Consider the following 70,971-nt stretch of genomic DNA (forward strand, 5'->3'; position numbering starts at 1 on the left):
TTCTAAGATTCTGTGATTCTATTGGACCTGATGGGATTCACCCATGAGAGTGGAAGGTGCTGGCTGATGTCCTTGCAAGGCCACTCTTGGTCATCTTGGATCAATCCTGGTGACTAGCAGAAGTGCCCCAAAACTGGAGGAAAGCAAATGTCCATCTTTGCTGCAAGAATGGCAAGGAGGAGGGCCCAGGGAAGTGCAGGCTGCTTAGGCTCCACTCCATCCCAGGAAAGATGATGGACCAGCTCATCCTGGAACCCTATTCCAGGCACAGGAGCAACAATAATATCATCACGAGCAGTTGGGATGTAGGGGAAGTCACTCTTGACCAACTGGGACATTAAATGCCCCTGATGAAATAACCGTCCTGGCAGAAGAGGGCAGAGCAGTGGATATCGATACACTTTGACTTCAGTAAAGTTGCGAGGTAGATTAAACCTGGTAGGCAGCTAAGCACCACAGGTCTACGAGCTCATTCCTCCTACCTAGTGGGGTGTTTTGAAAAGAACTGAAGGTAAAAGTGGAAAAAAAAAAAAAAAAGTGGGCTGGAATAAAGACAGTTTAACAGCTAGACGTGCACACAAGCAACGACAACAACAAAACAACCAACCAACAAACAAACAAAAAACAGAACTTATTATTTTATTATTCACCATTTGCCATTGACAGGCAGATGTTTAGCCATTTGCAATGTTCCTCATACCACCAATAAAAGACAAAAACAGATTTTGCTAGTGTTGCTTAAATAGTTAAATAAATGCCTATCTTTTTATTCATGTCTCAGCTCACCTCAGTAGACACATGGACTTAGTAGAGCAGGACCAGAGGAGGACCACAAAAATGATCTAGAGCACGTCTGCTAAGAGAGGAGACTGGGAGAACTATGATGATGATGATGATGACGACTATCATTATCATTATCATTATCATTATCATTATTATTTACTGGAAAAGAGAAGGCTCTGGGGAGACCTTACAGCAACCTTCCTGTACATAAAGGGAGCCTACAGGAAACCTGGGGAAGGACTCATTACCAGGGAATGTAGTGATAAGACAAGGGGCAAAGGCTTTCAAGTAAAAAAGGGTAGATTTAGATTAAATATTAGATACTCACATATCGATGAACCATGTCTGCACAGCTGACCTCCGCAGAGCATCCCCACCCATCTCTTCATTGATTCCTGTGACCTGACCAGACCTATGTCACCTCCCCTGCCTCCTCCAAGACCAAGTGATTGCTGCAGAACCTCTCAAGCCCTGCCCAGCCTCGTGGGGCCAAATCCCTTCATTTACATCATAAGAGTGCAGGAATGAGGGATTTGAGGTTTGGTTGTTCAGTTTAGAGTTTAGGGATTGTATTTTACCTTCCAAGTTTAGGAACTGGGCAAGGTCTTAAAGGGAGGCTTGTGAGTTCTGCTTTGGGTAGACAGTCAGTGTTTAGGGTATAAGCTAGATTTTTGGTTAGGGTTTTATTATGTACCTTGTTACGGGATGATATCTGGCAATATAATTCAAGGAATTAAGAACTAGGGATTAGCAAGAGCAATATGTTAAGACTAAAGGTAAAAAGTAATTTGTTTGGGGTTTGACTTCAAGTTAGGAAATGAGGTTGGGGTTTAGAGTAATGGATTCCTTTCAGGGTGAGGGAGAGCATTTAGTACTAGGTTAGCACTAGGTTTTCAGGTTGCTGGTTAGAAATTTTGCCAAGGCTCAACATGAATGCTTTCCCAGTGAGTGTTGCAGAAGCATCAGCCTTACCTGAACCCCTATCACCGCTTTGAAATCTTTCCTTTCTCTTAGCCAAGTCCCTCTTCTCTCACCAAGGTCTTGCACCTTTACTCTCCTGGATTTCCCTTGGCCTCAAATATGTGTCACCCTGTTGGGGACAGCTTTCTGATGGCCTTTGTGACCTCAGAGGCTCTGCCTCCTTGCTGCTGGCCAGACAGGTGCTGGGACAGACGTGACCTCACAGCCAGCATCCACAGGGCTACAAGGAGCTGTTGTGCTCAGGAGGCCTCTTCTCAGCCCACCAAGGAGCACGGGTTGCAGGGAGTGCCCTGCACAATCCCTCAGGTACTCTGTCTCCCAACCAGCTCATGCTTCAGAAGACCTCACACAAATCCAGACTCACATTTCCCCATGTAGCCTTTGCAAGTCCAGAGCATCCTGAAGGAAATGGCCACCTCTCTGTAGGAAAGTGATTCAAGAACTGACTATATATTTTAGAAGAATGTTGAGAACTCTTCAGAGGAGTTGCTGTGAAAGTCACGATGACTAGCATTGGTCATATCCATATGCAGTGAACAAAGGCCCAGCCCAGACTGCTCTGTGGTTCCCCTAACTCTGCCAGGAGGCCAGCCCAGCCCAGACCCTCCCCAGCTCTCCACACCTGCCTCTCCTCTCCCCAGCCCAGCCCAGCAGAGAAGTCCAGACTGGGCTGGCCCCAAAGCTGCAAATGAAGCAGGGGAGGTCACTGGCAGTGTCTCTGCTGCTGCAATCTGCAGGAGAAAAACCCTACCGATCCACCTTCCCAGACAGCCTGCACTCTCCCCTGGGCCAGTGCCACTTCCCAGCACAGCACAGCACCACACTGCTGGCCCTGGGGTTCCTCAGGCACCACCACTGTACACACACAGCACCCTACTCTGCTCCTGGGACACCCCATATCCCACATAGACTTGCCCCAGCCCAGCATGATTGGGCTGGCCTGAGCAGCCATTCCTGCAGCCCCTGCCCATGCTGCCCACAGCCCCTCAGCTGGCGGTGCTGCCCTGCAGAGCGAGGGGACTGTGGTGCATGGGGCTGTGAGGCACTCTGCAGGGCCGTGCTGGTCAGGCTGGGAAGGCAGAGCTAACTGGTGTGGGGGGCACTGCCACTGACTGCCTCCCACACAAGTGGTTCTTTGTCCATGGAGGGTGCGCACAGATAGCCCGCCTTCTTCAGAGTCAGAGACTCGAATAAATTCATTGAAGGGACCCACAAGCATTATCAAGTCCAACTCATTTCCAATGTGAGGAGAAGTTTTGGGGTGATTCACTCGATCCAGACTATGAAATTTCACTGGTTGAATAAGTAATAATTTTCCCAGTCCCTTTCCCATTGTCTTGTGTTGCAGAGCTCTCCTTTGTCTGTGGAACACAAATAATGATCATATTTCTCTCTGGACATCTGTATCATCTTATCATCATTAGTAGATATCTTATCATTAGTAAAACAAAGTAAGAGTAAAAATAAAAGGAAAACAAAATGAAAACTGTATCTCAGTCTGTAACGAGTCGCATTATCAGTGATATGCAGAGGACAGTAACTATATTGCTTCTGAAAAACACCCAGACATCACTTTCCACACAGCATCCTTCAGCACCTGATTCCTCATGCTGTAGATGAGGGGGTTCACTGCTGGAGTCAACACTGAGTACAGAACTGCCAGTAAAATATTCAGGGATGATGAGGACATGGATGGGGGTCTCAAGTAGGCAAATGTGCCAGTGCTGATGTACAGGGACACTATGGCAAGGTGAGGAAGGCAAGTGGAAAAGGCTTTGTGCCGTCCAGGCTCAGAGGATATCCTCAGCACAGCCCTGAAGATCTGCACGTAGGAGTAAAGAATGAAGAGAAAACACATTAAAAGTGAACATGCAGTAACAACAATAAGCCCAACTTCTCTGAGGTAGGCATCTGAGCACGAGAGCTTGAGGATCTGGGGAATTTCACAGAAGAACTGGTTCACAGCGTTGCCTTGGCAGAATGGTAGCGAAAATGTATTGGCAGTGTGCAGCACAGCATTGAGAAACCCACTACCCCAGGCAGCTGCTGCCATGTTGACACAGGTTTTACCACATATGATGGTCCTGTAGTGCAGGGGTTTGCAGATGGCAACATAGCGGTCATAGGCCATGACGGTGAGAAGATAAAACTCTGTTGGAATAAAGACAGCAAACATAAAGACCTGGGCAGCACATCCCAGTAAGGGTATGGTATTGGTGTCCCAGAGGGAGTTGGCCATGGCTTTGGGGACAGTGGTGGAGATGGAGCCCAGGTCAAGGAGGGCAAGGTTGAGGAGGAGGAAGTACATGGGGGTGTGGAGGCGGTGGTCGCAAGCTACGGCTGTGAGGATGAGGCCGTTGCCCAGGAGGACAGCCAGGTAGATGCCCAGGAAGAGTGCGAAGTGCAGGAGCTGCAGCTGGCGTGTGTCTGCAAATGGCAGGAGGAGGAATTCTGTGGGGAAGGTGCTGTTGGACATTTGTTGCATCTGGGCATGGTTGCCTGGCCATGGAGGAAAAGAAAGAGACATGTTAGAAAGACTTTTCTGAGCAAAAACTAAACCTTATTTCATAGAAATCCTCCTCACCAAGACTGCATTCTCACTGCATCTTCATCTGAAGAAGACTTGCTCCTGCCTGGAGCTCTGCATCTCTCTGCCTAAGGGTGCCACAGATACCATGCAGATCCTCTTTAGACTGAGCAAGAGTTAGTACTGCCGAACAGTATGTAGTAAAGAGCACCAGGAATGGATCTCAGACATCTGCTGGCCAGAGGCATCTCCTTCTTTACAAGTGCTGAGAAGGAGTTCCAACAATCCCACAAAAAACAAGGAAGGTTTTGTTGGTGCTCTCTGTAAGCTAAAGAGTGTGAAGTGAAATTGTGAGGCTCCTCAGACCTAGAGGTCCCTTTCAGTATAATGCTCTATTAGTTTCAGTCCCTTGTATAATCCTGACAACAGCATTATCATCCCCCTTACTGCCCTCCAAAGCAGGAAGTTGAAAGCAGAGACCTCAGAGAGTGCCTGTCCTTCAGGTATGGCAGGTATTGTTCTTCCCTTTCAAGAATCTCCCCTGAAGATGTCCTGGGGGTGCTGTGGAGCTCTGAGCAGGCTGCCCCAGGAAGCAGCCTCTTAGCACCTGCAGGAATCACCTGCCCTGTCCTGCCCTGCTAGGGGGGTTTCCTTCCACCAAAATCTTCTCCCCGCAGTGCCTCAGGCAGCTCCCCGGGCAGGCTGAGTACTGAGCCTGGCAGGTGGCAGAAGCCCTGCCCCAGCACACAGCCCCTGGGGCACAGCAGGGACCCTGCTCTGCACCACAGCCCTGGACACCCCTGCCTGTACCCCAGCTGCACAGCCTGTAGCCAGCCTTGTGGGAAGGAACCCTCATGTCCTGTCCCTTTGACAGTTTTGGTAGGTAATCCCTGCTCTGGAGCTTTTCACTCTCCTCTTATACAAAGAAACTGTGAGTGTTCTTGTGAAAAATCCTATAGGCTGTGGGATGTGCCAGCAAATCTGGAGATGGCACCAGGAACAACAGCTGTGCTGCCCTGCAGCCACAGACTTACCCTGTTCAGGGCTGTGAAGACTTCAACAGTGAGCTCTCAGCATCCCTCCTCCACACTGCCTTTAACATCTCCCTCCCTTCTCTCAGCTGCCCTTGTCCTCTGCAGGCAGTGCCCCTAGCCCTGCTGTGCTGTGCAGAGGAGCTGCTCCTGGGCAGAGCTGTCTCTCTGCAGTGCTGCCCACTTGCCAGGAGCTCCCGTTGGGCCCAGGAGCCCGGCCCAGCTCAGCAGCACAGGGAGCTCTTGACAAGTCCCTGGGCCTCCAGGGGAAATCAACTTTGAATCAGACTGATGCAATCCCTGATGTTTCCTCCCTTAGTTGAGGAGTGACACTTAGTGTCAGCAGTGTCATTTTTCCTATCATGAGAAGTTTAATCAAAGAATCAGCTTTTCCTCTTTCACTTTTAGGCAGGACACCAAGTCTATGGCTGGCATGAATCACATTTTCCCAAGCTGAGGGAAGTGATCACAGGGAGCCAATTGATGCATCTCATTCTGAGTTTGATGTCCTAGGCCTGTAATGGAGCCCAGAACCTTCCATACCAGTCACAAACCCACAAAATTTCCGATTTCTCTAAACTCTGTTCAGATATGTAAAAAATACTCTAGATTAAGCTCCCATGGTAGTTACAGGAGATAGAGAAGAGTGGTGAGTAGTTCAAATCATAGAATCATAGAATATCTCAAGTTGGAAGGGACCCACAAGGATCACATCCAACTCCTGGCACCACATGGGTCTACCTAAAATTTTAGACCATGTGACTGAGTGCACAGTCCAAACGTTTTTTAAACTCTGACGGGCTTGGTGCACTGACTACTCCCCTGGGGAACTAGTGAGGTGTCCAACCACTGTTCTGTACTTGTATGCTGCTCACCTGGGATCCTCACTAAAAGTCTTTTATTCTTCTTCCTCACACCCCTTGGGATGTGGGACCCCACAATTTCAGGATAGTGACTGCCAGGGCTGACACGGATCATCACATCCCTGACCAGCTCTTTCTGGCATGCAGGTATCAGATCCAGGTTTGTGTTTACTCTGTTGGCCCACCTGGCAGCTGGACCTAGAAGCTATTTCAAGACGCTCTAGAAAGTACCTGTACTGTCTCCACAGAGCTCTGTTCCCCTTCTGGAAAATGGCAGGAATGATAAAAAGCCCTCAGGGAGACCCACTCATACATCCAGAGACTTCTTTGGGGTGCTTAACAATGACTATGTCCACTTGGTCGCCCTGGCTGCAGGTTCTTTTTCTCCCACCATGCTATCCTTTCTCTGCCCCCTTCTCTGATTGGCACCCACAAGGGCTCACAGAACTTTTCACAATGTCACATAAAGGAGCTCCATATATCCAAGCAGCTTCAATGAGGAAATCTAACTCTGGATCATTCCAGCCTGTCTGTCCTGAAGTCTGTATCCACCCACTGAAGGATCCCATAGCTACATGTCCTGTCCCACCATGCCTTGGCAGTTACTCCATGGATGTCAGAAATCACAGGCTGCAGCTTGTTCTGATCTGTGCTCCTGGCTGAGGGTGTCGGTACATCTTTGGGCTGTCACATCTCAGCTGTTGGACCATGCCAAACTCTGCCTGCTGTCTGCAATGACAACGAGAAACAGAGCTGGGATGAGCAGCTCTAGCAAGAAATGGGTTTGCTTTCGGTCTATGTCTGCATCCCCTGTGGGCCATTGGTGGAGGTTATGCAGCTCTCCAAGAATCTCAAGGTACTGCTGAGAGGCACACTCTGAAAATGGTTGGTCTGTTCCTTGACAGATACATAAAAGGATAAGTAAAGGATGGAGGAGAGAGAAAGGAGTTTGAGAGCACAGGCACATGAGTGGAGTGTCCTACATCTACTAAAGGGGCCTTACTGAGACATCTTGATAGATTGGAATGGTGGTCAGTCACCTACCATTTAAAATTTAACAAGAACTAATGCCAGATGCTGCACATCAGACAGTGTATTCCTGGACATACATATAGATTGGGGGATAAGTGGATGGAACATAACCCTGCAGAAAGAGATCTGGGGGCTGTGGTTCATGGTAAGCTCAGGATGAGTTAACAATGTTCCCTGCAGTGACCATGGTCGAGTTGATCCTGCAGGAGGGCAGCATAGCTGACAAATAGCAAGCTCACAACTCTGGTCTTTGGGAGAGCAGTCTTTGGCCTCTTCAATATCTGCTCGGAAGAACACTGTGGGATAAGATCCTGGAGAAAAGAGCAGTCCAACAAAGATTGTTAATATTCCAGGATAACCTCCTACAACATCGATAACAGCACATCCCAGGAAAGATGAAATCAGGCAAAAATGGCAAGAGGCCTGCATGGATGAACCAGGAGATCCAGGCCAAACTCCAACCCAGAAAAGAAGCATAGCAACACTGGAACAGATAACATGAGAGGAATACAGAGGCCTTGTGTGGGCATGTAGGGATGAATATCGGAAAGCTAAAACCTGACTCTAATGGGATTTGTCCACAGATGTCTACGGCAATAAGAAGGGCTTCTGGAAGTACATAGGTGACAAAAGAAAGGTTCTGGAATATATAGATCCACTGCTGAATGAGGCCCAGGATCTGTTGACACAGGACAGGGAAAAGACAAGAGGTGCTGAGTTCCTTCTTCACCTCAATCAGTACAGGCAAGGCTGCCCTTTGAGAATCCCAGGTCACAAAGAAAGGGGAAAGTCTGGGGCAAGGAAGATGTACACTTGGTGGGAGTGGGTCAGATCAGGGCATACTAGACCAAATGGGATACACAAGTCTATGGGAGCTGATGGGATTCACCCATGAGAGCAGAGGGAGCTGGCTGATGTCCTTGCAAGGTCACTCTCTTGGTCATCTGGGATCAGTCCTGCTGACCAGGAGAAGCACCCCAAGACTGGAGGAAGGCATATGTACTTCCTAGCTGCAAGAAGGGCAAGGATGAGAGCCCAGGGAAGTACAGGGTGTTCAGGCTCCACTCCATCCCTGTGAAGACGATGGAGCAGTTCATCCTGGAACCCATTTCCAGGCTCAGGAAAGACAAGAAAATCATCTGGAGCAGCTGGGACATCTTCATATAGGAGAGGCCACGCTTGACCAATTTGGACATGAAATGTCCATGCTGAAATGACTGGCCTGGCAGAAGAAGGCCGAGCAGTGGTTATAGATCTCCTCTGACTTCAGTAAGGTTTTGTAGTGGACTAACCAGGAAGTAGCTAAGCACCACACAGCAGCTAGTTTGGTCCCCCCACCCAGTGGGTCTAAAAGTGAGAAAGCTTGTGGGCTGAGATAAAGAGAGTTTAATAAGTAAAGCAAGAGCTCTGAACACATGCAAAGTAAAATGAAAATAAAATAAAATAATGAAATGAAATGAAATGAAATGAAATGAAATGAAATAAAATAAAATAAAATAATGAAATGAAATGAAATGAAATGAAATAAAGTAAAATAAAATAAAATAAAATAAAATAAAATAAAATAAAATAAAATAAAATAAAATAAAATAAAATAAAATAAAATAAAATAAAATAAAATAAAATAAATGTAATAAAAAGAACTCGTTATTCTCTACTTGTCATTGACGAGCAGAAGTTCAGCCATTTGCAGGAAAACCATGTTTCATCAAGTGTAACCATTAGTTGCAAAGGAGGATGTAATATTTCTCAATATTCCTCACACCATGAATAAAAGAAAAATACAGACTTTTTTAGTGTTTCTTCAATAGCTCAATAAGTGCCTATCTTTTTATTTCTGTCTCAGCTCAGCATAATAGACACATCAGCTTAGTAGAGCAGGTCCAGAGCAAGGCCACAAAATCTTTCAGAGGGCTGGAGCAGGTCTGTTATGTAGAGAGGCTGGGAGAATTGGGGTTTGTCAAGATGGAAAAGAGAAGGCTCCAGGGAGACCTTACAGCAACCTTCCATTACCTAATACGGGCCTACAGAAAAGCTGGGGAGGGACATTTTATCAGGGAATGTAGTGACAGGACAAGAGGTAATGGCTATAAAACTAAAAGAGAAAAGTTTTAGATTAGATATTAGACATTCACTTACTGATGAACCACGTAAGCACAGCATCAAGGGTTTCTGTTTCTCATACTGCCCCCCATGACATGTGGGTTGAGAGCGTGCAAGATATTGTGATGGGACACAGTCAGAAAAGCTAATGCAAAGAGATCAAATTGCTGTTCTCCACCATTCAGCCCCCCCTGCAGCCCACTACCCCACTACCAAAAGCATGCCATGGACAGCAAATATACCTTCTGTAAAGAGAGGCTGAGAGAGTTAGGATTGCTTAGTATCGAGAAGACAAGAATCCATGAGAAATTATTGTAGGTTTCTAGTACATAAAGAGGACCTGCCCATGTGTGTAGTGATGAAGTGAAGGGAAGCAGAATGAGGAGAGGAGAGGAGAGGAGAGGAGAGGAGAGGAGAGGAGAGGAGAGGAGAGGAGAGGAGAGGAGAGGAGAGGAGAGGAGAGGAGAGGAGAGGAGAGGAGAGGAGAGGAGAGGAGAGGAGAGGAGAGGAGAGGAGAGGAGAGGAGAGGAGAGGAGAGGAGAGGAGAGGAGAGGAGAGGAGAGGAGAGGAGAGGAGAGGAGAGGAGAGGAGAGGAGAGGAGAGGAGAGGAGAGGAGAGGAGAGGAGAGGAGAGGAGAGAGAAGAGGAAGAGAAAAGAGAAGAGAAGAGAAGAGAAGAGAAGAGAAGAGAAGAGAAGAGAAGAGAAGAGAAGAGAAGAGAAGAGAAGAGAAGAGAAGAGAAGAGAAGAGAAGAGAAGAGAAGAGAAGAGAAGAGAAGAGAAGAGAAGAGAAGAGAAGAGAAGAGAAGAGAAGAGAAGAGAAGAGAAGAGAAGAGAAGAGAAGAGAGAAGAGAAGAGAAGAGAAGGGAAGAGAAGGGAAGAGAAGGGAAGAGAAGGGAAGAGAAGAGAAGAGAAGAGAAGAGAAGAGAAGAGAAGAGAAGAGAAGAGAAGAGAAGAGAAGAGAAGAGAAGAGAAGAGAAGAGAAGAGAAGAGAAGAGAAGAGAAGAGAAGAGAAGAGAAGAGAAGAGAAGAGAAGAGAAGAGAAGAGAAGAGAAGAGAAGAGAAGAGAAGAGAAGAGAAGAGAAGAGAAGAGAAGAGAAGAGAAGAGAAGAGAAGAGAAGAGAAGAGAAGAGAAGAGAAGAGAAGAGAAGAGAAGAGAAGAGAAGAGAAGAGAAGAGAAGAGAAGAGAAGAGAAGAGAAGAGAAGAGAAGAGAAGAGAAGAGAAGAGAAGAGAAGACCAACTAGTGCAACTGCCTGATCTCTCCAGGGCTTAACAAAAGTTACAACATGTTAATGAGGGCAACGTCCAAATGCTTCTTGGATACAGACAGGCTTGTTAACAAAAACTAGGTCTCAAGGAAACCTGTTTCAGTGTTTGACCACCCTCAGAGTCACAGCCATAGCCTGTGACAACTGCCACCACACCCCCATGTACTTCTTCCTCCTCAATCTTGCCCTCCTCAACCTGGGCTCCATTTCCACCACTGTTCCTAAAGCCATGGCCAATTCCCTGTGGGACACTAGGGCCATTTCCTCCTATGGATGTACTGCTCAGATTTTATTCTTTTACATTTCAGCAGTTTTACCTTCTCACTATCATGGCTTATGACCGCTATGTTGCCATCTGCAAACCCCTGCACTACGGCTCCATCAACAGAAATGTGTCCAGCAGGATGAGGGATGATTGTGCCCCTCTGCTCTGACCTTGTGAGGCCTCATTTGGAGTGTGGGGTCCCCAAGGCGAGAAGGATGTTAGTCGGTTAGCGTGTGTCGAGAGGAGGTCCACATAGCTGATCAGAGGACTGGAGCACATCTCCTGTGAAGAAAGGCTGAGAGAGCTGGGGCTGTTCAGCCTGGAGAAGAGAAGGCTCTGGGGTGACCTCACTACAGCTTTCCAATGTTTAAAGGGGCTTATAAAAAAAGATGGAGAACAACTTTTTCCTCAGGCCATTATTGACAGGACAAGAGGAAATGGCTTTAAACCAGGCCCTGCAGAGCATCACCACCAGCTCTGGGGACCTCAGGGACCACAGGAAGGGGACAGGAGTGACAGATCCTGTCCTGCCTGAGGAAAACTCAGATGTTGTCTGAGTTGTGTGGCCATGCTGGGTGAGGACTCACAGCAGGGCATTTGTGGTGCGGAGCCAGAGCTCGTGGACAGGAGTTACACGCAAGTGCAGGAGGCAGGTGGTCACTCTGGGCCATTGGTGGAATGATTGGCATGGGAAGGTGGCCCGTGACATTTGTCATCCCCAGCCTTAGCGATGGCTGTTCCTAGTACTGGCTGCTCACTCCGATTTATGTCTGGGGTTTGCTGCCAGGCCAACTCCATCCTCACCTTCAGCTCCCTGCCTGTGTGAGGGAATGGCCAACCCTGTTCAATGTCTTCCCTGGACCAGAAACCTTCAGACTCCAGAGCAGGGATGTCTGTGAAACCCCCCATGGGACATGGTCAGGGCGAGGCAGGCATCAGGCGCAGGGGGAAGGGGAGAGCTATAGAGAAAGGGAAGCAAGGGCTACAGCGAGGATCATGGGGACCATTGCCCACCCTGACTTCACCCTTCTGTGTGCTGTGCCTGAACAGTGGGGCCATGGGACCATGTGTGGGACAGAAGGGACTGGCTGGTGTAGGGATAGAGCCCAGACAGGGGCCATGAAACCTCTGCCAGGAGGTGACAGCAAAGAAGGAATTAACAAGGAATTAATGGACGACTCCTTTGTTATGCAGGTATGATCAGGGGAAAGGCAGTGCTCACCTGGAACTTGTAGCTGCAAGGAAAGTCAAGAGTAAAACTCCAAGCTTCAGTGACTGCATTAGAATCCAAGGCTGGACAAGACAAAAGCAGGGCTCCTGTTGAAAGGGGACAGTGACTGCATAAGAGCAGACATTGATGGGGCTGGAGGCACTCAGTGTCTTCTTTGCCTTAGTCTTCTTCAGGGTGGTGATCAGAAGAGCAGAGTCTGGCTGGAGGCCTGTGACTAGCGGTGTTCCCCAGGGGTTGGTGCTGGGTCCGGTCTTGTTCAACATCTTCATCGACGACCTTGATGAGGGAATAGTGTCTGCCCTCAGCAAGTACGCTGATGACACAAAGCTGGGAGGAGTGGCTGACACACCAGAAGGCTGTGCTGCCATTCAGTGAGACCTGGACCAGCTGGAGAGATGGGCAGGAAGAAACCAAATGAGATTTAATAAGAGCAAGTATAGAGTCCTGCACCTGGGAAGGAACAACCCGAAGTATCAGTACAGGCTGGGGGATGACCTGCTGGAGAGGAGCTCTGAGGAGAAGGACCTGGGGGTCCTGGTGGACGACAGGTTGATCATGAGCCAGTACTGTGCCCTTGTGGCCAAGAGGGCTAATGGGATCCTGGCGTGCATTAAAAGGAGTGTGGCCAGCATGTCAAGGGAGGTGATCCTCCCCCTCTACTCTGCCCTGGTCAGGCCTCACCTGGAGTACTGTGTCCAGTTCTGGGCTCCCTGCTACAAGAAAGACAGGGATCTCCTGGAAAGAGTCCAGCGGAGGTCCACAAAGTTGATACAGGGCCTGGAGCATCTTTATGAGGAAAGGCTGAGAGACCTGGGTCTCTTCAGCTTGGAGAAAAGAAGACTGAGAGGGGATCTCCTCAGTGTATATAAATATCTGAAGGGTGGGGGACAGAAGGATGTAGCCAACCTCTTCTCAGTGGTTTGTGGGGATAGGACAAGGGGCAATGGCTGCAAGTTAAAGCACAGGAAGTTCCACACTGACATGCGAAAGAACTTCTTTGTGTTCTCAAAGAAGTGAGGATGGCAGAGCATTGGAACAGGCTGCCTAGGGAGGTTGTGGAGTCTCCTTCTCTGGAGATATTCAAGGCCTGTCTGGACACCTACCTGGGCAGCCTGCTCTGACAAACATGCTTTGGCAGGGAGGTTGGACCCAATGATCTTTCGAGGTCCTTTCCAACCTATACAGTTCTGTGATTGTGTGTGATTCCTTTCCAACCCCAAACATTCTGTGATTCTATGAGCCTGCTGGGTTGTGTAGTCTGTGTACACAGAGGGATTTCATTTGTTGTGAAAAATAATGCTTGTCCTGAGTATTTACGTATTCTTGACAGAAATGGAATGTAATTTGTGGGTGTCCTAACTATTAACAGAACAGGAAAAGATGATTCCCATAAGGAACTCCTATTTCATTTAGGAAAAAAGATAGCACTGGAAATAGGTATCTGTCTCTAGCTGACACAATGAAGAACAGTGATTGCATCAGTTTGATTCACAGTCGATTCCCCAGGAGGCCCAGGGACTTGTCAAGAGCTCCCTGTGCTGCTGAGCTGGGCAGGGCTCCTGGGGCCAAGGGGAGCTCCTGGCAAGCGGGCAGCGCTGCAGAGAGACAGCTCTGCCCAGGAGCAGCTCCTCTGCACAGTGCAGCAACAGGGCTGGGGGCACTGCCTGCAGGGGACAAGAGTGGCTGAGAGAAAGGAGGGAGATGTTAAAAGCAGTGTGGAGGGGGGGATGCTGAGAGCTCACTGCAGGAGAAATCTTCACAACACTTAACAGAGTAAGTATCTGGTTGCAGGGCCATGCAGCTCTTGTTCCTGGTGCCATCTTCAGATTTGGTGGAAAATCCCACAACCTATGGGATCTTTCAGGAGGACTCAAGACTCAGGAGGAGTTTTTTGGATAAGAAGAGAACAACAAGGTCCATAGCAAGGATTACCTTCCAAAGCTGTCAGAGGGACAGGACATGAGGGCTCCTTCTCACAGGGCCTGCTGCTGGCTGTGCAGCTGGGGTGCAGGCAGGGGTGCCCAGGGCTATGGTGCAGAGCAGGGTCCCTGCTGTGCCCCAGGGTCTGTGTGCCGGGGCACGGCCTCTGCCACCTGCCAGGCTCAGCACTCAGCCTACCCAGAGAGAGCCCAGTTCTTGTTTAGTCTTGTTAGAACAGAGCTGCTGTATATCCACTGAACATGGGGAAATGTCCCTGGGCAGTTGTCTGGGACAAGAGGTGTCTGCAGAGCAGAGCACACAGGTGATGAGGATCTGTGAGCAATGGCAGGGAGAAGATGTGGGAATAGGGAAGCATCTGCCAGCAGGGACAACTCCAGGCAGCAGAGACCTGGGCAGGGAGGGAGAGGGAGCTGCTGCCTGAAACACGAAGGGAGGTGGTATTCAGGCACTCCCTGCCAGGCCTGCAGTGCAGGCACCTTCTCTGCAGCAACCCCCTGCTCTCCTCTGCCACACAGCACAGCCTCTGCCTTCAGGAGTTTTAGGGCATGAGCCACCTCCTCCTCAGCTGGACCTCCCGGAGAGGAGAGAAGCCTGTGTTTTGCAAGGTGATACACCACGATGAGGCTAAGAGTACCTGCCCTGCAGTGTCACTCTCCTAGTTGGCATGAAAACTTGGTAAGCTGAAGGCTTTCTTGCATGCCCATCTGCCTTTCGCTATGTCATTGGTTTGGAGCATTGTGGTATTCTCTCTTATTTCTCCATATGTTTGTGGGTCTCCTACTTCTTTGTCTAGGGATCAGGTGGGTGTAAATTTCTGTTCTGAACTGGACTGCTGGTGAACAAGGTGCCCAAACTCCATTTTACACTGTCAGGCACACTGTCATTCAGGTGACAGGGCTGTTAAATGAGGTGCCTCATTCTTCATTCACCACATGGAATAGTAATTTCTGTGCAGGAGGAGTGGGTTTTCCTCAGAGAAGTCTACCTTACTTCGCACTTTTATCTTCTCCTAGTGCAGACGTGCATGCCCTGAGGCAGCAAATGTCCAACAGCACTTTCCCCATTGAGTTCCTCCTTCTGGCATTCACAGACACGCGTGAGCTGCAGCTCCTGCACTTCGGGCTCTTCCTGGGCATTTACCTGGCTGCCCTCCTGGGCAACGGCCTCATCCTCACAGCCATAGCCTGCAACCACCGCCTCCACACCCCCATGTACTTCTTCCTCCTCAACCTCGCCCTCCTCGACCTGGGATCCATCTCCACCACTGTCCCCAAAGCCATGGCCAATTCCCTGTGGGACACCAGGGCCATTTCCTGCACAGGTTGTGCTACCCAAACCTTTCTGTTAGTCTTTTTCATCTCAGCAGAATTTTATCTTCTCACCATCATGGCCTATGACCGCTACATTGCCATCTGCAAACCTCTGCACTATGGAACAATAATGGACAGCAGAACTTGTGTCAACATAGTAGCAGCTGCCTGGGGCAGTGGTTTTCTCAACACTGTCCTGCACACTGCCAATACATTTTCCCTCCCCCTCTGCCAAGGCAATGCTGTGGACCAGTTCTTCTGTGAAATTCCCCAGATCCTCAAGCTCTCCTGCTCAGATGCCTACCTCAGAGAAGTTGGGCTTGTTGCGGTTAGTGCTGTTTTAGCATTTGGATGTTTTGTTTTCCTTGTGCTGTCCTATGTACAGATCTTCAGGGCTGTCCTGAGGATTGCCCCAGAGCATGACCAGCACAAAGCCTTTTCCACTTGCCTCCCTCACCTGGCCGTGGTCTCACTGTTTCTCAGCACTGTCTTTTTTGCCTACCTGAAGCCCCCTTCCATGTCCTCCTCCTCCCTGAATCTTGTGCTGGCAGTTTTGTACTCAGTGGTGCCTCCAGCAGTGAACCCCCTCATCTACAGCATGAGGAACCAGGAGCTGAAGGATGCAGTGTGGAACCTCATGACTGTTTTTCAGAAGTGACAAATTGTCTATCTTCCTTCTCATATCACTCATAATATAACTCATTACAGGTGAGATGTATTTTTATTTTTTTTCTCATTTTGCTTTTCATTTCTTGAGGTAATATTGTCCAAAAAGAAATTATTTTTTTCATCTTCTTCCATGTAAACACCCACCTGTCTTGAATGACTCTGAGACGTGGTGGAAACAAGGTGTATTTAAAGTGTGTTTGAGATATATTTAAATAAAAGGAAGGACCTGCAGTGACTTGCTTGTCTGAGATCCTTCCTCAGACACCTGTGGTGGAGCTGCAGGGGCACTTGGCTGTGTGCAGAGAGTCCTGGCACAGGAGCACTGCCAGGGATCCCCAGGGCTTGGTCTTTCCTGTCCACAGGCAGGGTCAGGCCAGGGGCATGTCTCTAACACAGCTGGCTCCGTACCAGCATTTCCAGCATAAAAGGGCATCTGCTTGGGGCAGTGCCTGAAGGCTCAGCTCTTCTCCCAAAGCTGCTGTCATGGATATTGCAAAGGAATGGAATTGAAGGAGGCTCCTTGCTTTGTTTGATTCCTTGTGGGCTTATGAGGATGAGATCAGCTGATCACCCAGGATCAGCTTTTAGGCAGGGAGGGCTGATTCTGGTATTGCCTGCATGGATATGGTGACTCTACCAGCCTGTGTCCACAGCATGCAGTAGGTGTGAAGGCAGGCAGGCATCTTTCTAGAGGGAAGTGGAAGCTGCCAGAAGTGCCCAGGGAATCATCAGGGACAGTGTGTGTCAAGGAATCAGCAGGGCATGGAGCCCACAGAGCATGAGCATATCCAGGGTAGAGCCACCCAGAGATACTATGCAAGATCTGGGATGGAACAGGCAAAGGAGAGCTCTGCAACTCCAGGGAAGACAGCAGGCATAGGGAAAGAAGTCTGCTGAGTTATTTGTTACACCTCTGGTGAAATTTCATAGACTGGATCTAGTAAACCACACAAAACCATCCGTGACATTGGAAATTGTTGCCTTCAGGGGGCAGTGGCAACCTGGTTCAGGAATGGCACGGCGACCAACCCCAGGCCACTCAGTCCATCAGCTCACAGACACCAATGTGGTGGATGGCAAATGGCGTTTATTATCGAGTCACATGGTGTTATATAGCCGAGGCCCACAACGTCACTTCCACTTGCTTACGTCACAGACCACGCGCTACTGTCCATCAAGGGAGGGGCTCCACCTTTCCGTACAGCACGACATCTTCCGGCCACCAGACCCTAACTACCCACATTTCCCCCCTCCCTATGCACAACCAAATTAGCTAAAATATAACCATCTAAAAAACAGTTCTGATAACAATCTTAAGAGGCAGACATCATAACTTAAATAAAAAACATAAGGCACAATAACCAGGAGAAAACTAGGAGGTAACTGGTAATCCTGAGTAAATACACTCTTAAAGTAGTTGTTGGTGTTCTACCAACATAATGTAAACTTTCTCTAACCGACTTTTAACAAACGACACAAGCTTATTTAGTATACAAGGTCCAAAGATTAGATCACACAAAGGCATTGCAGCCCCCCCCCAAGGAAGCCTCTTCGCTGTTGTCTGGATTCTGCCAGTGTGGAACTCTCAGGCTTAGACAGGACGCTTGCCGACTTATTGGCTTCTCTTGTCACCGGGGTATACGGATTACGGGGGTGTCCGATGATCCGTTCCTGTGAACAGAAACTCAGTTTTCATTAGTTTTATTCTGAAGGTCCGGTTTGATGGACTTAAGCGTACACCATTTGACCCTGCCATCTTTTTTGACTGCAGCATACCCTCACCCTGTCAGAACTAATTTCCACCCTTGTTCCCATTCTCCCAGCTCATTTCTAACTATAACTGATGGGCCTTCTTCAAGCGCTCGAGAATTTTCGCACTCGCGATTTCAAACCCCTTTGTTTTTAGTTTCTGAGACTGTTGACACTAGCTGGTCCACTTGACTTCCTGACGGCGCAGTGATCAGGATATCGTCCATGTATTGGATGATAGTCGTGGTCGGATCACTGTGCCGAACTGGCGCCAGTGCCCGATCCACTGTGTTCTGGCAGATAGTAGGCAAGCTGATCATTCCTTGAGGCAGCACTTTCCATTGGAAGCGTAAGTTGGGGTGTTGGCTGTTTGGAAACACGACAGAGAAAGTAAACCGCTCCTTGTCTTCTTCATGTAGAGGTATCGAGAAAAAACAGTCCTTAATATCAAGGACAGCACAAGGTTGCCCTTCCGGTATCATAGAGTTCATAGGCAACAACATCTGGACAGGACCCATTGGCTGCTACGACTGGGCCTTTTGCCTCCACAGGCAGTGATGAAGAGTCGACCGCTGCCTGGAGACGATCTACAAATTGTGTAAAGCTCTCACTTTCACTTTGTTTTATTGTTGACCATGGCGATGGTTTGGCAATAACTCTAGAGGCTGTCCGAATAGTTTCTCTGGCCGCACGAGTAGTTGCCATAACTTCATGGGCCCACAGGCCCTGGGCTTGCGCCTGGGGGGTGATCATTGTTGGGTCCATACCCATTAGCCGCTGCAGGCTAGAGCCATATAGTGGGTGATCCGCCCCAGTTACTTGGGCCAGTTGTCTCGTACAGTTGTCCTCCCACTCTTGTTTAAAAACGATCATCCCTGCCCCATCAAAAATCAGTCTACAAGTTTGTTTTATATCAAACGGGAGCATATCATCTCCCCCAAAAACACCATCTATGAGGGTGGAGACCATTGCAGAATTAAGTCCTTTATCTGCGATGGCTTTAACAATCGCTTGTACAACCTTAGGGTTTATTGGTCTGTCACCCGGACTGGGAACGCTAGCGTGGCCGATGGAGCCCAGTCAGCACACGCAATCTTAATTTTCCTCCAATCCGTGAGAGGAATTTCTCCCCCTCGCGGTGCAGCTTTATTTTGGATGGGGATGTTTTTGTTTTTGACTCCATCTGTCCCCATTTCCTCCTCCTCCTCCGAATTTGAATCGGTATCTGATCCGGAGTTGGAGCTTGACTGACTCGTCACCTCCGAGTTCCGGTACGTTCCTGTCGAGTTCCGGCCCCACCCACCACCCTTGCGGGCGGGCTGTTGTTTCCCTTGTGGCTGGCCCCGCCGCCTTCTCGGCGAGGCGTTTGCCCCACAAGAGCATTTTTTCGGATGGACGTTCAGATTGGCTCTCTGCCCCTCTCTTGTGCTTCTAGCTCCTCCCCGGTCACCCCCACAGCCATTCTCTTTCTCGTTCTCCTCCTCCCATTTGCACGTGTTAGTTAAACCTAGCACTTCTTCCCCGTTCCCGCTGGAGGCATCTTTGCCCTACCCTTCGTCTTCTAGTTCGACGCTGTATTGGGGCGCACATGGTGGTAGTCTCTCCCAGATTTCCTCAGGCTCTGGTTCCCCACCGGCACCCCTGGCTTCCTCAGCTGACCCACCCCATAGCTTCCGTAATTTTGATACGACCTTCACAAGGATTTCCATCTTCCTTATTGGTCCGGGAGCACCCTCCCTGCTGGGCTGGTCCCGCCACTCCAGCCGCCATTCACCTGAATCCAGGAGTTTTCCCGGGTTTTGGCACCACTTGTTGCCTTCACGGGGCAGTGGCAACCTGGTTCAGGAACGGCACGGCAACCAACCCCAGGCCGCTCGGTCCATCGGCTCACAGACACTAATGTGGTGGATGGCAAATGGCGTTTATTGTCGAGTCACATGGTGTTATATAGCCGAGGCCCATAACGTCACTTCCGCTTGCTTATGTCACAGACCACGCGCTACTGCCCGTCAAAGGAGGGGCTCCACCTTTCCGTACAGCGCGACATCTTCCGGAGGCCAGACCCTAACTACCCACAGGGTGTCCAGAGAAGAGCCCAGCCCAGACCCTGCTCTGCTGGTCCTCCCTGTCTCTCCCAGGACGCCAGTCCAGCTCAGCCCATCCCCAACTCTCCACACCTCCTTCTCCTTTCCCCAGCCCAGCCCAGCCCAGAAGAGCAGCCCAGGCTGGGAAGGCCCCAAAGCAGCAAATGGAGGAGTGGAGGGCAGTGGCAGTGTCCCTGCTGCTGAAATTTGCAGGAAATTCCCTTCCCACAGGCATTCTGCAACCCTGTATGCTAGCCCCACTCCCCAGCACAGCACAGCACAGCACAGCATCACACTGCTGGCCCTGGGGCTCCTCAGGCACCACCACTGCACACACACAGCACCCTGCTCTGCTCCCAGGACACCCCATGTCCCACACAGCCTTGCCCCAGCCCAGCACCTCTGGGCTGGCCTCAGCAGCCATTCCTGCAGCCCCTGCCCATGCTGCCCACAGCCCCCCAGCTGGCGGTGCTGCCCTGCAGAGCGAGGGGACTGTGGTGTGCCGGGCTGTGGGGGCACACTGCAGGGCCGTGCTGGTCAGGCTGGGAAGGCAGAGCCAGCTGGTGGGGGCACTGCCACTGACTGCCTCCCACACAAGTGGTTCCTTGGCCATGGAGGGTGCGTACAGATAGCTGGCCTTCTTCAGAGTCAGAGACTCATGGAATAGCCTGACAAGGAGGAACCCACAAGGATCATCAAGTCCAACTCATTTCCAATGTCATTAGATGTTTTGGGGTGGTTCACTGTATTCAGTCCATGAAATTTCACCAGACGAATAACAACAAATCCAGCAGATTGTTTTCCCTATGCCTGCTGTGTTTCCTGGAGTGGCAGAGCTCTCCTTGCCCTGATTTAGCACCTTGAATGCTTTAGCACCTGGTTGCCTCCACGTTGGACAGACTCATGTTCTGTATGTTCCATGCTCTCCTGCCTCTCCTGAGCAACAAGAAGAATCAGTCCTCACAGTAACACAAGGGCTCTGAACAGGAATGTGGGAGGTGAAAGAGAGCAGCCTAGAATAAATAAATAAATAAATAAATAAATAAATAAATAAATAAATAAATAAATAAATCCTGGGGCCCCCTGGCAGTGCTGCTGTGCCAGGACTCTTTTTCCCTCCACCTTTCCACACATCCAAGTGCCCCTGCAGCTCCACCACAGGTCTCTGAGGAAGGATCTCAGGCAAGCAAATCACAGCAGGGTTCTTTCTTTTATTTAAATACACAGAGAGCGTAGCTTCTCGTTTACTCCATGTCTCAGAGTCACACAGACAGGTAGATACTGAAATGGAAGGGGATGAATACTGACATTTTTGTGTACAACACTATCACACGTAAATCAAAGATAAGATAATGCAACACAACCACACACAAATTTCCAACAACTAGGCCTGTAATGAGCTACATTATAAATGATATGCAGAGGAAGAATGGCAGTTTATTGGTTCTGAAAATGTCCAGTTACCAATTCGCACACTACATCCTTGAGCTCCTTGTTCCTCATGCTGTAGATGAGGGGGTTCACTGCTGGAGGCACCACTGAATACACAACTGCCAGCAAAAGATTCAGGGAGGAGGAGGATACAGAGGGGGGCTTCAGATAGGCAAATAATCCAGTGCTGATGAACAGGGAGACAACAGCCAGGTGAGGGAGGCAAGTGGAAAAGGCTTTGTGCCGTCCATGCTGTGAGGGGATCCTCAGCACTGCCCTGAAGATCTGCACGTAAGAAAGCACAACATAAACAAAACACCCAAATGCTAAGCAGGCACTAACCACAAGAAGCCCAACTTCTCTGAGGTAGGCATCTGAGCAGGAGAGCTTGAGGATCTGGGGAACTTCACAGAAGAACTGGTCTAGGGCATTGCCTTGGCAGAGGGGGAGGGAAAATGTATTGGCAGTGTGCAGCACAGCATAGAGAAAGCCATTGCCCCAGGCAGCTGCTGCCATGTTGACACAAGTTTTGCTGTCCATTATTGTCCCGTAGTGCAGGGGTTTGCAGATGGCAACATAGCGGTCATAAGCCATGATGGTGAGAAGAGAAAACTCTGCTGAAATGAAAAAGAAAAAGAAAAATATCTGAGCAGCACATCCATAGGAGGAAATGGCCCTGGTGTCCCACAGGGAATTGGCCATGGCTTTGGGAACAGTGGTGGAGATGGATCCCAGGTCGAGGATGGCGAGGTTGAGGAGGAAGAAGTACATGGGGGTGTGGAGGCGGTGGTCACAGGCTACGGCTGTGAGGATGAGGCCGTTGCCCAGAAGAGCAGCCAGGTAGATGCCCAGGAAGAGCCCAAAGTGCAGGAGCTGCAGCTTGCGTGTGTCTGCGAATGGCAGGAGAAGGAACTCTGTTAGGAAGCTGCTGTTGGACATTTGCTGCCTCAGGGCATGGTTGCCTGTCCATGGAGGAATAGACAGTGACATGTTAGAGAGACTTTTCCAAGCAAAAACTAAACCTTATTTCACAGAAAACATCCTCAAGAAGGCTGTATCCTCACTGCATCTTCATCTCAAGAAGACTTGCTCCTGCCTGGAGCTCTGCATCTCTCTGCCTAAGGATGCCACAGAGACCATGAAGATCCTCTGTAATCTCAGCAGTAATCAGTGCTGCTGGTAAACAACACCAGGGGTGCATCTCAGGTATCCACTGGCCAGAGGCATCTCCCTATTTACAAGTGATGAAAGGGACATCCAACAATCCCACAAAGAAACAAAGAAGGTTGTGTTAGTGCTGCCTGTAGGTTAAATGGTGTGGAGTGAATATATGAGTTTCCTCAAAGACCTACAAATCTCTTTTAACTGTAATGCTCTATGAGTTTAGGTCCCTTCTACAATCCTAACAACACCATTATCATCTCCCTGACTGCCGTCCAAAGCAGGAAGTTGAAAAATGAGACCTCAGAGAGTGCCATTCCTTCAGTTATGGCATGTGTTGATCTTCCCTGTCAAGAATCTCCCCCAGAAATGCTCTGGGGGTGCTGGGGAGATATGAGGAGCCTGGTCCATGTAGCAGCCTCCTGCCAGCAGCAGGACCCTGTCCAGCCCTGGCCTTCTGGTCCTTCCAGCCACAGCTTCTCCCCACAGCACCCTGGGCAGCTCCCCAGGAAGGCTGAGAGCAGAGCCTCACAGGTGGGAGAGGCTCTGCCCCGGAACACAGCCCCTGGGGCACAGCAGGGACCCTGCTCTGCACCACAGCCCTGGGCACCCTTGCTTGCTCCCTGCTTGCACAGCCTGCAGCTGGTCCTGTGAGAAGGAACCCTCATGTCCTGTCCCACTGATAGCTTTGGTAGGTAATCCCTGCTCTGGAGCTTGTCATTCTTCTGTTATCCAAAGAGAATTCTCCAAAGATAAATATCCAAAGAGTTCTCCTGAAAGATCCCATAGGCTGTGGGATTTGCCAGCAAATCTGGAGATGGCACAGGAACAACAGCTGCGTTACCCTGCAGCCACAGACTTACCCTGTTCAGGGATCTGAAGATTTCTCCTGCAGTGAGCTCTCAGCATCCCCCCTCCACACTGCCTTTAATATCACCCTCCCTTCTCTCAGCCACCCTTGTCCCCTGCAGGCAGTGCCCCCAGCCCTGCTGTGCTGTGCAGAGGAGCAGCTTCTGGGCAGAGCTGTCTCTCTGCAGTGCTGCCCGCTTGCCAGGAGCTCCCCTTGGGCTGAGAAGCCCGGCCCAGTTCAGCAGCACAGCTCCAGCCTAATGCCTCTCTGTCTCTCCCCTCTCTTATGTCTTTTGAGATCTCCCTGGGCCTCCAGGGGAATCAGCTTTGAAACACACTGAAGTAATCACTGATGTTCCTTCCCTCAGCTGCTGAAGGAATCTCATTTCCAGCACTGTCCTTCCTTATTCAGAAAATGGATGAGGTCCAAGGATCACCCTTTAATGCCCTGTTTTTAGGCAGGACACTCCTGCAAGAACAGGGATGGATCTTCCTTCTCCCTGCTGATGGAAAGGTTTCAACTGAGCCAACCAAGGCACCTCCTTCTTTGTTTGCTGTCCAAAGGCTAGGAGGATACCTTAATGTAATCCAGATGTATTACTCTGCTCTCTCCCATGACTCACATTTGGAAACTGCCCTGGCTATGTTACACAGTGACCATTCACTGCCTCTACTGTGAACAGCGCAGGGAGCTCTTGGCAAGTCCCTGGTCCTCCAGGGGAATCAACTCGGAATCAAACCAATGCAATCACTGTTCTTCCTGCTGTCAGCTAGGGAGAGACACCTATTTCCAGTGCTATCTTTTCTCTTAAATCAAAATAAATGTTTGATATGGGAATCATCATTTCTTGTCCTTTTATTAGTTAGGACACCCACAAATTTTATTCCATTTCTTTCAAGCACCTGTTAATATTCCGGAGAATGAATCTTTTTCACTGCAAATGAAATCCCTCTGTCTACACAGACTACACAACCCAGCAAGCTCATAGAATCATAGAATATTTGGGGTTGGAAAGAACCTTAAGGTCTAGTTCCAGTCCCTGTGAAATGGGCAGAGTCTCGTCCCACTAGACCAGTTTGCCCAAGGTCCCATCCAACCTGATCTTAGACATTACCAGCGATGAGGCACCCACCACTTCTCTAGGCAACCTGTTCTAGAGACTCACCACCCGCTGCGTGAAGAATTTCTTCTTTAGATCTGATCTAAATCTGCTCTCTTTTAGCTTAAAAGCACTGCCCTTTGTCCTATCACTACACTCCCTGATACAGTCTCTCCAGATATTTATCCTATGTGTCTCCCCCTGTTCTCTTAAGAGTAGGGAGGGAGAGAGTGGCTGTGTGGTGCTTGGCTACCTCCTGGGGATAAAGCACAACACATCTGGGGACACAAACCTGACAAACAAATGATAAAGGAGGCAGTGAGGGAGCCAGACCTGGTCAGTCACACTGATTGGTGAGAGTATGAGAGAGGATGTTTCTTCCAGCGAGTTTATCTGACCAGGTTTCTTGTCAGTTGAGAAACCAAGGGAAAACAGGGAATACTGGTAAAAGGGGATGTCCTATAAGGAGAGGCTGAGGACACTTGGGTTGTCTAGTCTGCAGAAAAGAAAGCTGAGGAGCAACCTCATTTTTCTCAGCCACTGTCTTAGGAGGGCAAGTGGAGAGGGAGGTGATGACCTCTTCTCACTGGTAAATGATCAGAGAAAGTATGCAATGGCACACAGATGCACCAGGGAGGTCCAGACTGGAGAGTGGGAAAGTCGTCAGTACTGTGAGGGTGGTCAGACACTGGAATAGGCTTCCTTGAGACCTGTTTTTTTTTTTTTTTCCCAGCCTGTCAGTGTTCAAGAAGCATTTGGACATTGCCCTCATTGATATGCTGTAACTTTTGTTTAGCCCTGGAGAGATCAGGTAGTTGGACCACACAACCTTTGAAGGTCTCTTCCAACTGAACTATTCTGTTCTAGTCTAGTCTTGTCTAGTCTAGTCACTACACATGTGCATAGGCCCATTTGTGTATTGGAAGACCACAATAATGCTTCCTGGAGTCTTCTTTTCTTCAGGTTAATCCCGACTCTCTCAGCTGCTCTTCACAGGACATGTATTTGGTGTGCATGGCATGCTTTTGGTAGTCAGGTGGTAGGTTGCAGGGGGTGCTGGATGATGAGGAACATCAATTTGATCACTCTGGGTTAGCTCTCCTGACTGTGTCCCATCGCAATGTCCTGCACACTTCCAACCTACATGTCATGAGGGGCAGTATTAGAATCAGAAACCCTTGATGCTGTGTAGACACATTCCATGACTGTTTCTAAACCTTCTCAAAGCCAGTTACCCCCTGCACTAAAACACCTCATCCCTGGAGAACCCTGTGCAACAGCTGTCTTGAAGAGTGTTTGTTTTGTTTTCTTCTTTCCATTAACATGTGACCAAGTCTTGGAAGACAGCAGATGTTACAGAAGTCTTTGTTTGGAAGACAAAGTTGAGGCTGAACTAAGTAAAAATTATGTGTTTATTGAGTTAATTAAGCAACACTGAAAAAAAAAAAAAAAAAAGGTTTTTCTTTTATTGATGGTGTGCAGAATGTTAGGAAATACCTTGACTTCAGCAAGGCTTTTGACACCGTCTCCCACAGCATTCTTCTCAAGAAACTGGCTGCTCTTGGCTTGGACTGGCGCACGCTTCATTGGGTTAGAAACTGGCTGGATAGCCGGGCCCAAAGAGTCGTGGTAAATGGAGTCAAGTCCAGTTGGAGGCCAGTCACTAGTGGTGTTCCCCAGGGCTCGGTGCTGGGGCCTGTCCTCTTTAATATCTTTATCGATGATCTGGACGAGGGCATCGAGTGCACCCTCAGTAAGTTTGCAGATGACACCAAGCTAGGTGCGTGTGTCGATCTGCTTGAGGGTAGGAAAGCTCTGCAGGAGGATCTGGATAGAATGGACCGATGGGCTGAGGTCAACTGCATGAAGTTCAACAAGGCAAAGTGCCGGGTCCTCCACCTGGGGTGCAATAACCCCAAGCAGAGCTACAGGCTGGGAGATGAGTGGTTGGAGAGCTGCCAGGCAGAGAAGGACCTGGGAGTATTGATGGATAGTTGGCTGAATATGAGCCAGCAGTGTGCTCAGGTGGCCAAAAAGCCCAACAGCATCCTGGCTTGTATAAGAAACAGTGTGGCCAGCAGGTCTAGGGAAGTGATCGTCCCCCTGTACTTGGCTCTGGTGAGGCCGCACCTCGAGTACTGTGTTCAGTTTTGGGCCCCTCGCTACAAGAAGGACATCGAGGTGCTTGAGCGGGTCCAGAGAATGGCAACAAAGCTGGTGAGGGGTCTGGAGAACAAGTCCTACGAGGAGCGGCTGAGGGAGCTGGGCTTGTTCAGCCTGGAGAAGAGGAGGCTCAGGGGTGACCTTACCACTCTCTACAGGTACCTCAAGGGAGGCTGTAGATAGGTGGAGGTTGGTCTGTTCTCCCACGTGCCTGGTGACAGGATGAGGGGGAATGGGCTTAAGTTGCGCCAGGGGAGTTTTAGGCTGGATCTTAGGAAGAACTTCTTTACCGAAAGGGTTGTTAGACACTTGGTTGGGTCTGTCTGAGCTGGAGTCACCTTTTCCCTGCAGCAGCCCGCACAGTGCTGTACTCTGTACTCGTAGCTGGAACAGCACTGATATCACTCCAGTGTTGTGTCTATTGCTGCGTAATGCTGGCACAGCATCAGGACTCCTTCCAAGCCCCCAAGAGCCAGCAGGCTGCGGGTGGGCAAGTGATGGGGAGGGGACATTGCCGGGGCAGCTGACCTAAACCAACCAAAGGGATATTCCATAACACCTGATGTCACACTCAGCAATAAAAAGGGGGGCTCTCGTGGGGGAGGGGGCTGTTCCTCCTGAACAACCACTACGCGTTTGAGGCCCTGCTTCCCAGGACATGGCCAAACACCGCTCGCTGATGGGAAGTAGAGAATAATTTTTTTCTCTCTCTCTGTGCTTCCGTGCGGACTGATTGTTTCTTTTGTTTCTGTTTTTCCTCCCCATTCCCTTTCCCTTTAATTAAACCTTTCTCATCTCAAACCTCGAGTTCTCTGTGTTGTATTTTCTCCCCCTTCCTCTTTGAGGAGAGGGGGAGTGAGAGAGCGGTTGTGGTGGAGCTCAGCTGCCCACCTGAGTAAAACCACCACAGTCCTTTTAGTAAGGAGGGACGTTGCACCCCCATGCTGCGTCTCGAACCCGTGACCTCAGATTTCTCTTCACGTCGCCAGGTGAGGGTTATGCGAGCACCTCGAGCCAGTGAGCCAGGCTGCCTAGGGAAGTGGTGGAGTCACTATCCCTGGAAGTCTTTAAAAGACGTTTAGATGTAGAGCTTAGGGATATGGTTTAGTGGGGACTGTTAGTGTTAGGTCAGAGGTTGGACTCGATGATCTTGAGGTCTCTTCCAACCTAGAAATTCTGTGATTCTATGCTTCTTATTGACTTCTGATATCCTGTGTGCAGTTCTGGGTTCCGCGGTACAAAAAAAAAGACAGGGATCTCCTGGAAAGAATCCAGCGGAGGGCCACAAAGATGATATGGGGCCTGAAGCATCTTCCCTATGAAGAAAGGGAGAAAACAAAGCAAGTTGAAGTCCTTTATAAGGACAAGGGCAGTCAATCTCAATGTATTTCTTAGTTCCTCAAAGAATAATTAGTGTTTTCATCCTGGCTGGGTTATCTGTAATAGAATCCCACAAAGACATCCTCTTTGTTTTTCCCTTAATCCTAACCCAGAGGATCTCAACATTGCCATCATCAACTGCAAGCTCCATGCAGTCCAGCCTTTCCTTTACATACAGCACCACCCCACCGCCTTGCCTGCCCTGCCTGTCCCTACTGAGGAGCCTGTAACCATCTATTGCAACACACCATTCACAGGACTCATCCCACCAGGTTTCGCTTATGCTGATGATATCATTGCTCCAGAATTGGGCCAAGAATTCTAGATCATCCAGTTTATTCCTCATATTGTGTGAATTTGTGTAGAAGCACTTCAAATGCACCTCATAGCATGCAGAACCTGGTGGAGAAGCCTGAAGGACCTCACTAGCACACATTCCTTCTAATTCTGGCACTCCATCCCTTATTTTATCACTGACATGCCTGGTTTTATCCCTTTCCCCTTTTGACTCTAGTTTAAAGCCCTGTCTATCAGCCCTAATAATTCCTGGGCAAAAATCCTTTTCCCCCTCTGAGAAAGGTGCATCCCGTCTCATGCCAGGAGGCTTGGTGTCGCATAGACCTTCCCGTGATGAACAAACCCAAAGTTCTGCTGGTGGCACCAGTCTCGGAGCCACGTATTGGTGAGCCGAGTCTGCCTGTCAACATATTTTCCTCCTATTGGAAGGAAGAGGCAAATATGACCTGTGCCCCATATCCTTTAACCAGTCTCTCCAAAGCCCTAAAGTCCCTTTGGATTGATCTCATACTTCTCCTTGCTACATCGTCATTACCAGCCTGAAAAAAAAGCAGTAGTGGGTAGTAGTCAGACAGCTGTACCAGGTGAGTGACTTTCCTGGCAATACCTTTTACCTAAGCCACAGGGAGACAGTAGACTTCCCTGTGGGTTGGGTCTGGATGGTATATCAGGCCCTCTGTCCCTTTCAGAAGGGAGTCCCCATGATGATAACCCTTCTTTCTTTCTTGACAGAAGATGTAGTCCTGCAAGGGGTAGGTTGCCTTGCCTTAGGCACCCCTTCCAACTGGGATGGGCTTTTGTCTACATCGTTGTTTTGACTGCCATGTTCTAGAGCTTCATAGCTGTTACAGAGGGGTAGTCAGGAAGGAAAGGTGGGCAGGGAGAGGGCTCGCCTACCACCCCAAGCAGGAACCTGCTTCCATTCCCCCCCTTGGCCTAGGTCCCCTCCTTGCCTGGCAAGATGGGGGAACTTTTGTCTTTTGTGTGGTGGCTGCCTGGTGGGATAGAGGAACCTTTGTTACTCGTGTTGTGGTTGGCTCATCAGTCTGTCTCAAGGAAGGTAGAGTATGCTTCCACCAGTCAACTTCCCTCTCTGCCTCCCTGATGCTCCTCAGCCTGTTCACCTCCTCCCAAAGCTTCACCACTGGGCTGAGCAATTCTTCAGCCTGTGCACACCTCCCACAGGCATACCCACCGCTGCTGCTGTCAGACTCCAACAGAAGTGTTGCAGGAAGGATGGCCGAAGACATGACATACACCAATGTGGTGAAATCATATGGTTAAATCACTCAAACATACAACTACAAGAAAACAACCCCACCTGCAAGAAAACAATCCCCTTTGTGATTAGCAGTCACGTAGATCTTGTCCTTGAAGAAGTGCCAGCTGCTTGCAACAATTTTTTTAATTCCTCAATCGGGCGATAGAAGAACATCGTTATGGCAACTTCTCGTAGTTGTCCTGGTACCTTGGTTTGCTCAGCTGCAGCAAGTCACGGCCTCCTTGCTGTTTCAAAAATCCCTCAACAATTCCCCCTTTTTCTTTTTGAGCAATCCAAGCCTGATGTAACATTTTTGCAAGTAACCTTTTAACCACATTTACTACAATACAACACGCAATGGTGATTAACACCACAATAAACAGGAGCCTTAATCCCTGTGATTAATCCCTGTAACTATCTAGGTATCATCCCAAACAAATCAGTGAGCCATTGATCGGAAGGACTAATATCGTGTTGAATCTTTCCCATGTGCTCCTTCAGGAAAGTAATGGATTTGTGAATTGACTCACTATGATCAGAAAGGTTCAAACAGCACATTCCCTCAAAGTCCTCACACCCATGTCCTTGATTTCTTTTAATTTCACTAATTGTTTCTTTAAAACCTGATGTGATTGTTTGACAATTGCTTGGCCCATGGGAGAATATGGAATACATGTGATATGCTTTGCTCCCCACATTTTCATAAATTTTTTAACTTCTTCACTAACATACGCTGGACCATTGTCCGTTTTGACCTACTGTGGCACTCCCATAATGGCAAAACATACCGTCAGATGTGTACACACATGGAGTGCTCTTTCTCCCCCCTGCGCAGTTGCCCTGCATGAATCTTGAAAAAGTATCAATACTCACATGCACATACCTTTTAGTACCAAATTCCATTACATGTGTTACATCCATTTGCCATACATTAGTGCCTTAACATCCCATGGATTAATACCCAAACCTAACCCTGGTCCATGGTGACTACAAGAAGGGCACGCTCTTACTATGCCTTTCACCTCTGTCCAGGTAAGTCCAAACAACCTCCGAAGACCCTTTGCATTCTGATGGAACATTTCGTGCGACACTCGCGCACGTGCAAAATCACTCTCTGGCCCCACTGTGACCATACTCACCAACTTATCTGCTTGTGCATTACCTTCCGCTAACCCAATCGAGAACTGATGACTATGTATATGGATAACACAATAAGGTGAAGTTCTCCCCTGAATGGCATCTCACAGCTGCAGAAATAATGACAACAATATGTCCCTCTTAGTTTGCCATATCAAGACATCCTCTATCCGGCTTACCATGTTGGCAACATACAGAGAGTTTGAGACGATATTGATCGGCTCATGAATCCAGCACCGACAAGCCCAAACAACTACTGACAATTCCAGTGTTTGTAATGAATCCCCTGTCTGCCCTGAATTAAGTATTTTTCCCAACTCCCATTCTTGTACCACACACATGCAGCCTTCCTACTTGTTGCACCTGTATCAGTGTATACAGTGCAGCCCACCACTGGTCGGGATGAGAGTCGTGGTACTACCTGCTCTTTATATGATCTTATAACTTGCCAGAGAGGCCCCTTTGAAGTTCAGGAATGCACCAATCCCAGATAACCTAACACAGCTTCTTGTAGCGGTATGGACTACTGTAAACACCATTCCAAAAGATCCCGAGTCATTGGCAGACTAATGTCTCCTGATTCCTGCCTGCTGATCTCAATACTCCGAGAACGACCCTTATGTACTAACTCTGCGATAGCTTCTGCCTATGTTTGAGCACTCGTTTTTGGCTGAATCAGCCAGAAAATCCACTCCAGGACTCAAAAATCCTGTCCTATCATTCTGCTCTTGCTATCTCCTGTTTCACTTATGCTATTCCTATTACCAGTGCTGTTAGTGTCAGTGGCAACCTCCTGATACTGTTTCTGTCTGTGTCGCAACTTACTCTCCCCCTTTTCTTTTTGCCACTGACCAAGACACATGATTGCTAACTAGTAAGGAGAGTGCAACTTATGCTATACATCTGCAAGCAGCGCCAGCTGCAACCTTAGCAACTATTTGTGAAAGAGCCTGCCCTTGCTCATTTGTTAGTTTAACCTCCTGCTCTGCACTTCTTCCTCACAATAGACGTAATAATATAGCTAAGTCATCATTAGTAATCCATACAATGTGGCAACCCCACTGAATGTTACCCAGGACCGTTTGTGCATCTGTCAAATTAAGTAACACTGTAGATATATCAACTTTCTGTGGACGAATGGTAGAGTCTGATATTTTCCATCCTAAGTATAGCCATGGCTGTTTCCGTTGAACCTTCTCTGGGGCTAACTTCAACCGTTTTGCTTCTAGCGTATTCTGAATAAACTTTAGATCTGAATCCTGGAAGCATTCTGGCCTACAAAACAGAATGTCATCCATTCTGTTTTTATTCTGTGATATAATGGCAAATAATTATGTCACACCACTTGATACAGTCAGGTAAAAGATTCCTAGAAATACTAATGAAATTCCAACATGGAATGAGACCCCTACAACACCACACTCTTTGAAAACTTTTTTCAGCTGCTGACATTTATTGAGTTTCTTGTTTTCACTGCTGAGATCTGTGTCCGCCTTTTCAGGGGATCCACCCACATCCTTGGCCGAGCTGCTGGCAGTGGCCCGCAGCACCAGCAGAGGGGCCGGCGGGCTGAGGGGGGGCCGCTCAGGGGTGGAGGTTGGCGGGGGGGGAAAGCAGCGGCGGCGGTGGGTGAGCGGAGGCCCGCGGGACAGCGGGCCCGGGCGCAGCAGCAGGCAGAACATGGCAGCACCCAATGCATAACCGCTTGATCAAGTAAAGTCAGAAGGAGAAGTTGAAGTGACTTGGAGTGTTAATGGGCCCCACTGAGGGCCGTTACCAAGAGATTCTCCTCAGGGACTTGTTAGGGCAGACAATTGGAGGCCATGATTGCAGACAGGCAAAGCAACGTGCTGAGAAAAGTCTTGGTTGGTTTTGGTGAAGCAGAAGAGCCAAGGCCTGACCCCAGCCACTGGAGGGGAGATCCTGCACCCCCACATCCAGTTCAAGGCTCTTCCTGGGGTCTGGGGGATGTGGTGGGCAGTGTGATGCCACAAGAACAGTGGTATGACAGCTCTGAGGTGCTGCACGGGGTTGAAAGGAATCAATGAAGCCTCATCACAGTGAATATAAAATATCTCCTCATAAGTTCTAGCAAAGGGGACCCTTGTTGGGGTCTTTCATTTTTAAAAGCACCCTCTGCTTCTCCAGACACAAGTCACCTCACCAGCATCTTCCAAGCCATGGGCCTGCTGCTGGCCTTGCAGCTTCTTGGCTAGACACAGCCAAGCCTTGTGCCTGCTGCTGTCCAGTCATGGACTCAAGTAGAAGGGACAGGAGAACCCAACTTGGGGCCTTCTTTCTGTCTGGGTCCTCCTGGGTCTGTAGGAAGAGGGTATCCCACAGTAAGCATGCCAACCAGGTGCCTTCTGCTGGCCTACCAGGACCACTGGCAGATGTCAGCCAAAACGTACCAATCCCAGGGAGAAGTCAAGGGTGACCTGCCACCTACAGACAGAAGTGACCTCACAGTCCCTTCCACAGTCACATTCCTCCTGCTGGGGCAGGATATCCTGAGGCAGAGCTGACTTCTCTCTAGTCTCCTAGGGACTAGATTTTACCTTTCTGGGTTAGAGATTAAACAAAGTTTTAGATGGAGTGTTTGGTATTCTGCTTGTGGTGTCAGGTCTCTGGTTAGGGTATGGGCATGCATTATGGTTAAGGGTTTTGTTTAGGTCTGTCAAGAAGTCTAGGATTAAATAGAACATTTTAATGTTAGTGTTAAGGGCAGTGACACTGCAAGAGAGTAAAGGTAAGGGAAAGGGACTATGGGCTGAGTTTTGCTTCAAGTGATACTTTGAGGTCTGCCTTATAGTAGTGGATTCCTGTCAGGGTGTTGGGCTAATGTATAGGTTGAGGGATTATTGTTACTGTTGAAAATACTGTAAGGGCCATATGTGACAAGTTTTAAGTCAATGTTACAGCAGCATCAACATTACATGAACTGCCTTACCTCTACAAAGGTAAGCTTCCAAGCTCCTTTTCCTTTCCTCTTCCCTCCCCCAAATTTGTCCTGGTCAGGCTACTTCTGACCTTCCCATATCAGTCATCTAACTGTGATCAGCCTTCTGATGGCTTTCATAACATCAGAGCACCTGTCTCACCTCTGTTGACTACTCTATTCCGTAGTATTAGAGTACTCCATACTCTATACTCTGTTGGCTATTCAAGTCTGTTACTATGAAAGCCTCCCATGGGAACTGTTAAGGCAGATAATTGGAAGCCATGATTACAGATAGCCAAAGGCACTGTGCTGAGAAAAGTCTTGTTTTGTTTTGGTGAAGCAGAAGGCCAAAGCCTGACCCCAGCCACTGGGAGGGGAGATCCTGTACCCCCAGCACCCGCATGTCTCACTCAGAGCTCTTCCTGGAGTCTGTGGGGTAGGGTTTAATGCCCATAATATCATGTGAAGGAAAATGTTATGATACCTTCTAGCGTTTTCACATGGCTGAAAGGAGAATACATGGTCCCAATGCCATAACACATCTCCTCATAAGCCATGGCCAAAGGAACAAAGATGTTAGTGCTGCTGAAGCCTTCTGTTCTTGTCAGAGCCCTCTGCCTTCTCCTCCACAGGCTTTCCTATGCTGTCCCACTTCTCTCTGAAGGCTGCAGACAGCCACTTCTCTTCCCCACCTGGCTGTCACTCTGCTATTCCCATGATTTCACTGATGCCTCTCCATTCTTGCCAGCTATTCCTTCAAACACAAGAGCATGACCTGATCCAAACTCTCTCTGGGTGACCTCTGGACCCACAGCACCAGTGCCAGAGCCTCACCTTCAAGTCAAGAATTTCATCTGAGTATCTACTCTAAATCTACCCTCTTTCAGTTTAAAACCATTCCCCTTGTCCTTTCACTGAACACCCTGAAAGAAAGTCTCTCCCCAGCTTTTCTGTAGCCCCATTTAAGTATTGGATGGACGCAATAAGGCCTCCTCAGAGCCTTTTCTTCTCCAGGCTGAACAACCTCAGCTCCCTCAGCAAGTTTTAATAGGAATCATAGAATCATAGAATCATAGAATATCTCAAGTTGGAAGGGACACATAAGGATCATTGAGTCCAACTCCTGGCACCACACACGTTTACCCAAAATTTTAGACCATGTGACTAAGTGCACAGTCCAAACACTTCTTAAATTCAGACAGGCTTGGTGCAGTGACTATTTCCCTTGGGAGCCTGTTCCAGTGTGCGACCACCCTCTCAGAGAAGAACCTCTTCCTGATGTCTAGCCTAAACCCCCTCTTCTCAGCTTGACACCATTCCCTCAGGTCCTATTACTGGTGATTAAGGAGAATAGATCGGTGCCTGCCCCTCCATTCCCCCTTGCAAGGAATCTGTAGACCGTGATGAGGTCTCCTCTCAGCCTCCTATTTTGCAGGCTTAACAGGCTCAGTGCCTTCTGCCATTCCTCATATGTCTTCCCCTCTAGACCCTTCACCATTTTCGTAACCCTCCTCTGGACACCCTCCAACAGTTTTACATCCTTTTTGTACTGTGGTGCCCAGAACTGCACACAGTACTCAGGGTGAGGCTGCACCAGCGCATAGTAGAGCAGGACAATCACTTCCCTCAACTGACTAGCGATGCCATGCATGAGAGGTGTTACAACCTCTTGATCATCCTTGCATCCTTGTCTGGACTCACTCTAATAGCTTTATATCCTTCTCATACTGAGAACCCCAGAACTTAACACACTACTCTAGGTAGGGTCTCATGAGAGCAGAATAAAGGGGGAGAATCACCTCATCCATTCTCCACCCAGACTGTATTTGTGCTTGGAGTGCGCTGACCAGGTGCAGGACCTTCTACTTGGCCTTGTTGAGCTTTATGAGTTTGCCACAGTCGTGGTTTTACTCCAGTGGGCAGCCAAATTCCACCACGACCGCTCTCTTACTCCCCCTCCTCGAAGGGAAAGGAGGAGAAAATATGACACAAAAGGCTCAAGGGTTTAGATGAGGATGGGTGATGACTCATCAATTATCATGACGGGCAAAATAGATTCAGAGTAGGAAGACAGTAAAATTTATTGCCTATTACTAACAAGCTAGAGAAGTGAGAAACAAAGGAAAGAAACCAAAAACGCCTTACCCCCATCCACCCTCTTCCACCTCGTCCCCCCAAGCGGTGCAGGGGAATGGGGGAATGGGGGCTGTGGTCAGTCTATAGCACTTTGTCTTCACCACTCCTTCTCGGTTGCTCTCTTCCCCTGTGCTGTGAGGTCCCTCCCATGGGATACTGTCCTTCCCAAACTGATCCTGCATGGGCTTCCCACAGGCAGCAGCTCTTCAAGAACTGCTCCAGACATGGGTCCATACCACAGGGTCCATCAGTCAGGAGCAAACTGCTCCAACCTGGGGCCCCCATGGGCAGCAGCTCCTGCCAGGTCAGCTTCTCCTGCGTGGGCTCCTCTCCATGGGCTACAGGTGGATTCCTTTTATTTTTTATTATTTTATTATTCTTTTTATTTATTTATTTATTTATATTTTTATGTTTTATTTTTATTCTTTTGTTGTTGTTATTTGTTTTCTTATTAGATTGACTTTACCTCAAGTGAAGAGTTCTTGCAGTTTTTCTGTTTTCGATTCATATGGTGGCAGTGAGCTAATGGCTCTATGGTTTTTCCCTGCCTGCCAGGTGCAACCAACAGCAAATGAGTCCTTGCTGAGCCCTCAGTCCCTACACGACCATGCTGTGATCCTGACTTCAACACACTGAGCTAATGGAGAAACACGAAAGGCAATGATCTTTGCTGTCTATTCCTTGAAAATGTTCTTGACCACAGTTTTTTAAGAAGATGTCAGCCTTCAAGCAGTGCCCTGAGAAGATCTTTTCTGAGTACTGAAACACTTCTCTGGAGACCAGCTGTGCCACTGCCGTGCCCACTTCCTGTCCCTACCTGCAGTCCCAGCACAGCCCCACAGCAGCACTGGCACCAAGCTACAGGAGCAGCCGGGCCTGCCTCCACCAGGAGGGCTCAGTAGGAGAGAGTGGCAGTGGCAAGAGAGCAACTCTGCATGCACCAAGTGCTGGTGCTCCCTGGCCGTGCTGATGGGATGGGACTCTTTTCCTCTGCACAAGGGCACTGTCCCTGCAGATCCAGACCAGGTCTCAGAGGAAGGATGTCAGACAGAGAAGGCACTGCAGGATCCTTCCTTTTGTTTAAGTTCACAGGGAGATAGGCTCCTCATGTATAGAGTTTCAGTATATACATTCAACACATACATACTGAAATGGAAGTGGGACAAATAATGACAGTTTATTGGAAATCCATAGATGAATTGAAACTAAAAAATACCAATACTAAAAACACATGCTCGTATACACACAGACACACACAAAGAAAAAAGAAAGAGAATATAGTCTGTTCTTTTAATAAGTGACATTTTAAATCATTTGCAGAAGTAGATTGAAAATTAATTTCTTCTGAAACACATCAAGTCATCAGTTTCCATAGAGCTTGCTTGAGTTCCTTGTTCCGCATGCTGTAGATGAAAGGGTTCCCTACTGGAGGCAGCACCGAGTAGAGAACTGCCACCATCAGGTCCAGGGATGGGGAAGAGATGGAGAGGGGCTTCAGGTAGGCAAACATGATGGTGCTGACAAACAGGGAGACCACGGCCAGGTGAGGGATGCACGTGGAAAAGACTTTGTGCTGACCCTGCTCAGAGGGAATCCTCAGCACAGCCTTGAAGATCTGCACATAAGACAACACAAGGAAGACAAAACAGCCAAATGCTAAAGAAAAACTAAATACAAGTGCCCCAACTTCTGTGAGGTAGGCATTTGAGCAGGAGAGCTTGAGGATCTGGGAAATTTCACAGAAGAACTGGTCCACAACATTGCCTTGGCAGAGGGGCAGTAAAAATGTAATGGCCGTGTGCAGGACAGCATTGAGACAGCCACTGCCCCAGGCAGCTGCTGCTATCTGGACACAAACTCTGCTGCCCAGAAGGCTCCCATAGTGTAGGGGTTTGCAGATGGCAATGTAGCGGTCGTAGGCCATGATGGTGAGAAAACAATATTCTGCTCCAACCAAGAAGACAAAAAAGAAGACCTGTGCAGCACACGCTTGATAGGAGATGGCCCTGGTGTCCCACAGAGAATTGGCCATGGCTTTGGGAACAGTGGTGGAGATGGATCCAAGGTCAAGGAGGGCAAGGTTGAAGAGGAAGAAGTACATGGGGGTGTGGAGGTGGTGGTCACAGGCTACAGCTGTGAGGATGAGGCCGTTGCCCAGGAGGGCAGCCAGGTAGATGACAAGAAAGAGCCCGAAATACAGGAGCTGCAGCTTGCGTGTGTCTGCAAATGGCAGCAGGAGAAACTCAGTTATGGAGCTTCTATTGGACATCTGCTTTTCTGGGGATATGATCCTGCACAAAGAAGAGAAAGAACAGTAATAATGTACAACCGACTTATCAGAAGAAAACTCATCCCATCTCTTATTTAAAATTGCCAAAAACATTATCCACTTCCAGGAAGTCATTTGGCAGGTCCTTTTCATAAGTTCTTCCTGATGCTGCCTGAGGGTATCCCTGTGAGCAGGGGACTCCTCTGTGGGAAATGGAAGAGTCAGTTATGCCCTGGCAGAAGTAAAGAGGAACACAGAGTAATCTCAGACTCACTTCACCCCCAATATCAAAGAACTTTGCCCCAGTGTTGCTCCCAGGTCACCTAACTTCAGATCAGATATATATATATATATATATGGATTTTTATTTTTTTTTAATTTTCCTTTTATGGGGTCAAATTGTTTGTTTTTGCTACCCCACCACACCTGATGAGTTTTTCTAAAACAGAAGTCCTGGGCATCTGAGTCTCCTGCAAAATACTGAGAGTCCATTACCATGAAACCTGCCCCCCCTCCACTGCAGGAATCTGAAAGCACAGACTGCAGAAAAAGACTTACCCTTCAGATAAATCAAACCTCAATCTTCCTCTTGAAATGCCCTCTCATAAATGCCGTTCTCTAAAGCACTTCAGAAACAGAGAGAACAGTCTGGACAGATGCTGTATCAGGCATCGGATGTGCCAGCTGTAGAAGGCCCCTCTGGCAACTGCACCTGCTTTGCCCTGTTGCCAGAGCCTCATGGTGTTAAGAGGCTGCAAATCTGTCCTGCCACATGCTACCCACTGTTGCTGCACTCCTCACTGCCTCCAAGCCCTCTCTCCTTCTCTCCTCTCCCTGTGCCACCTGTGGTGAGAGCCCCCAGCCCTGCTGCGCTGTGCAGAGGAGCTGCTCCTGGGCAGAGCTGTATCTCTGCAGTGCTGCCCTCTTGCCAGGAGCTCCCCTTGTGCCCAGGAGCCCAGCCCAGCTCAGCAGCACAGAACCCAACCATGGCATCGCTTGCTCTGTGCCATTGGGCTCCCTTGAAGTGTCCCCAAGGCCTCAGGGCTGACAGCTCCTGAAGGCAGCAGGGTCTCTGCTGGGGTGTGGTGCTTGGAGCAGACTGATGTCATCACCAACTGCTCCTCTCTGAACAAAGGGTAGATGGATTTTAAAAGTATGCTTTCTGCTATTAGGGTGAGGGTTTCTACCATGACGTTGTGGTTTAACCCAACCAGCAGCTAAGCACCACACAGCCATTTGTTCATACTCCCCACTCCCTCTCTGGGATGGAGGAGAGAATGCAGAAAAAATGAAAGCCTTTGAGTTGAGATAAAGACAGTTTATTAGCACAGAAAGCAAAGGAAAATAATAATAATGCTAATAGTACTACTCATAATCATGTGTACAAAACAAGTGATGCACAACGCAATTGCTCACCACCCACTGACCGATGCCCAACCTATCCCCAAGCAGCAGCTGGTCTTCCCACCCCAGCCAGCCTCCCCATATTAATTGTTCAGCATATCATTCCTCTGCCTGTGGCAGGAATAGCCCAGACTGTCTTCCCCAGGATGTTTTTTATGTGTACTACAGGGACTTTATCTCCTTCTGCAGAACATAACATGTTTGATTGGGCATGTCCAGCTTTTTTACAGATCACCTCGTGTTGACTAACCAGGTGGCTTTTGGTAAATATATTTCCCAATGTTTGAATGTCCCAGCACCCATTGCCTTCAGTGTTGTCCTTAACAGTCCAATGTATAGCTCCATTTTCCCGGAGGCTGGTACATGATAAGGGATGTGTTACACCCACTCGATACCATGTTCTTTGGCCCAAGTGTCTATAAGGTTGTTTCGGAAATGTGTCTCATTGTCTGACTCAATTCTTTCTGAGGTGTCATGTTGCCATAGGACTTGCTTCTCAAGGCCTAGGATAGTGTTCTGGGTGGTGGCATGGGGCACAGGACATGTTTCCAGCCATCCGGTGGTTGCTTCCACCATTGTAGGTGCATGGTGCTTGCCCTTGTGTGTTTGAGGGAGTGTGATGTAATCAATCTGCCAGGCCTCTCCATATTTGTATTTCAGCCATTGTCCTCCATACCAAAGAGGCTTTGACTGTTTGGCTTGCTTGATTGCAGCGCATGTTTCAAAGTCCTAAATAACCTGTGCTATATTTTCTGTATAGCTATATGGTCAGGTCCACCCCTCGATCAAAAGCCCACATGTATGTTGCATCTCTACCCTGATGGCCTGACGTGTCATGGGCCCATCGGGCTATAAATAATTCACCTTTATGTTGCCAGTCCAGGTCCACCTGAACCACTTCAATCTTAGCAGCCTGATCCACCTGCTGGTTGTTTTGATGTTCTTCAGTAGCCTGATTCTTGGGCACACGAGCATCTACGTGGCATACCTTTACAACCTGGTTCTCTACATGGGCCGCAATATCTTGCTGCAGTGCAGCAGCCCACATGGGTTTGCCCCTGTGCTGCCAGTTGTTTTGCTTCCATTGCTGTAACCACCTGCACAAGACATTTGCTACCATCCATGAATCAGTGTAGAGATAGAGAACTGGCCACTTTTCTCATTCAGCAATATCTAAAGCCAGCTGAATGGCTTTCACTTCTGCAAACTGACTCGATTCACCTTCTCCCTCAGCAGCTTCTGCAACTCGTTGTGAAGGACTCCATACAGCAGCCTTCCATCTCCAATGCTTCTCCACAATACGACAGGACCTATCAGTGAACAGGGCATATTTCTTCTCATTCTCTGGTAACTGGTTGTACAGTGGGGCTTCTTAAGCATGACCCACCTCCTCCTCTGATGATATCCCAAAGTATTTGCCTTCTGACCAGTCCATAATCATTTCCAATATTCCTGGGTGACTGGGGTTTCCTATTCGAGCCCGCTGAGTAATCAGTCCAACCCACTTGCTCCATGTAGCATCAGTTGCATGATGTGTAGAGGAGACCCTTCCTTTGAACATCCAGCCTAGTACCAGCAGTCGGGGTGCCAGAAGGAGCTGTGCTTCAGTACCGACCACCTCCAAAGCAGATCGAACTCCTTCATATGCTGCCAACATCTCCTTTTTTATTGGAGTGTAGCGGGCCTCACATCTTCTGTATCCCCGACTCCAAAACCCTAGGGGTCCACATCGAGTTTCCCCAGGTTCTTTCTGCCAGAGGCTCCAGGTGGGGCCGTTCTCCCCGGCTGCAGTGTAGAGCACATTCTTTACATCTGGTCCTGTTCGAACTGGCCCAAGGGCTACTGCATGGACTATTTCCTGCTTGATTTGTTCAAAGGCTTGTCGTTGTTCAGGGCCCCATTCAAACTCATTCTTCTTGCGAGTTACTTGGTAGAGTGGGTTTACAATCAGACTGTAATTTGGGATGTGCATTCTCCAAAACCCCACAACACCTAGGAAAGTCTGTGTTTCTTTTTTGCTAGTTGGTGGAGACATAGCTGTTATTTTGTTGATCACATCCATTGGGATTTGACGACGTCCATCTTGCCATTTTATTCCTAAAACCTGGATCTCCCGTGCAGGTCCTTTGACTTTATTTTGTTTTATGGCAAAACCAGCCTTCAGAAGGATTTGGACTATTTTCTTCCTTTTCTCAAAAACTTCCTCTGCTGTTCCACCTGTGAGGAATGTTTTAACAATTCGTGTCCATAAAGAACAATTCTGTTTGAATCGTTTGAATCCTGTCTGCCTCTGGGCCCTGCACTGGCAATTCAATTCTTGAACCACAGCTGCAGTGTGTCCCAGTCTCCCCCTCATTCCTCATTCTAGTCAATTTATCACTTCTTAAATTTATGAACCTGTTTGCTTTTGTTATTCCGGACTTCTATTTCTAACACTGCTATAGATGTGTCTGTGAATGGCTGGGGAAGAATGTTTTAATTACTCGTGTGTCTGGGAGTTTCAGAACAACTGATAACAACTAGTGACTGTTATGGGATACTATGTGGATCTTTGGTATCTGGTTAGGGGGGGCCGAGAGATAAAGAGGAAGGAGAAAGAAGCTGAAGGGCGGCTGGGAGACAATATTTGAAGAAGGTGTTCCATAAACTTGGTATGGTGCCCAGTAAGTACAAAGGGGGAGAGGAAGACTGCGAGCCTTCAGCATGGAAGACCCCTAGAGACCCCCAGAAGAGACCCCAGAGGAGACTGCGCGTGCTCCAGTAGGAGGGACTGCACCCCGGAAGCTAATTTTAATAATCTATTTTTTTAGAAGTAGTAATGAATATGTATTAGTCTAGGAGCATAAAAATCAGCTGCTTGATGTAACTGGTGTGCGTCCTGGTGGAGCAGAGACTCCCGGTGCACCTAGCGCTGTTTGCTTACCTCTATTCCTTTATATCCTTTAATAAATCCTATTTTTCATTTAATTCTAATTTGAATCCTGAGCCATTTATAACACACCCCACACAATGATGTCACTGATGTACTGCGGATGTTTAGGAGCTTCCCCCTGTTACAGTGCAGACTGGATCAGTCCATGGCAAATGGTAGGGCTGTGTTTCCACCCCTGGGGTAGCCGACTCCAGGTGTATTGGACACCCCTCCAAGTGAAAGGAAACTGGCCTGCACTCTGCTGCTAAAGGGATGGAATAAAATGCATTAGTGATATCAATTGTGGCATACCCCTTGGCTGCTTTTGATTCTAGTTTGTACTGGAGTTCCAGCATGTCTGGCACTGCAGCACTCAGTGGTGGCGTGAGTTTGTTCAGGCCACGATAGTCCACCGTTAGTCTCCACTCACGATTAGACTTTCGCAATGGCTATATGGGACTATTAAAAGGTGAATGAGTCTTGCTGATCACTCCTTGGCTCTCCAATTGATGAATTAGCTCATGGATGGGAATCAGGGAGTCTTGGTTGGTGCGATATTGCTGCCAGTGCACAGTTGTGGTAGCAATTAGCACTTGCTGTTCTTCGACCCTCAGCATCCCCACAACAGAAGGGTCCTCTGAGAGACCAGGCAAGGTAGACAACTGTTTAATGTCCTCTGTCTCTAAGACAGCTATGCCAAAAGCCCTTTTGGGTCCTTGCAATATCCTCTCCTGAGATAGTCTATGCCAAGGATGCACGGAGCATCTGAGCCAGTCACAATATGATGTTTTTGCCACTCATTCCCAGTCAGACTCACTTCAGCCTCCAATATAGTTAACTGCTGGGATCCCCCCATCACCCCATAAATGCAGATGGGTTCTGGCCCTTAATAGCTTGATGGTATTATAGTACACTGTGCACTGTTTTCTACTAAAGCCTTATACTTCTGTGCGTCTGACATGCCAGGCCACCAAATCCACACAGTCCAATAAACTCAGTTGTCCCTCTTCTCCCCCTGGATGGAGGCAGTGTCCCTCTAATCCTAGTCAGAATCTCTGTTTCTGCGTCTAAAGGACTGCCTGCTGGAAATTGGAGCAGCAAATTTTTCAGAGAACCTCTTTTTCCCAATTGTTTTCTTTTGCAACTCCCATACCCATGCCTCCAGGGTCAAGGAAGATTTTCCATCCCATTTTCTCATGTCCTCTCCATGGTCACGTAGGTAAAACCACAGTGTGGCACGGGGTGTGTACCCACCATATTGTCTTCCTTGTGTGGATGAATGCTTACTCCTGATAGCTGAGACACTGCTTTGTACAGGTGGGGAAGAAAATAAACTCTCTTCAAGTTGGTGGACCTTTTCAGAAAGTTTCTCCAACGTATTCTCTTTTAGTTGGTGGACACTGGTTCATTTAGGTGGGGAGAAAGATAAATTCTCTTTAAGTTGGTGGAATTCTTCTGAAAGTTTCTCCACAGCTGAGACACAGGCCTGTAAGGAAGAGGAGAGACTTTCTTCGTACTGCCAGAGTTGTTTAGCCACTTTATCCACTGTAGGTTCCTCATCGTCTTTCCAGGCCATTATTACCAATTGTAGTGGGTTTACGTGGCAAGGTTTTGGTAGCAGGGGGCCATAGGGGTGGTTTCTGTGAGAAAGATCTAGAAGCTGCCCCATGTTTGGCAAGGGCCCCATTGTTTTCCAGAGCTGAGCCAATAAGTGATGTTGTTTTGCGCCTCTGTGAGAGCATATTTAAGACAGGGAAAAAAACGCTGCGCCACACAGCAGCCAGGAGAGTGAAGGGATTGAGGAACAGCCTTGCAGGTGCCAAGGTCAGTGAAGAAGGAGGGAGAGAGGTGCTCCAGGCACCGGATCAGAAGTCCCCTGCGGCCTGTGGTGAGGCCCATGGTGAAGCAGGCTGTCCCCCTGCAGCCCATGGAGTACCACGGTAGAGCAGGATTCCATGCTGCAGCCCGTGGAGGAGACCACGGTGGAGCAGGAGGCCCTGCACGGACGGAGGCTGCTGCCTGTGGAAGACCCCTGCCGGAGCAGATTCCGGGCCGGACCTGTAGTCCGTGGAGAGGAGACCATGCAGGAGCAGGTGACCTGGTAGGAGCTGCTGCCCGTAGGGGGGCCAGGTTGGAGCAGTTTGCTCCTGAGGGATGGACCCCATGGTATGGACCCATATCTGGAGCAGTTCTGGAAGAGCTGCTGCCTGTGGGAAGCCCACGCCGGATCAGTTCATCAAGGACTGCATCCCGTGGGTGGGACCCCACAGCACAGGGGACGAGAGTGATCGAGAAGGAGCGGCAGAGAAGAAGTGCTGTAGACTGACCATAACCCCCATTTCCTGTTCCCCTGCGCCGCTCAGGGGGAGGAGGTGGAAGAGGGTGGATGGGGGGGGAAGGTGCTTTTGGTTTCTTTCCTTTGTTTCTCACTTCTCTAGCTCGTTCGTAATGAGCAATAAATCTTACTATCTTCTTATGCTGAGTCTGTTTTGCCTGTTACAATAATTATTGTGTGATTTTCTCGTCCTAATCTCAACCCTTGAGCCTTTTTCACATATTTTCTCCCCATTCCTCTTTGAGGAGGGGGAGTGAGAGAGTGGCTGTGGTGGAGCTCAGCTGCCCACTCGAGCGGAACCACGACACCAATGAGCTGGCATATGATGATGGTGCACTCCATATAAACTTCCGCCACATGGGTTGTGTACACCTGACTTCATCTGGATCTGTGGATGTTTGTCTGAGGTCTGGGTCCTCATAAATCACCTCCCGTACGGCTCATTCCCTCAGGTACTGGATTCCCTTCTCCATAGTGGTCCACTTGCCTGGTAAACATACAGGTTCTTCTTGGAAGGGATACCTTTCCCTCACAGCTGAGAGGAGATGCCTCCAGAGGTTGTGAGATTGTGCTCCATCTGCAATTGCTTTGTCAATGCCTGTGTCTCTAGCAAGGGATCCCAGCTGCCTGGCTTCCCTGCCGTCTAATTCCACACAATTGGCTCCAGTGTCCCAGCACTGGAGTAGCCAGGTGACAAGCTCCTCACCTATGCAACAACCAAAATCTTTTCGTACATCTCATAGCTCACACTGGTATAGCTTTTGGGTAGTTACTGTTGATTTTTCAGCATCCTCATGTTCCTCCTCCTGAATCCCTGATGGCCCAGCATCATCGTCTCTATACCTAGATTTGGCAGAAGACTCTCTGCGTTCCGAATCCTTATACCATTTTTTCACCTCCTCTACAGGGGCAACTTGCACTGTTACAGCTCATTTCTCTGACCCAGCCACAGGAGCTGGAGCAGCTGCAGGAACTGGAACTGGAGTGGCTGCAGGAACTGGAGCGTTTGCAGGAACTGGAGCTAGAGTGGCTGCAGAGTCCATCGTAGGGGTCACAGTGGCCATTGGATCTTTCACAGGACTTGGAGTGGCCATAGGGTCTGTCACTGAGTTGATAGTAATATCATTTGCAGCTCGATAGGCATGAGTCAGGCCCCAGCACGTTACAATGATTTGTGTCACTTTGGAACTGCCATAGTCATGACACCTTTTTTTTTCAAGCATTCTACCAGTTTTTTAGGATTTTGCAGTTGTTCAGGGGTGAATTTCCAAAACACTGGAGGTGTCCACTGCTCTAAATGCCTGCCCATATCCTCCCATACTCCCTGCCACTCACAACTATACTGCCTCCGGGCAGATCTCTGGATGAGATTCCTAAGTAGTTGTTTAAATTTAAGCAAAACCTGAAGCACATTCAGGAGGCATAACAACAAGACCATGCTGGTCTAAGTATCCCAAGGATATTCAATATCTTGGAGAACTATTGTAACAAGCTCGGAGGGTAAGAGGGTGGTGAAGGAGGAAGGCAGAGTGATCAAGGAGGAAAAGGGGGGTGGTGAAGGAGAAAGGGAGAGTGAACGAGTGAGAAAAAATATCTTCCCCTTTCCCCTCCACAGATTGACTCCCTGCTGAAAAAAAGGCAATAGGTATGATTGCTAATAGTTTCCGAGATATGATTTCCAAAGTATAGAGTCGACGACTTTGCTGAGTACAAATACCAAGTTAGAGTCATGACCAGATATTTCATCGTCTCATAAGCCACTGTTACAACGCACAGTACCATAATGATCTTAAACCAGGGCCCGGAGAGGATAAACAACATGACAGAGAGCAAATACGAAAAATAATGTACTATAATACTCAATTTGGAAAGCAGGTGCAGCAGAGTTGAGATTAAAGCAATCAGCATTATGACAAGTGACTATTAAGCAGGTCTAATACTTATACCAATTTTAGTTTAACACACTCTGGTCAGATCTGTCATTATCTCAACCCTTCGTGCCCCACATTGGGCGCCAAAAGGACTGTTGTGGTTTAACCCAGCCAGCAGCTAAACACCACACAGCTGTTTATTCACCCTCCCCTCTCCCTCTCTGGGATGGGGGAGAGACACAGGAAACTGAAGCCCATGAGTTGAGATAAAGACAGTTTATTAAGACAGGAAAATAATAATAACTATAATAACAATAACAATAATAATAAGAATAATGATGATAATAGTACTACTACTAATAATGTGTACAAACAAGTGATGCATAATGCAATTGCTCACCACCTGCTGACCGATGCCCAGCCTAACCCCGAGCAGTCTGGCCACCCTCCCCCGGCTAGCCACCCCTATATAGTGTTTAGCATGATGTCAGATGGTATGGAATACCCCTTTGGCTAGTTTGGGTCACCTGTCCTGGGTCTGTCCCCTCCTAACTCTTGCTGCACCCCCAGCCTGCCCGTTGGCAGGACAGAGCAAGAAGCTGAGACGTCCTTGGCTTGGTGTAAGCACTGCTCTGCAACAATTAAAACATCAGGGTGTTATCATCACTCTTCTCATCCTAAGCCAAAACATAGCATTCTACCAGCTACTAGGAAGAAAATTGACTCTGTCCTAACTGAAACCAGGATAAGGTCCCCAGGTTCTTCTTCCTCCCCCCCCCCCCCCCCCTCTTTTTCCTCACTCTTACTCCTTTTTTCCCTATCTCTAAATTATGCTCCTATCACCAACACTCTTTCATATCCTACTGTTATCTGTTACCATCACCCCCCCACCCTGCCATCCCCTCACCACCTGAGAAGTGACATTTAGCATGATTTGAGTGCAGAGTTGACTACTATAGTCACATATGTTTATCATGTACTTCATTGAGCTCATTATCATATTCAGAGATCTTAACATCAATATTCATTTTACAAATAATCATGCAAAAGCTTTCACTCTAGACGTTATAGCTGCCAATATTTTGTTCTGTCACTAAACAGGGTTGTCCTGCCACTAGAACACTCCCTCCTTCAGCTGTCTCTCACACCAAGATTGTGGATCACCATCTTTAAGTTTATACAAGAGAAAGCAGGAACAAGCTGTTCAACTCCCCTTTTGTCCTGTGTTGGTGCCTATCAGTGACACAAACAAGTCTAACTACTCTCCACACGTGGAATATCCTGAGTTGGAAGGGATTCACAAGAATCACAGAATCCATGGATCACATGGATCATAGAGTTCACACCATTTCCAGAGTCTTTTGGGGTGATTCACTAGATCCACTGCTTTCACTAGAGGAATGCCAAATAATTCACCAGGCTCCTTTCTCTATGGCTGCTGTGTTACCTAGTGTAGCAGAGCTCTTCTTTGCCTGTAGAAGGGAATGAATAATGTCATATCTTTGTGGAAAACACTATGACAACTGAAGAAATAACAATTAAAAACAAAATAAAAATAATAAAACAAAATAAATAAAAATAAAATTAAAAGTAGAAAATCAGGGCTTGTAACAAGTTACATTATGTGTGATATGTAGACGAAAACAGGAAGATTAATGCCTCTGAGAAACATTCTGTCATCATTTTCCTAACTGCATCCTTGAGTTCCTGGTTTCTCATGCTGTAGATGAGGGGGTTCACTGCAGGAGGCACCACCGAGTACAGAACTGCCAGCATAAGATTCAAGGAGGAGGAGGACATGGAGGAGGGTTTCAGGTAGGCAAATGTGCCAGTGCTGATGAACAGGGAGACAACAGCCAGGTGAGGGAGGCACGTGGAAAAGGCTTTGTGCCGTCCATGCTGTGAGGGGATCCTCAGCACAGTCTTGAAGATCTGCACATACGACAGCACAAGGAAAACAAAACACCCAAATAATAAACAGACACTAACCACAAGAAGCCCAACTTCTCTGAGGTAGGCATCAGAGCAGGAGAGCTTGAGGATCTGGGGAATTTCACAGAAGAACTGGTCCAGAGCATTGCCTTGGCAGAGGGGAAGGGAAAAGGTATTGGCAGTGTGCAGCACAGCATAGACAAAAGTACTTCCCCAGGCAGCTTCTGCCATGTTGGCACAAGTTCTGCTGTCCATTATTGTCTCATAGTGCAGGGGTTTGCAGATGGCAACATAGCGGTCATAGGACATGATGGTGAGGAAAGAAAACTCTGCTGCGACGAAGAGAGCAAACATAAAAATCTGGGTAGCACAACCCACGTACGAAATGGCCCTGGTGTCCCACACGGAATTAGCCATGGCTTTGGGGACAGTGGTGGTAATAGTGCCCAGATCAAGGAGGGCAAGGTTGAAGAGGAAGAAGTACATGGGGGTGTGGAGGTGGTGGTCGCAGGCTACAGCAGTGAGGATGAGGCCATTGCCCAGGAGGGCAGCCAGGTAGATTCCCAGGAAGAGCCCGAAGTGCAGGAGCTGCAGCTCACGTGTGTCTGCAAATGGCAGGAGGAGGAACTCGTTGGGGAAGCTCCTGTTGGACATTTGCAGTCTCAGGGCATGGCTGGCTGTCCATGGTGGAAAAGACAGACACAAGTTAGGTAGACTTCTGTGACCAAAACCTCGAACATATTTCACAGAACCCTCCACAGCAAGACACACTGCTTCTTCCCTGTGAGCCATGTTTTTTTCTGTCTAAGGGTGTCAGGGATCAGGCAGATCCTCTGTGAGATCAGAAGTCAGTACTACTTTACAGCATCTGGTAAAGAGCACCAGGTATGGATCTCAGGTGCACACTGGCCAGAGGTATTTCCCTATTTGCAGATCCTGAGCAGGATATCCAACAATCTTTCAAGAAAGAGTGACAGTGGTTTTGGTGCTCTCTAGGTGAAAGGGTGTGGAACAAAATTGTGAGTTTCCTCAAAGACCGACAGACCTTTCAGTGTAATGTTCTCTGATCTTCAGTCATTCATTCAAACCTGACAACTCTATTACCATCCCCCTAGCTGCCCTTCAAAACAGAAAAGTGAAAGTAGAAACTCCACAGAGTGCCTTCCCTTCAGATACAGCAGACATTGGTCTTCCCTGTGAAGAATCTCTCCCAGAAATGCAATGGAGGTGCTGTGGAAATGTGAGCAGCCTGATCTAGGGAGCAGCCTCCGGGCAGCAGCAGGACCCTGCCCTGCCCTGTCACAGCTCCTTCCTTCCCTTCTACCCTCAGCTTCTCCCCACAGCACCCTGGGCAGCTCCCCAGGCAGGCTGAGTGCTGAGCCTGGCAGGCAGCAGAGGCCCTGCCACGGCACACAGCCCCTGGGGCACTGCAGGGACCCTGCTCTGCACCACAGCCCTGGACACCCCTGCCTGCACAACGGCTGCACAGCCAACAGCCAGCCCCTCTAGAAGGAACCCTCATGTCCTGTCCCTCTGTTATTTACGGCAGAGAATCCCTGCTCTGGACTTTGTCATTCTTCTCTACCATAGAGAAAGCAGAGTGCTCCTGAAAGCTCCCGTAGACTGTGGGATTTGCCAGCAAATCTGCAGATGGCATCAGGAACAACAGCTGTGCTGCCCTGCAGCCAGAGACTTACCCTGTTCAGGGCTGTGAAGATTTCTCCCGCACTGAGCTCTCAGCATCCCCCCTCCACACTGCCTTTAACATCTCCCTCCCTTCTATAAGTTATCCTTGTCCCCTGCAGGCAGTGCCCCGAGCCCTGCTGCGCTGTGCAGAGCTGGGCAGAGCTGTCTCTCTGCAGTGCTGCCCGCTTGCCAGGAGCTCCCACTGGGTCCAAGAGCCCAACCCAGCTCAGCAGCACAGCTTCAGCCCAGGGCCTCACTGTCTCCGCCCTGTCTTGTGTCCCTTGAGATATCCCTGGGTCTCTAGGGTTATCAACATTGAAACAGGCTGAAGCAAACCCTGATGTTCCCTCCCACAGCTGAGGAGAGATACTTACTTCAAGCAGTGTCATTTCTTGTAGCAGGAGAAGTTTCATCAAAGAATTCCCTTGTCATCTTCCACTTTTAGGCAGGACACCCAGAATGTGATTGGCAGGGATCACATTTTCCCAAGCTGAGGGAAGTGATCACAGGGAGTCAACTGATGCATCTCATTCTGAGTTTGATGTCCTAGGCCTGTAATGGGGCCCAGAACCTTCCATATCAGCCACAAACCCAAATAATTTGGGATTTCTCTCACCTCTGTTCAGATATGTAAAAAATACTCTAGGCTAAGCTCCCACGGTAATTAAAGGAGATAGAGAAGAGCAGTGAGTTGTTCAAATGTAAACACCACTTGACATTTGAGGTGCCCGAGGATGTCCGACTAAGCAGTAATCCTTTAAGTTAGGACTTCAGAGACTGGGAATGTAGGTATTAGAGTTTTGTCAGTGCAGACTGCCTAAAAATGTGGCCTCCCTTTGTGCCTTGTCACTAACCTGGAAGCTGTCCCTTGTCATTTAGCTAAATAATATAAACCTCCCCTTTAACATATCTCTCTCATTCCCAAAAGTGGGAGTAGATTAATGGAGAAGCGGTACTTTAGAGACAGTACTTTCTAAAAGGTGTTTGAAAGCTTAGGCACATGAGTAGACTGCCCTACATCTGCTATATTAGTAGGCTTAGTCAATTGAGTTGAGTGTAGAGGGGCGTTACAGAGACATCTTGATAGATTGGAACATTGGTCAGTCGCCTACAATATAAAATTCAACAAGAACTAGTGCCAGATTCTGTACATCAGGCCGTGTATTCCTGAATATACATATAGACTGAGGGACAAGTGGATGGAGCATAACTCTGCAGAAAGGGATCTCGGGGCTGATGTTCCACAATGTTCCCTGCAGGGACCATGGTGGAGTTGATCCTGCAGGAGGGCAGCACAGCTGGCAAATAGCAAGCTCACAACTCTGGTCTTCGGGAGAGCAGTCTTTGGCCTCTTGGAAGGTGAGAAGCTGAAACGTCCTTGGCTTGGTGTAAGCACTGCTCTGCAACAATTATAACATCAACATGTTATCAGCACTCCCCTTATCCCAAGCCAAAAGACAGCATTCCACCAGCTACTAGGAAGAAAACCAACTCTGTCCTAACTGAAACCAGGACAGCCCCCTTTAGGTATTGGAAGGCTGCTAGAAGGTCTCCTCAGGGCCTTCTCTTCTGCAAGCTGAAAAAACACAACTCTCAGCCTGCCTTCATAGGAGAGGACCTTGAGCCCTGTGATCATCTTTGTGGCCCTCCTATGGACTTGTTCTAATATTCCCACTTCCTTCTTGTCCTGGGAGCCCCAGAGCTAACAAAGTATTCTGTGTGGGGTCTCGTGAGAGGAGAGTAGAGGGGGAGAATCCCCTCCCCTGCCCTGCTGGCTATGCTTCTGTTGATGTAGCCCAGGTTATGGTTGGCTTTCTGGGCTGCAAGCACACACTGCTGGCTCATGGTGAGCTCCACCAACACCTCCACATTCTTCTCCTCAGGGCTGCTTTCAATCTATTCTCTGCCCAGCCTGTATTTGTCCTTGGGATTACCCCAAGGACATGTGGGACCTTGAACTTTGCCTTGTTGAACTTCATGAGTTTTGCACAGGCCGACCTCTCAAGCTTGCCTACGCCTCGTCAGCCTCCCTGGAGTGCTGCTAAGAATAGCCATAAGTTCTTCAGAAGGGACAGGCAATGAAGGAGGCTCAGTGGTGTAGTGCCTGATATTAGAGAGTGTTTTGATATTGTAGAGCTCAGGGCTGGGCTCAGAGACTTTCTTCTCTGAGACTGCAGAGTAGCAGTTTCCCTGTGAATACCTGGGTTTACTTCTTTCCTTGTGACTGAGCACGCAGTGGGAGATCTCTCACTTTCAGAGGGGCTGCAGTCAGTGCTCATGCCATGCTCCGCTGTCCCTGGAGGTACCCTGGGTTCTGGAGGCAGCTCCAGATTCCCCTCTTGAAGGACACCACCTACAGGCCACATGTGGGAATAGCCCTGGCTACATAATGCAGTGACCATGAGCTGCCTCTGCTGTGAGCAGACACCCACAGGTGAGTCTTAAATCTAGCCCTTGGTCTCTGACAGGTGACAATGCAACAATGAGCCATTCCATCCTGAACCAAAGCAGGAAGAGACTCTTGTAGGGAGCAATTCTTTGGGCCTATTCTTGACACTGGCTTGGCTAGGAAATTCCAGCCTTCAGGCAGTGTACATGAGTTATCCTGTTTATTACCAAAAGTGTTATGAGAGCCTTCACTGACTCACAGTTACTTGTACATGTATAAAGCATTTATATGATACAGAGCAGTTTCAGTCATTCATTGTAGTGGGAAGAATCCAAACATTTATATCAGAATGCAAGGAGCAAAAACAGTCAAAATGACAATAAGGAAAAAGCAATTTTATTAATAATGATAAAAACAAACAAAGAAGCAAAAAAAAAAAAAAGTGTTGGAATGGGATGCACAATTTTCACTTCTGGAGAGTGAAAAAAACTTTATGAGTACTGAAAAACATTCCCCAAATCAGTTTCCTAACAGCATCCTTGAGCTCCTTGTTCCTCATGCTCTAGATGAGGGGGTTCACTGCTGGAGGCACCACCGAGTACAGAACTGCCAGCAAGAGATCAAGGGATGAGGAGGAAATAGAGGGGGGCTTCAGATAAGCAAACATGATATTGCTGATGAACAGGGAGACAATGGCCAGGTGAGGGAGGCACGTGCAAAAGGCTTTGTTCTGTCCCTGCTGTGAGGGGATCCTCAGCAAAGCTTTGAAGATCTGCACATAGGACAGCAACAGAAAAGCAAAAAATGCAGTACCTGAGCAAACGCTAAAGATGAGGAATGCAACTTCTCTCAGGTAGGCATCTGAGCAGAAGAGCTTGAGGATCTGGGGAAGTTCACAGAAGAACTGGTGCAAGACATTGCCTTGGCAGAGTGGGAGGGAAAAGGTATTGGCAGTGTGCAGCACAGCATAGAGAAAGCCATTGCCCCAGGCAGCTTCTGCCATGTTGACACAAGTTTTGCTGGCCATTATTCTCCCATAGTGTAGGGGTTTGCAGATGGCAATGTAGCGGTCATAGGCCATGATGATTAGAAGATAAAACTCTGCTGTGACAAATGCAACAAACATAAAGACCTGGGTAACACAGCCAAAGAAGGAAATGGCCCTGGTGTCCCACAGGGAATTAGCCATTGCTTTGGGGACAGTGGTGGAGATGGAGCCCAGGTCAAGGAGGGCAAGGTTGAAGAGGAAGAAGTACGTGGGGGTGTGTAGGTGGTGGTCGCAGGCTGTGGTGAGGATGAGGCCATTGCCCAGGAGGGCAGCCAGGTAGATGCCCAGGAAGAGCCCAAAGTGCAGAAGCTGCAGCTCCCGTGTGTCTGCGAATGCCAGGAGGAGGAACTCATTGGGGAAGCTGGTGTTGGACATTTGCTGACATTGGACACAGCTGTCTGTTGAAGAGAAGAAGGCAGGACAAAGTTAGAACAGACTTCTCCAAGGAACACCTATTGCAAGTCTTAGAATAGCCCCCCAGACCAGCCTTTCTCTTTGCAGGAGAACCTGTCTGCAGCTCTCTTGCTTGAGCAGTGGCTGGTGCTGGATGAGAGTGGCACTGGGAGCAGGGGCTGCTGTGGGCTCCAGAGGAGGTGTTCCTGTTATGAAGCAGGAGGGAAGCAGGAACATGGAGCAACCTCTAGTTCAGTCCACTTGTCAGATGAATGAGCCTTGTGAACAACTCATCTGACCACAGAGTTGTGGAAAGCATATTTCCCTTGCTTCATTTTTTTGCAGTTACCCCTGTAATGCTTAGGACAACAATCACATTCATGTACTTGAATGTGATTAATGTACAAGAAAAGGGAGACAGCTGAGAGCAAAGAAGACCCAAGTCCATGTGCAGCTGGACAGAATCCTCACCTTGTCCCCGGGGGCCTGAGATGGATCTCAGCTCTTCCCTCCCAGGTGAGGGTGCAGAGGCCTCACTCCAGCTTCCCACAGACAGCCATCCAGCAGTAAGGAGCATCCTGGTCGTGGTCTGCTATAGACCGCCGAACCAGGATGAGGAGACGGATGAGGAGTTCTACAGGCAACTGACAGAAGTTGCGAAATCTTCAGTGCTTGTTCTCGTGGGGGACTTCAACTTCCCTGACATATCCTGGAAGCACAACACAGCCCTGAGAAAGCAGTCTAGGAGGTTTCTGGAGAGCGTGGAAGATAGCTTCCTGACGCAGCTGGTTAGTGAACCTACCAGGGGTGGTGCCCCACTAGACCTTCTCTTCACAAACAGAGAAAGACTGGTGGAGGACGTGATCATCGGGAGCTGTCTTGGGCAGAGTGACCACGAAATGGTGGAGTTCACTATTCTTGGCGAGGCCAGGAAGGTGACCAATAAAACCGCTGTATTGGACTTTCGGAGGGCTGACTTTGAGCTGCTCAGGACACTACTTGGTAGAGTCCCTTGGGAGGCGGTTCTGAAGGGCAGGGGGGTCCAGGAAGGCTGGGCGCTCTTCAAGAGGGAAATCTTAATGGCACAGGAACGGTCTGTTCCCACTTGCCCAAAGATGAGCTGGAGGGGAAGAAGACCCGCCTGGCTCAACAGAGAATTGTGGCTTGATCTTAGGAGAAAAAAGAGGGTTTATAATCTTTGGAAAAGTGGGCAGGCCACTAGGGAGGACTATAAGGATGTAGCGAGGCTGTGCAGGGACAAAATTAGGAAGGCCAAAGCTCATCTGGAGCTCACTCTGGCTACTGCTGTTAAAGATAACATAAACGTTTCTATAAATACATCAACACAAAAAGGAGGACTAAGGAGAATATCCATCCTTTACTGGATGCGGGGGGAAACTTAGTTACAAGAGATGAGGAAAAGGCAGAGGTGCTCAATGCCTTCTTTGCCTCAGTCTTTAGCGGCAATACCGGATGTTCTCTGGATACTCAGTACCCTGAGCTGATGGAAGGGGATGGGGAGCAGGATGTGGCCCTCACTATCCATGAAGAACTGGTTGGTGACCTGCTACGGCACTTGGATGTGCACAAGTCGATGGGGCCGGATGGGATCCACCCAAGGGTACTGAGAGAACTGGCAGAGGAGCTGGCCAAGCCACTATCCATCATTTATCAGCAGTCCTGGTGATTGGGGGAGGTCCCAGTTGACTGGCAGCTAGCAAACGTGACACCCATCTACAAGAAGGGCCGGAGGGCAGACCCGGGAAACTACAGGCCTGTCAGTTTGACCTCAGTGCCAGGGAAGCTCATGGAGCAGATCCTCCTGAGAGTCATCACACAGCACTTGAAGGGCAAGCAGGCAATCAGGCCCAGTCAGCATGGGTTTATGAAAGGCAGGTCCTGCTTGACGAACCTGATCTCCTTCTATGACAAAGTGACGCGCTGGGTGGACGAGGGAAAGGCTGTGGATGTGGTCTACATTGACTTCAGCAAGGCTTTTGACACCGTCTCCCACAGCATTCTCCTCAAGAAACTGGCTGCTCTTGGCTTGGACTGGCACACGCTTCATTGGGTTAGAAACTAGCTGGATAGCCGGGCCCAAAGAGTCATGGTGAATGGAGTCAAGTCCAGTTGGAGGCCAGTCACTTGTGGCATCCCCCAGGGCTCGGTGCTGGGGCCGGTCCTCTTTAATATCTTCATCGATGATCTGGACGAGGGCATCGAGTGCACCCTCAGTAAGTTTGCAGATGACACCAAGTTAGGTGCGTGTGTCGATCTGCTTGAGGGTAGGAAAGCTCTGCAGGAGGATCTGGATAGGCTGCACCGATGGGCTGAGGTCAACTGCATGAAGTTCAACAAGGCCAAGTGCCGGGTCCTGCACCTGGGGTGCAATAACCCCAAGCAACGCTACAGTCTGGGAGAGGAGTGGTTGGAGAGCTGCCAGGCAGAGAAGGACCTGGGAGTGATGGTGGATAGTCGGCTGAATATGAGCCAGCAGTGTGCTCAGGTGGCCAAGAAGGCCAACGGCATCCTGGCTTGTATAAGAAGCAGTGTGGCCAGCAGGGCTAGGGAGGTGATTGTCCCCCTGTACTCAGCTCTGGTGAGGCCGCACCTCGAGTGCTGTGTTCAGTTTTGGGCCCCTCACTACAAGAAGGACATTGAGGTGCTTGAGCGGGTGCAGAGAAGGGCGACGAAGCTGGTGAGGGGCCTGGAGAACAAGTCCTACGAGGAGCGGCTGAGGGAGCTGGGCTTGTTCAGCCTGGAGAAAAGGAGGCTCAGGGGCGACCTTATCGCTCTCCATAGGTACCTCAAGGGAGGCTGTAGCGAGGTGGGGGTTGGTCTGTTCTCCCACGTGCCTGGTGACAGGATGAGGGGGAATGGGCTAAAGTTGAGCCAGGGGAGTTTTAGGTTAGATGTTAGGAAGAACTTCTTTACTGAAAGGGTTGTTAGGCATTGGAACAGGCTGCCCAGGGAAGTGGTGGAGTCACCATCCCTGGAAGTCTTCAAAAGACGTTTAGGTGTAGAGCTTAGGGATATGGTTTAGTGGGGACTGTTAGCGTTAGGTCAGAGGTTGGACTCGATGATCTTGAGGTCTCTTCCAACCTAGAAATTCTGTGATTCTGTGATTCTGTGATTCTCTGCTGGGCCCCATCTCTTGCACCGAATTGGGCACCATCTCCTGCATCCCTTGGCTGTCAGCTCCCTCTCCCCTGCCCTGTAGTATGACAGTGCCATGGTGGGACGTGTTTCTGGTGGGCCGTGTACCAGACACAGTAATGAATACTATGAGCAGGACTAGAGGGGTCCTGCTTCCAGCCAGGGGAAGGCGGGGAGGAAAGGGACAATCAGGTTTACTGGACTGTGTATATTTAATGGCCTGGCACATCAGACCCACAAATATATCAGGCTCTACTGGGCACCGGTGCACAGTGTACCTTAATGCCATCAAGCTATAAAGAGGTAGAACCCACCTGTATTTCTGAAGTGACAGGTGGGTCCCAAGAGTTAACTGTCTTGGAGGCTGAAGTGAGTCGAACTGGGAAGGAATGGCAAAAGCTCCCCATTGGGACTGGCCCGGAGGCTATGTGCATCCAAGACATAGTCTTCTTCAGGAATGGGTACTTCAAAGTTCCAAAAGAGCACAGGTGGGGCTTTGGCATAGCAGCCTTGGAGACGGAGGACATTAAAGAGTTGTCTACCTTGCTTGACCTTCCACAGAATCCTTCTGTTGTGGGTTTGCTGAGGGTTGAAGAACAGCAGGTGCCAATGGCTACCATGGTGGTGCACCTGAGGCAGCGTCACGCTAACTGAGACTCCCTGATTGCCATCCATGAGCTGGTTCATCGGCTGGAGAGCCAATGTGTAGATGTAGAACTTAGTAGCATGGTTTAGGGATGGACTTGTCAGTACTAAGGTAAAGTTGCATGACCTGGGTTACACGTCCATTGAGGCACAATGCAGTTCTTTTGCCTTCTGCATCTATAGCACAGGAAGCATGACTTTGCTCTACTCTATTGACTGGGCAGGTCTTTTCACATTACTCAATTTAGTTTTCTGTGGCTGGAAGGGGACAATTTCCCAAAAGCAGCCAAACTCATGGGTACAGCTACAGCCACTTGAAGATATATTTTCTTTAGTTTTCATCCTGAGTTTTCCACAGAAGACCCAAGAGAGACCATGGATGTCCAGGTATCAACAAAGATTCAGGCTGAATTTCTCAGATTCCAATGGTCATTTCAATTTTATTTATTTTATTTTATTTTATTTTATTTTATTTTATTTTATTTTATTTTATTTTATTTTATTTTTTTCATTTCTTTTCATTTCATTTCATTTATTTATTTATTTTCCCAAGGAATCCCTGACTTGTCTTAGAAAAGGTTTCATGTGCTGGGCTGGGCTGCAGCTACAGGGACAAAGACCACTGCTGGCAGTGGAGGTATCGGACCTTCAGACTCTGCTTTTCCTCCCAATGCAGGTCTCTAAAGAAATCACCCTGGATGAATACCAATAGGAGAATGATTCTCAAAACTGAAATGCAGCAAAATTCAGCCTTTAAAGCAATAAAAGATTTGTATTAGGTGCTTTTTGGAATCTTCTTCCTTAATTACATCATGCAAGCTCTGCAATTAGCTGCACAAGGTGTGAAGGCTTGAAGCAAATTATGGAAGAAATGTTAGAAGTTTCTTCATTTTAATGAGTTCCATGGTGTATTATGGTGCTGAGTCTATGAAGCTCAGGTACTGAGAGAAGAGTGATGTAACCGCTTGAGCAAGTAAAGTCAGAAGGAAAAGTTGAAGTGTCTTGGAGTATTAATGGGCCCCACTGAGGGCTGTTACCAAGAGATTCTCCTCAGGGACTTGTTAGGGCAGATAATTGGAGACCTTGATTGCAGACAGGCAAAGCACTGTGCTGAGAAAAGTCTTGGTTGGTTTTGGTGAAGCAGAAGAGCCAAGGCCTGACTCCAGCCACTGGGAGGGGAGATCCTGCACCCCCATATCCATCTCAAGGCTCTTCCTGGGGTCTGTGGGATGTTCTAAACAGTGTGATGCCATGAGAAGAACAGTGGTATGACACCTCCCTGCCTCTGCAAGGGTTGCAAAGAAGCAAGGAGGCCTCACTGCAATGACTACATCTCATCACCTCATAAGCTCTAGATAAGGGACAAAAACGTCAGGGCTTTTGGGGCCTTCCATTCTTGCCAGCAACCTCCACCTTCTCCTCTGCAAGCTTTCCTATGCTGTCCCACACTTTGTCCTATTTCCTGGAAGCCTACAGACACACATCTCTGTTCTTCACCTTGCTCTCACCCTGGCATTTCCATCATTTCACCAATGTCTCATCAACCTTCACCAGCTGTTCCTTGAAAAACAAAGCCAGGGTTTCATTACGGACACTCTTTGGGTGACCTCTGGCACCACAGCAGTATACTTTGAGAGACATTTTTTCCTCTTTGTGGCCAGTGCCAACCTTCCAAGGTGCAATTTCTGGCAGTTTTCCTCTCCTGCTCTTTCCTACCACCAAAGAAAGTTCCACCTGGGTGGAAACCAGTCCTAAAGCAGGCATCCCAATCCATTGGCCTTCTTGTGGCCTGTCAGCCAACCAGATAGAAGTCACCTCACCAGCATCTTCCAAACCACGGTCCTTCTGCTGGCCTTGCAGCTTCTTGTTTAGACACACCCAAGCCTTGTGCCTCCTGCTGTCCATTCGTGGACTCAAACAGAAGGGACAGGACAACCCATATCTGCGCCTTCTTTCTGTCTGGGTATGTAGGCAGAGGGGATCCCACAGTCAGCATGCCAAACAGGTGCCTTCTGCTGGCCTACCAGGACCACTGGCAGATGTCAGCTGAAAAGTACAGAACCTAGGTAGAAGTGTGGCCTGTCAACTACTTCAGAAAGAAGTGACCTCACAGTCCATTTCTGTGACACGTTGCTGCTGCTGCCCTATCAACTGCAGAGACAGAAGTGACCTCACAGTCACTGCCACAGTCACATTCCTCCTGCTGGGGCAGGAGATCCTGAGGCAGAGCTGAGCTCATCAGAGCATTCCCACCCATCTCCTCCTTGTGGCCCACAAGCTGATAAGGTCCATGGTCCCTCACATTCATCTTTGAATGCCATGTGACTGCATGTGGTGGATTTATGTGGCAAGGTTTTGGTAGTGGGGGGCCATTGGGGTGGCTTCTGTGAGAAGAATCCAGAAGCTGTCCCATGTTAGATAAGGGCCTTGCTGCTGGCCAGGTCTGGGCCGATAAGTGACATTGTTTGTGCCTCTGTGAGAGCATATTTAAGACAGGGAAAAAAAAAAAAATGCAGAACAGCAGCTGGGAGAGAGAGAGGAGTGCGAAACTGCCTTACAGGCACCAAGATCAGTGAAGAAGGAGGGGGAGAGGTGCTCCATGTCCTGGAGCAAAAGTCCCCTGTGGCCTGTGGTGAGGACTATCGTGAAGCAGGCTGTCCCCCTGCAGCCCATGGAGTACCACGGTGGAGCAGGTGGACCTGCACTGATGGAGGCTGTGGCCTGTGGAGGACCCTCTCCAGAGCAGATTCCGGGCCAGACCTGTAGGCCTTGGAGAGGAGCCCACGCAGGAGCAGGTGACCTGGCAGGAGCTGCTCCCCATGGGGGACCCAAGCAGCCCCTGCACAGCCCCTGAGAGGCCCAGCCCCAGTTCCTGCCCCCCAGTTTTTGCTCCAGAAGGACTCCCCTAGGTCCTGTGTCACTTGTCCCACCTGGGTGCCTTGGCTACCCCAGGACATCCTGGAGGTAGTGGCCACCTCTGACTGGAAAACTGAAACCAGCCATGAAAGTAGATTGAGGAAACAGTTGAAACCTGTACAGAAAAGGACTCGATGTAACAGCTGAAAGAGCTTGCCAGCACCACCAGCTTTTTTTCTATGAATGTTCATTATTCATTTTCCCAGTTTTCTATTGACAGCACCATGGACAAATGCAATAAAAAAATCGTGCTTTCTTGATGAATAGTTTTATGCACACACTTACCAAAATACATTTCCCAACATTGCTAATGCTTTTTTTTTTTTTTTTTTTTTTTTTTTCCCTCCCCTTATTCTGTCTTTGAAGAGCACTCCAAGGGAAAGAGTTATTGAATTAAAGAATTAAATTAAATTAAATTAAATTCATTTTCAAGTCCCCAGAAATCTTGCTGATCCAAATGCTTGACAGCCCAGTCCAGAAAGGCAGGGTAGTGTGAAATAGCAGAGAGTGGCATCTGCAATGAACCTGTAAAGGGGTGAGAAAAAATCTCACAGGGACACTGGGGGTTGTTTCTGGAGGCACAAAGAGCAATGCCAGGGCTGTGTGAGGTGCTTATGTCTGAACCGGTTCCTCATACACATGGGGCTGTTGAGAGACATGAGTCACAGAATCACAGAATCATCTAGGCTGGGAGAGACCTCCAAGATCACCTAGTCCAACCTCTGACCTAGCACTGACAAGTCCTCCACTAAACCATATCACTAAGCTCTACATCTAAACATCTAATCATGGAGAAGTTGGTTCTCGGACTTATTGAGGCGCACCTGGGGGACAAAGCAGTCATTGGTCCCAGCCAGCATGGGTTTGTGAAGGGTAGGTCCTGCCTAACTAACCTGATTTCCTTTTATGATAAGATCACCCGTATGGTGGACCAAGGGAAACCAGCTGATGTGATTTTTTTGGACTTCAGCAAGGCTTTTGACACGGTTTCCCATAGGATCCTACTGGACAAAATGTCCACCATACAGCTAAATAAAAACATCATACGATGGGTGAGCAATTGGCTAACGGGCAGGGCCCAAAGGGTTATGGTAAATGGGGCTGTGTCAGGCTGGCGGGCGGTCACCAGTGGGGTCCCTCAAGGCTCCATTTTAGGGCTGGTACTTTTCAATATTTTTATAAACGATCTGGATGTAGGAATAGAGGGTATTTTGAGCAAGTTTGCTGATGACACCAAACTTGGAGGAGTTGTGGACTCAAATGAGGGCGTAAAGGCCTTACAGAGGGATCTGGACAGGTTGGAGAGCTGGGCGATCACCAACCGCATGAAGTTCAATAAAAGCAAGTGCCAGGTCCTGCACCTGGGACGGGGAAACCCTGGCTGCATGTACAGACTGGGTGATGAGACGCTGGAGAGCAGCCTAGAAGAGAGGGATCTGGGGGTCGTGGTAGACAGCAAGTTGAATATGAGCCAGCAGTGTGCCCTGGCAGCCAGGAGGGCCAATCGTGTCCTGGGGTGCATCAAGCACGGCATCGCTAGTAGGTCAAGGAAGGTGATTATCCCGCTCTACTCTGCGCTGGTGCGGCCTCACCTCGAGTACTGTGTGCAGTTCTGGGCACCACAGTATAAAAAGGACATGAAACTGTTGGAAAGTGTCCAGAGGAGGGCTACGAAGATGGTGAAAGGCCTTGAGGGGAAGACGTACGAGGAACGGCTGAGGTCACTGGGCCTGTTCAGCCTGGAGAAGAGGAGGCTGAGGGGAGACCTCATCACAGTCTACAACTTCCTCGTAAGGGGGTGTCGAGAGGCAGTAGACCTTTTCTCCATTAACACTAGTGACAGGACCCGCGGGAACGGGGTTAAGCTGAGGCAGGGGAAATTTAGGCTGGACGTCAGGAGGGGGTTCTTCACAGAGAGGGTGGTTGCACACTGGAACAGGCTCCCCAGGGAAGTGGTCCCTGCACCGAGCCTGTCTGAATTTAAGAAGAGATTGGACTGTGCACTTAGGCACATGGTCTGAACTTTTGGGTAGACCTGTGCGGTGTCAAGAGTTGGACTTGATGATCCTTAAGGGTCCCTTCCAACTCAGGATATTCTATGATTCTATGATTCTATGATCTTCCAAAGACCTCAAGGGATAGTGACTCAACCATTTCCTTGGCAGCCCATTCCAATGCCTAACAACCCTTTCAGTAAAGAAGTTCTTCCTAACATCTAACCTAAAACTCCCCTGGCGCAACTTTAGCCCATTCCCCCTCGTCCTGTCACCAGCCACGTGGGAGAATAGACCAACCCCCACCTCGCTACAGTCTCCTTTAAGGTATCTGTAGAGAGCGATAAGGTCACCCCTGAGCCTCCTTTTCCCCAGGCTAAACAACCGAAGCTCCCTCGGCCACTCCTCATAAGACTTGTTCTCCAGACCCCTTCACCACCCTTCTCTGGACTTGCTTGAGCACATCAATGTCCTTCTTCTAGTGAGGGGCCCAAAACTGAACACAGTACTTGAGGTGCGGCCTCACCAGAGCCGAGTACAGGGGGACGATCACTTCGCTAGCCCTGCTGGCCACACTGCTTCTGATACAAGCCAGGATGCTGTTGACCTTCCTGGCCACTTGAGCACACTGCTGGCTCATATCCACCAATACTCCCAGGTCCTTCTCTGCCTGGCATCTTTCCAACCATTCATCTCCCAGCCTGTAGCGTTGCTTGGGGTTGTTGTGCCCCAGGTGCAGGACCCGGCACTTGGTCTTGTTGAACTTCATTCAGCTGACCTCAGCCCATCGGTCCAGCCTATCCAGATCCTCCTGCAGAGCCCTCCTACCCTCGACCAGATAGACATATGCACCTAACTTGGTGTGGTCTGCAAATTTACTGAGGGTTCACTCAATCCCCTCATTCAGATCATCGATAAAGATATTAAAGAGAATTGGCCCCAGTCCCTGGGGGACTCCTCTAGTGACTGGCCTCCAACTGGATTTAACTCAATTCACCACAACTCTTTGGGCCCAGCTATCCAGCCAGTTTCTAACCCAACAAAGCGTACATGAGACCAAGCCATGAGCAGTCAGTTTCTCGAGGAGAATGCTGTGGGAAACAGTGTTGAAAGTCTTACTGAAGTCAAGATAGGCCACAGCCACAGCCTTTCCCTCATCCACTAAGTGTGTCACTTTGTCATAGAATGAGAACAGGTGTGTTAAGCAGGATCTGCCTTTCATAAACCCATGCTGGCTGGGCATGATTGCCTGGATGCCCTGCAAGTGCCGTGTGATGGCACGAGCTTCCTTGAGCTTCCCCAGTACCAAGTTCAGACTGACAGGCTTGTCGTTCCAAGATCCTCCTTCCAGCCATTTTGTAGGTGGGCATCTCATTTGCTAGTCGCCAGTTGACTGGGACCTCCCCTCATAGCCAGGACTGCTGATAAATGATGGAAAGTGGCTTGGCCAGCTCCTCTGCCAGTTCTCTCAGTACCCTTGGGTGGATCCCATTCGGCCCCATCAATTTGCGTACATGTAAGTGCTGTAGCAGTTCGCCAACCATTTCCTTGTGGATTATGATGGCCACATTCTGCTGCCTATCCCCTTACACCAGCTCAGGGTACTGGGTATCCAGAGAACAACTGGTCTTGCCACTAAATATTGAGGCAAAGAAGGCATTAAGCACCTCATCTTTTCCTCATCTCTTGTCACTAAGCTTCCCCCCACATCCAGCAATGGATGGAGATTCTCCTTAGTCCTTCTTTTCATGTTTATATATTTATAAAAACGTTTTCTGTTATTCTTAACAGCAGTAGCCAGATTAAGCTCCAGGTGAGCTTTGACCTTTCTAATTTTGTCCCTGCACAGCCTCACAACATCCTTATAGTCTTCCTGAGTGGCCCACCCTCTTTTCCAAATGTCATAGAGTCCCTGACTTGCACACCACGTGCAGTGCACTGCAGTGCTTGCAATGTCCCTCTTGGTCCTGTAGCCACTGCCAGAGGCTGGAAGGCACCTCAGCCCTGCGGTGCTTTCTCCTGCTCTGCCCTCCTCTGAGATGCCCCAAGGCATGAGGAATGGGCACATGGACCTCGGTTCAAGGAATCACATCCCAGGACTGCACTCAGGTGGCTTCCCAGGAGATGTTACTTGGCCTCGTGACACTATCTTGCCCCACTGGCCTTCATGAAATATGTGGGAATAACTGATGGCCTTTGTGCTCCTTTGTGTTCATCTCTCCTGTGTGTATACAATGTGGCTGCTGGCACCAGTAGCGAAGGGTTTCTCTCCCCATATCTCCACTGCACACAAACAGGGAGTTGCTCTTCTCCTGAGACATACAATCTCCCAGGGGACAATTTGCAGCTGAGTGCATCTGTGCTGGCCTGGACAGACAGAGCTGCACCCCTTCACCATGCAACTCCCATTCCATACAGCCCTGAGACGGTGCTGCTCTGCAGACTATTAAAAATGTCCAAAAAGACACCAGAATTCATCTTGTGCCTGAAATGCTTTACATTATCACTCTTATGCAGAAGATTAAGGGAAATTTCTTGTTTCTGAAACACAACAATGCACCAGTTTCCTCAAGGCATCCTTGAGCTCCTGGTTCCTCATGCTGTAGATGAGGGGGTTCACTACTGGAGGCACTACCGAGTACAGAAATGACACCAACAAGTCCAGGTATGCGGAAGAGATCGAGGAGGGCTTCAGGTGGGCAAACATGACAGTGCTGAGAAACAGGGAGACCACAGCCAGGTGAGGGAGGCATGTGGAAAAGGCTTTGTGCCGGCCCTGCTCAGAGGGCATCCTCAGCACGGCCCTGAAGATCTGCACATAGGACACCACAATGAAGACAAAACATACAATGGTTAAACAGGCACTAAAGATGAGAAGCTGACCTTCCCTGAGATAGGCATGAGAGCAGGAGAGCTTGAGGATCTGGGGGATTTCACAGAAGAACTGGTCCAGGGCATTGACTTGGCAGAGGGGCAGGGAAAATGTAGTGGCCGTGTGCAGGACAGCATAGAGAAAGCCACTGCCCCAGGCAGCTGCTGCCATCTGGGCACAAGCTCTGCTGCCCAGGAGGCTCCCATAGTGCAGGGGTTTGCAGATGGCAACGTAGCGGTCGTAGGCCATGATGGTGAGAAGATAAAACTCTGCTGAAAAAAAAAGAAAAATAAAAAAACCTGAGCAGCACAACCTGTGTAGGAAATGGCTGTGGTATCCCATAGGGAGTTGGCCTTGGCTTTGGGAACAGTGGTGGTACTAGTGCCCAGGTCAAGGTGGGCGAGGTTGAGGAGGAAGAAGTACATGGGGGTGTGGAGATGGTGGTCACAGGCTGCAGCAGTGAGGATGAGGCCATTGCCCAGGAGGGCAGCCAGGTAGATGCCCAGGAAGAGCGCGAAGTGCAGGAGCTGCAGCTCGTGCATGTCTGTGAATGGCAGGAGGAGGAACTCATTGGGGAAGCTGCTGTTGGGCATTCTCTGACTTTGGACAAGGCTGTCTGCTGAAGAGGAGAAAGCAAAACAAAGTTAGAACAGACTTCTCTGAGGAAAACCTAATGCAAGTCATATAGCACCCCCAAACAGAGCCTTTCTCTTAGCACGAGAACTGTTCTGCAGCTCTCCTGCTCAAGCTGCAGCTGCTGTTGGCTGAGGGAGGCACTGCGAGCAGGGGCTGCTTCAGGCTCTAGAGGAGTCCTTCCTTCAGGATCTGCAGCTCGCGTGTGTCTGCGAATGGCAAGAGGAGGAACACGTTGGGGAAGCTGCTGTTGGACATTTGCTGTCCTCTCAGGAGGCCACCCCAGCCCAAACCCTCCCCAGCTCTCCACACCTCCTTTCCTCTCCCCAGCCCAGACCAGCAGAACAGCCCATGCTGGGATGGCACACAAACAGGAAATGGAGAAGAGGAGGTCAGTAGCAGTGTCCCTGCTGCTGCCATCTGCAGGATGTAAACCCCGCCACTCCACCTTCTCAGACATCCTGCAGCCCCCCAGTCCAGCCCCACTCCCCAGCACAGCACAGCACCATACTGCTGGCCCTGGGGCTCCTCAGGCAGTACCACTGCACACACTCAGCGCCCTGCTCTGCTCCCGGGACACCCCATGTCCCACACAGCCTTGCCCCAGCCCAGCACGTCTGGGCTGGCCTGAGCAGCCATTCCTGCAGCCCCTGCCCATGCTGCCCACAGCCCCAAAGCTGGTGGTGCTGCTTTGCAGAGCGAGGGGGCTGTGGTGCACAGGGCCATGGGGGCACTCTGCAGGGCCGTGCTGGTCAGGCTGGGAAGGCAGAGCCAGCTGGTGTGGGGCACTGCCACTGAGTGCCTCCCACACAAGTGGTTCCTTGGCCATGGAGGCTGCGCACAAATAGATCGCCTTCTTCAGAGTCAGAGACTCATGGAATAGTCTGAGCTGGACAGGACCCACAAGAAGCATCAAGTCCAACTCATTTCCAATGTTGGGAGCTGTTTTTCACTGTATTCAGTATATGAAATTCAACCAGAGGAATAACAACAAATCCAGCGGATTGTTTTCCCTATGCCTGCTGTGTTTCCTGGAGTTGCAGAGCTCTCCTTGCGCTGATTTAGCACCTTGAATGCTTTAGCACCTGGTTGCCTCCACGCTGGACAGACTCATGTTCTGTATGTTCCATGCTCTCCTGCCTCTCCTGAGCAACAAGAAGAATCAGTCCTCACAGTAACAGAAGGGCTCTGAAGAAGAATGTGGGAGGTGAAAGAGGGAAGCTTGGGAAAAAAAATAATAATAATAAAATAATAAAATAAATAAAAATAAAAATAAAATAAAACAAAAATAAAATAAAATAAAATAAAATAAAATAAAATAAAATAAAATAAAATAAAATAAAATAAAATAAAATAAAATAAAATAAAATAAAATAAAATAAAATAAAATAAAACAATACAAAACAAAACAAAACAAAACAAAATAAAATTAATCCTGGGACTCCCTGGCAGTGCTGCTGTGCCAGGACTCTTTCCCTCCACCTTTGCACACATCCAAGTGCCCCTGCAGCTCCACCACAGGTCTCTGAGGAAGAATCTCAGGCAAGCAAATCACAGCAGGGTTCTTTCTTTTATTTAAATACACAGAGCTTGGCTTCTCATTTATTCCATGTCTCAGAGTCACACAGACAGGTAGATACTGAAATGGAAGGGGATGAATAATGATACCTTTGTGTGCAACACCATCACATATAAATCAAAGATAAGATAATGCAACACAACCACACACAAATTTCCAACTTCTAGGCCTGTAATGAGCTACATTATAAATGATATGCAGAGGAAGAATGGCAGTTTATTGGTTCTGAAAATATCCAGTTACCAATTTGCACACTGCATCCTTGAGCTCCTTGTTCCTCATGCTGTAGATGAGGGGGTTCACTGCTGGAGGCACCACTGAATACAAAACTGCCAGCAAAAGATTCAGGGAGGAGGAGGATACAGAGGGGGGCTTCAGATAGGCAAATAATCCAGTGCTGATGAACAGGGAGACGACGGCCAGGTGAGGGAGGCATGTGGAAAAGGCTTTGTGCCGTCCCTGCTGTGAGGGGATCCTCAGCACTGCCCTGAAGATCTGCACATAGGAGAGCACAACATAAAGAAAACATCCAAATGCTAAGCAGGCACTAACCACAAGAAGCCCAACTTCTCTGAGGTAGGCATCAGAGCAAGACAGCTTGAGGATCTGGGGAATTTCACAGAAGAACTGGTCCAGGGCATTGCCTTGGCAGAGGGGAAGGGAAAAGGTATTGACAGTGTGCAGCACAGCATAGACAAAAGTAATGCCCCAGGCCACTTCTGCCATGTTGACACAAGTTCTGCTGTCCATTATTGTCCCGTAGTGCAGGGGTTTGCAGATGGCAACATAACGGTCATAAGCCATGACGGTGAGAAGAGAAAACTCTGCTGAAATGAAAAAGACAAGGAATAAAATCTGAGCAGCACATCCGTAGGAGGAAATGGCCCTGGTGTCCCAGAGGGAATTGTCCATGGCTTTGGGAACAGTGGTGGAGATGCAGCCCAGGTCGAGGAGGGCGAGGTTGAGGAGGAAGAAGTACATGGGGGTGTGGAGGCGGTGGTCACAGGCTACGGCTGTGAGGATGAGGCCATTGCCCAGGAGGGCAGCCAGGTAGATGCCCAGGAAGAGCCCAAAGTGCAGGAGCTGCAGCTCACGTTTGTCTGCGAATGGCAGGAGGAGGAACTCAGTGGGGAAGGTGCTGTTGGACATTTGCTGTCTCAGGGCATGGTTGCCTGTGCATGGAGTAATAGGCAGTGACATGTTAGAGAGACTTTTCTGAGCAAAAACTAAACCTTATTTCATAGAAAACATCCTCACCAAGGCTGTATCCTCACTGCATCTTCATCTCAAGAAGACTTGCTCCTGCCTGGAGCTCTACATCTGTCTGCCTAAAGATGCCACAGAGACCATGAAGATCCTCTGTAATCTCAGCAGTAATCAGTGCTGCGGGTAAAGAACACCAGGGGTGCATCTCTGGCATCCACTGGCCAGAGGTATCTCCCTATTTACAAGTGCTGAGAAGGACATTCACCAATCCCACAAGAAACAATGAAGGTTGTGCTGATGCTGTCTGTAGGCTAAAGGGTGCGGAGTGAAGTTTTGAGGTTCCTCAAAGACCTACACATCTCTTTTAACTGTAATACTCTATGAGTTTAGGTCCCTTCTACAATCCTAACAACACCATTATCATCTTCCTGACTGTCATCCAAAGCAGGAAATTAAAAAATGAGACCTCAGAGAGTGCCATCCCTTCAGTTACAGCAGGTGTTGTTCTTCCCTTTCAAGAATCTCCCCCAGAAATGCCCTGGGGGTGCTGGGGAGATATGAGGAGCCTGGCCCATGTAGCAGCCCCCTGCCAGCAGCAGGACCCTGCTCTGCCCTGGCTTTTTGGTCCTTCCAGCCACAGCTTCTCCCCGCAGTGTCCTGGGTAGCTCCCCGGGCAGGCTGAGTGCTGAGCCTCTCAGGCAGCAGAGGCCCTGCCCCAGCACACAGCCGCTGAGGCACAGCAGGGACCCTGCTATGCACCATAGCCCTGGGCACCCGTGCCTGCACCCTGCTTGCACAGCCTGAAGCCAGCCCCAAGAGAAGGAACCCTCATGTCCTGTCCCTCTGACAGCTTTGGTAGGTAATCCCTGCTCTGGAGCTTGACATTCTTCTGTTATCCAAAGAAACTCTGAGAGTTCTCCTGAAAGATCCCATAGGCTGTTGGATCTGTCATCAAATCTGGAGATGGCACCAGGAACAACACCTGCATTGCCCTGCAGAGAGAGACTTACCCTGTTCAGGGCTCTGAAGATTTCTCCTGCAGTGAGCTCTCAGCATCCCCCACTCCACACTGCCTTTAATATCACCCTCCCTTCTCTCAGCCACCCTTGTCCCCTGCAGGCAGTGCCCCCAGCCCTGCTGCGCTGTGCAGAGGAGCTGCTCCTGGGCAGAGCTGTCTCTCTGCAGTGCTGCCCGCTTGCCAGGAGCTCCCCTTGGGCCCAGGAGCCCGGCCCAGTTCAGCAGCACAGCTCCAGCCCAACGCCTCTCTGTCTCTCCCCTCTCTTATGTCTTTTGAGATCTCCCTGGGCCTCCAGGGGAACCAGCTTTGAAACACACTGAAGTAATTACTGATTTTCCTTCCTTCAGCTGCTGAAGGAATCTCATTTCCAGCACTGTCCTTCCTTATTCAGAAAATGGATGAGGTCCAAGGATCACCTTTCCATGCCCTGTTTTTAGGCAGGACACTCCTGCAAGGACAGGGATGGATCTTCCTTCTCCCTGCTGATGGAAAGGTTACAACTGAGCCAACGAAGGCACCTCCTTCTTTGTTTGCTGTCCAGAGGCTAGAAGGGGTCTCTGCTCTCTCCCATGCCTCACATTTGGAAACTGCCCTGGCTATGTTACACAGTGACCATTCACTGCCTCTACTGTGAACAACACTGGGAGCTCTTGACAAGCCCCTGGGCCTCCAGGGGAATCAACTTGGAATCAAACCGATGCAGTCACTGTTCCTCCTGCTGTCAGCTAGGGAGAGACACCTATTTCCAGTGCTACCTTTTCTCTTAAATCAAAATACGTGTTTGTTATGGGAATCATCTTTTCTTGTCCTTTTATTAGTTAGGACACCCACAAATTTTATTGCATTTCTTTCAAGCACCTGTTGATATTCCAGAGAACTAATCTTTTTCACTGCAAATGAAATCCCTCCGTCTACACAGACTACACAACCCAGCAAGCTCATAGAGTCATAGAATGTTTGTGGTTAGGAAAGACCTTAAGCTCTAGTTCCAGTTCCCGTGAAATTGGCAGAGTCACCTCCCAC

General features: G+C 49.0%; 5 protein-coding genes across 5 annotated transcripts; 1 reads left to right on the forward strand and 4 right to left on the reverse strand.

Moving 5' to 3' along the window:
• Window positions 1–15,064: 15,064 nt before the first annotated feature.
• LOC309890556 (olfactory receptor 14C36-like) lies at window positions 15,065–15,991 on the forward strand (the record flags this gene model as incomplete). The annotated part of the gene is made up of 1 exon (XM_082784980.1): window positions 15,065–15,991. One exon carries the CDS (start codon window positions 15,065–15,067, stop codon window positions 15,989–15,991), a length of 927 nt encoding a protein of 308 aa, XP_082641106.1.
• A 5,281-nt stretch (window positions 15,992–21,272) lies between these two features.
• On the reverse strand, window positions 21,273–22,205 carry LOC309890557 (olfactory receptor 14A16-like; the record flags this gene model as incomplete). The annotated part of the gene is made up of 1 exon (XM_082784981.1): window positions 21,273–22,205. The coding sequence occupies one exon, from the start codon at window positions 22,203–22,205 to the stop codon at window positions 21,273–21,275; it is 933 nt and encodes a 310-aa protein (XP_082641107.1).
• Window positions 22,206–37,045: 14,840 nt separating this feature from the next.
• On the reverse strand, window positions 37,046–37,960 carry LOC309890558 (olfactory receptor 14C36-like; the record flags this gene model as incomplete). The annotated part of the gene is made up of 1 exon (XM_082784982.1): window positions 37,046–37,960. One exon carries the CDS (start codon window positions 37,958–37,960, stop codon window positions 37,046–37,048), a length of 915 nt encoding a protein of 304 aa, XP_082641108.1.
• A 9,876-nt stretch (window positions 37,961–47,836) lies between these two features.
• Window positions 47,837–66,105, reverse strand: LOC309890559 (uncharacterized protein; the record flags this gene model as incomplete). Its single annotated transcript, XM_082784983.1, is given in 4 exon segments — window positions 47,837–49,056; window positions 57,400–57,464; window positions 65,201–65,790; window positions 65,793–66,105. Coding segments are annotated over 4 exon segments (1,923 nt in total). The 3' UTR covers window positions 47,837–48,101.
• Window positions 66,106–67,940: 1,835 nt separating this feature from the next.
• Window positions 67,941–68,873, reverse strand: LOC309890560 (olfactory receptor 14A16-like; the record flags this gene model as incomplete). Its single annotated transcript, XM_082784984.1, has 1 exon — window positions 67,941–68,873. One exon carries the CDS (start codon window positions 68,871–68,873, stop codon window positions 67,941–67,943), a length of 933 nt encoding a protein of 310 aa, XP_082641110.1.
• Between the last annotated feature and the right edge of the window lie 2,098 nt (window positions 68,874–70,971).

The sequence above is a fragment of the Aythya marila genome, assembly GCF_965140915.1.
Source record: "Aythya marila genome assembly, contig: HAP1_HAP1_SCAFFOLD_169, whole genome shotgun sequence".
NCBI lineage: Eukaryota > Metazoa > Chordata > Aves > Anseriformes > Anatidae > Aythya > Aythya marila.